Genomic DNA, 72089 nt, shown 5'->3' on the forward strand with positions numbered 1-72089 from the left:
TAGAGGTAAGTTTGAAGATTTATTTTCTTATTTACTTGGATATTATTTAATCACTTCATATTTCTACTTTATGACGTTCAAGGTCAGAAGTAGTCTGAAGCTCAGAATCTCTATCTGGTTGAGGTACACTCGATAAACTAATTTGTCTAAATTGTAATTATATTGATTAATGCTTAGTGATTAATAGTAATCATTAATCATTCTTGTGCTTGGTGCAGATTTCGGTATGATGGATGAATGCAAGCAAAAAACTTCGTGATGCTTTCATAGATGCCACTCTCCATCTAATAAATGTTGATGTTGAGGCGTTGGCTAAAGACTTTGTACTGTGTGGATGTTAAATTTACTAAAGTGACTAAGATGAAGTGAGAACCATGAAGTCACGCAATATTGGTACCACACCACTTTCAACACCATGTTTCTCTTCTCGGTTTTTAGGATGGACTATATATCTCTTTTCCCTAATATTATATTATGTCTTCAGATTACATTAGGCATCCTTCTTAGGTTGCAAATCCTGTTGATTTCTTGCACAAATATCAAATGGCTGACAAATGGTTGATTTCATGAATTCTGTATTGTGGTAAAATGGGTGAATTCAGCAGGGTGAAAGTGGGTACTTTAGTGTTTTATTAATACGTTTATAAAATTATTTAGATTAATATATTGATAGAATGTGTTGTTTATAATCAAAAGGCAGATTATTGGATATAGGGAGATGCTGCAAAGTTGGAGACTACTGTTGGGTATATCATGACCATGGACACATATTTTAAATCATGTTATATTATTTGTGAAATGTTAAAGAATCCAAAAAGTCAACGGGGCAAATTTTGGCACTATGTGTTTTTGCCCAGGCTTGTGAAAGAATGTTAATCAATGTATTTTATTATTGGAGTCAAGTTCTCAAAAATGTATGAGAGGGACTTGGATTTGCTCATTATACCATTACCTACACCATAAAAATGATCAAGATTTTCAATGCTTTGTTGGTGATGAATTGTTAACATTCACAAGTCATTGGGTTTTGGTCTTAAGTTATGCTCTTTCTGGCAAGGGTGATAAGCTTTGGGATGTTTATACTACTTTGATAAGCTTTGGTTTTACAATGGATGTACAACGTGCAAGAAATTACGATGTATAACACATACAATATGTACGAATATTAACGTATTACTATACCAAGATTTTAAGTCACCGTTCAACGCATGGGCTATTAAAGCTAGTTGTATAATAAAAAGAGATATTGATGATGTCATTAATTCAACGTGTCATTTTTAGATATGTTTTATTACTTCTATGTCAAATCTCTAAACAAAAGGATGATGTCATAAGTTAAATTTAAATATGTAAATATTTTTTAATCCATTTGTTATTCCTACCAACACTACCTTGTTTTTTCTTCTAATTTGAATTTTTCTAGATTATTACAAATATTACTTATCCAAGTATTTTGTGAGTTCCCGTACACATGAATAATATTAGCCTTTAACAACAATAAATATATAGAGAAATTGGTCAAAATGACCCAATTTCTAGAAGTCTTTAACAATATGATCTTAAAAAATAGAAACTGCGATATATGCTCCTTGTCCACACATCATGCGTGGATGATCGTGCGTGATGCGTGAACTCTTACTACTTTGGCAAAAATAAGTTATTCTACGAAACAGGGCGTACACGCATAGGACAACACGCACGGTGCGTCGGTGCGTTTGATATCGTGCGTGGTCCGGGTTTGACGAGATAAGATAAGGATATTGTGGATAAAATTTCCTATTTTTTCGATTATCAAGATCTTAAAAGGCAAAACTGGGGTCCCGTATATCACATTTTCTGATTTATTGTCAATATTTAAAAGCCAAAAGTAGGGGTCGCTTAGCTCACGGGGTCCAATATATTACTTCTGTGTCCCGTATATTACTTCTATGGGCATTAAAGGCTGACGTGCACAAATAATGGTCATTAAAAGCCAAAAATTGGGGTCACTTTAACCCGACTAAAATGCCTAGCTGTATGACCATACTCACTCTCAGAATTTGTAACAAATATTCGCCACTACTAAAAGATCACTCCGACTCAAACCCCACCACCCTACAACCATTGTGAAACCCATCGTCACCCTCACACATTTCTAGTTTCTTTTTCTGTTTTTGTTCGAACCACAAACATCCGGTTATCACCACCATCTTCAAACACCATAAATCACCAACGACCACATTCTTCTTCTTTGTTCTCTATTTCGTGAAACCCATTTCAGTTTCTTTTCTGTTTATAACCCATTATTCTTCTCTTTTCAAACATAAAACGACCACCACACACTCCTTGTTACTTGGTTATCAATTCTGTCGAGCTAAGTGATTTCTGTTTTCCATTCAAGGTTATGACCAAACTTACAACCACTTAAAAACACACCATCGATCAATCACCAAACTGAAAACCCAAACAACCTTCAAAAGCTATTGTCGATTGCTATGATTACTGCTGCATGCGTATATGTTTTTTCCTTTCTTCACTTCCTGCTGCAGCCTCGTTTCTCTCCTATTGAATATTAATAGAACATGTTTAAAGTTTGACAAATTGATAAGGTGGTGTATTATACAAAGCATTTAAATATGCTTGTGGGATAAAGTAAGATCATGGCATGATGCTTTATTTGGACGTGCTCCTTGTATTATTATTTTTTTTTTCTTTCCACTCGTTTATTGAATGACGAGGTGGGGAAACCGAAATCTCTTTTTTAAAAGCAACACATTTTATATTTTTTTGTCTTGCAAGATTGATTGTTGGAGTTTATATGACCGACATTTTTTTTATGATGGGGATATATTATGGTACATAAAGAAAAAGAGGTACTCCGTATTATTTATTTCGGTTGAGTGACATTCAATCAAGATTAAGCCACTTGATTATTAAAAGTAATTAGGGATGGCTTGATACAAAAATGGTTTTGTCCACCGAATATTCTGTCTGATTGGTGGCAGTATTCATTTCATTCGTAGCAGTTGGAGGAAATCAAACAACCCACAATAATTTATTTGGACTACAATAATTAGTTAGGCTTTTAAATTATGAACTAGGGACGTGATTTTTCTTTTGGGCTGCCATTCCTCTTTGTTTGGGCCGTAAGACGTGATCAAGAACAGACTTAAGTTGTTGATAAAATGACGAGGGGATTAGGATTAGTGAAAATGATTATGGGACGGGTATGAGGTTTAATGATGATGATATGTAAATATGAAGATGACAAGATGATACGGGATATATAGATAGATGCCGTGTAAATAAACAGAAAATCATAAATGGAGTAGTGGTTAAGGGAGTTTTTTGGGTTAGCGGGAGGTCGCGGGTTCGAGTCTTGGCGGAAACAATTTTATTTTATTGTGGGAGATTATGCCTTAAGGTAGTTTATCTTTATTTTTAATATTAATATTATTACTGTTATTATTATAATTATTATTATTATTACTACTAACATCATTATAAGTATTTTTATTAAAATCATTAAGATTATTGGTATTATTATTAAAAATTATCATTTTTATTACTATTTTAATCATTAATATGATTCTTATTATTATTATTATTATTATTATTATTATTATTATTATTATTATTATTATTATTATTATTATTATTATTATTATTATTATTATTATCATTACTAACATTATTTTATCAAATACATATTAGATACATAAAAATATATTTGATACATAATATAATTATATTAATATTACATAAGATATTAGAACGAACATATTGACATTAATTATATAAATATAACCTATAACAAATTACTGATTTTTGATATAATACTAACTACTTATATATACATATAATAATATAACTATATGTATAAATATTAATAAATATATGTAACACATAATGGAAGATATAATATAAAAGTAAAGTATATACATATAGATATATATATATATCTTAAATAGAATTTAGTATGATTATTATACAATTAAAATACTTAAATAAATATCATATGATTAATAAATGGAATTATGTGTTTATATGTTTTAATATATATTACTGATATAGGTTCGTGAATCCGAGGTCAACCCTACTTTGTTCAATTGTTCAATATAGTCATATGTATTTTTACTACAAAATACATTAGGTGCGTTTTCATTTGCCTTTTTACCCTTTATATTTTTGGGCTGAGAATACATGCGCAATTTTTATAAATATTTTACGAAATAGACACAAGTACTTAAAATTATATTCTATGGTTGGATTATTAACCGAATATCGCCCTTCAAGTCTGGTAACCTAAGAATTTAGGGAAATGGCCCCTAGTTGACGCGAATCCTAAAGATAGATCTATGGACCTTGACAAGTCCCATTCGGGGTACGAATGCTTTAGTACTTCGAGATTATTATTATACGGACAAGATGTCTGTGGGGATATTCAATGCATTAAAGTTAACGTCGGTTACCAGGTGTTCAATCCATATGAATGATTATTTTTGTCTCTATGCATGGGACGTATATTTATGAGAAATGAAAATCTTGTGGTCTATTAAAATGATGGAAATGATTATTTATGTTAAACTAATGAACTCACCAACCTTTTGGTTGACACTTTAAAGCATGTTTATTCTCAGGTATGAAAGAAATCTTCCGCTGTGCATTTGCTCATTTTAAAGATATTACTTGGAGTCATTCATGGCATATTTCAATAGACGTTGCATTCGAGTCGTTGAGTTCATCAAGATTATTATTAAGTCAATTATAGTTAGATATATTATGAAATGGTATGCATGCCGTCAACTTTCGATGTAATGAAAGTTTGTATTTTCAAAAACGAATGCAATGTTTGTAAAATGTATCATATAGAGGTCAAGTACCCCGCGATGTAATCAACTGTTGTGAATCATTTATAATCGATATGGACTTCTTCCGGATGGATTAGGACGGGTCTCTACAGTTGGTATCAAAGCGGTGGTCTTAGTGAACCAGGTCTGCATTAGTGTGTCTAACTGATAAGTCGTTAGGATGCATTAGTGAGTCCGGACTTCGACCGTGTCTGCATGTCAAAAGTTTTGCTTATCATTTCGTGTCGAAAATTACCTGCTTATCATTCTTAGAGAATCACTTGCTTATCATCCTTAGTCTAGACACATCTTATTGCATTGATTGCATGATTAGTGTATAGATAAAATTCATATCTTAGCATATCTGCTAATTCATATCTTAGCGTATATGTTATTGTTACCTTTGCCTGACAGCCTCCGTAGATTCCTCCGTAACTTATGAAATTTTAGTATTATATATGCATATGTAAATTATGTATTGCAGGGTACTAATCTACATCATATAATCTATTTCTTATCGAAAATCCTTCATTTGATCATGCGAGATTAATCCCTCAACCAGTTCGAGTCCCTCAGATTCCGACAACTATACGGACAACTATTAAGAAATAGATATTCACCTAAGCTTCGAAAGAGTTGTCACCAGAATGAATCAATTAATTAGCCATCCCCAATTCATCTGATGGGTTCGTAGTCGACTTAATCAATGGAGACGCGAAAAAGGCGATCCTTTCCACCAACCAAATTGCCCTCTTGGCGAAGAACCTGAAGCACTTACCGGCGAATCTATCCGAAACACCATTTTCAGCCTCATTTCCAGAGTAGTTCGACACGATTATATTCTATTCACGATTCTAAACCTTATTCATCCGCTCGTTCTGACCGACAATCACCCCGGAATAATAGAAGAAGTCAACAAACTTCGCGCTCGAAAAATAAATTTGGAGAATATGGTGCAAAATGTACCAGCTTCAGCAACATCACCGGCACCAACAGTACCATCAGTAACAGCACCAGTACCATCAACAATCCATGCCTCAACATCTCATTCTGTACCTCGAGTATAATAATCGTTCTACGTATCGTTCTACATCGATTATCTTCGTTCTTCATGGCGATTAAGTAATCTCTAAATGTTTTAGAGATTATGTATTCTAGTTCTAACGGTAAACCAAATGAGTTTAATATCATATTAACTCAATGAATTCATGATTACATCTGAAGAAAATATATATGTATATATGTTTTTATAAAGATTGTAATTAAAAAAAAAAAAATCTTTCGTACAAAGTGTTAATTGTGAAAATATTTTAACGGGTAGGTAATACTCGAGGAATATTCAGATTTCACATTAATAAGTTTCACTGTACATTCTTCGAAGCTGATTCAACAGTCGTTTACTATCCTACTTACATCCACAGATATATGTATCCGTTCACCGCAGAATAATCAATTTCATTCAATTTCATATTTGGATTTTAACCTATCAGAATCCAACAAGTGGCATAATGAAGAAAATATTTGACAAAATAAAATTTGTTAGAAACAGACAAATTAACTATGAGGAATTTTGTTAAGAATTCACGCTAACAAAATCCTAGCTAACTGTTAATTCCATATTACATTTATTTATCGCAATTTAATTATCCCAATTTTATTTATCGTCATTTAATTTATGTAATTATTTTACGCACTTTAAATATCGGGACACGTATACAAGGTTTTGACATATCATATCGACACATCTATATATATTATTTGGAATCACCATAGACACTCTATATACAGTAATGATCGAGTTCTCTATACAAGGTTGAGGTTAATTCTACAATAATATATATACTTTGAGTTGTGATCGAGTCTGAGACGAATACGGGTCACGATACGTATTAATCAATTCAAATATTATATATTAAACTATATATGAACTATTGAATTGCTAACTATGGACTATCAACTGTGGACTACCAACATTGGACAATTAAAATGAATTAAAATATTGACTATAACATATGAAACTAAACAATTCTTCAAGTTTGCCACTTGATTTCATCTTAAACCTCATTTGTGTCTTGACGATTACAATCTGCGTTCAAATTCTTCTTGATTCTTGAAAACACCTCAATCGAGAGAATGAACCAACCGCACTTCATCTACGGAAGAAAAGATTAATGCATATAGTTACGCACTTGAAAACACTCGGAATCTGAATAAACGTTTAACACGTATCTGTGCTAGCTCCTTTGGCATTGTTATTACCGAAAATAACTTTACAATCCCTCTTCAAAGTAGCCAATTTTGTCACAGCTTCAGCAAATCAACTTCGAATTTCATTCGAAGTAGCCTTATTATAACCTCGATATATAAGTTTGCCTTTCATCATCGTTACCGGAGAACCTTTTATATTTCACCACATTAGCAGTAAACTTACCAACAACTTCATTGATCTTTGACTTTCCGAAAAATCATTATATTTATCAAAACCCTATCATATATCCATCTATATCTTGTATCAATAAATGCCATACCAACAACCGAAAATCATCAATCATCAATCTTGAATCTCGCAAGCGTTTTCACTTTAACAGTTATATATATATATATATATATATATATATATATATATATATATATATATATATATATATATATATAACGTGTAACTCCTGGAAATTGTAATCTTCAATTCTGAAATTTTGAAAAGTACCCAATCTACGAATCAATACTCTGAATATTTAAAAAGTTGAATGAAGCAACAACAAAAACTGTAAACGACCTCAACAGCCAAAAGTTGATGATAAAGAATTGTATATTGGCAAGGCTCAGAAAAAGTTTGAAACTAAAAAACTGATTGAGCAAACTACGAAGGAGTCTCTGAACAAATCACAAGGACTAAACTTATACATTGAGAATCCTGATGATTCTGTTTCTGATGAAATCTTTAGCGAATACCTTGCTTCTGACTCCAAACTTTTGCGGACAAATTTTCTTCACCATCCTTCGATATCTGAAGATATTTTCATTACTATTCTTATCTGAAATCATTAATCTCTTAGTGCTATCAGTGTTACATCATATAGAAACTGTTAGTTTCTATATTCTGTAAACTTTCAAGCTTAAAATATGAATGTTATTGAAGTAATGTTGGGAACTGATGCATGAGTTAGTATAATATAATGACACTTGATCAACGTGATTATATTACAATAAGTCATGCTGAGTTTCTAATGGGACGTGATGATTCACAGATCATAACGTCATCATGTGCCATGTTACATAACTCTTTCATTCTACTTAACTCCTGAATAAATCAAGAAAATGTACTATTGATGGTTCTATATTCCGTGATGTTGATAAATTTGAAAATCAAATCATGCTATCACGTTCCTTCTTGCTTAGAACATTATAATCATTCGAAACTCTATATCTACAAATTCTGGACCATTATTCGCTTGACTTGAAGTCGGGAAGAGAAAACAAAAGCATAGAGCTTTGAAATATAAGGAAGAATATAAAGCCCGATAACAACACATAAATCACAAACCGTGTATATCAATGTTTATCGCAACATAAAGACACGGGAGAATTAAAAACATTATAATCCCAAAGGCGAAGTAGAAGAAAGCAGATTCCTCTGGTGGAAGTTGGAAAAGAGAATGATTGTTGCGATAGTAAGGATGAGGACAAGGATCAGAACTAGATTAAGCATTTTCACAATCTTTTGGATGTATGGACTAAGAAGGAAAGTATAGGAATGATGAGAATAATAGAACGAAAGAGTTTAATTTATAATGGAAATATCAGACAGAGTAATCGAGGCAGATCACCGTATTTAATTATAGAGATCTTAATTTCCTAAACTACCGAAGAATCAAATCTTTTAGATTTCGAAGATTTTGTCTAAATCCCTTGAATTCCGGAATTCAACCAAGACAACGTCAAAAATTAAAACCAAACTTCATTTATTCATTTCACTCTTTTGTGATAGCTTCATTCGTGCTCTTCGAATAATCGAATTATTTTATCTGTATTATTCAATAATGATAAAACTCTATTTATTAGCTCATATTCGTCAGGAAAACATATTTATTGTTAGCCATGACAACCTCACTCAAATTTTGGGACGAAATTTCTTTAACGGGTAGGTACTGTGATGACCCGAGAATTTTCGACCAAATTTAAACTTAATCTTTATATGTTTCCGACACGATAAGCAAAGTCTGTAATGTTGAGTCTCTAAATTTTTGAACTGTCTTCATATATTTATTTGACCTTTGATTATTCCCGACGATTCACGAACGATTGTTGTAACTATATATATATATATATATATATATATATATATATATATATATATATATATATATATATATATGAATATAAATTTATATAATAAATTAAAATAATAAAGTGTAACTTAATCAATTGAGTTAATTATGTAAAATATTATACAAGATAAAAAGTTGTTATAAAAAAAAAGAAGAAGCTATATTATGACTACTATATTGTAATATATTTTGAATATATAGATAATAATTATTCAATAAAAATTAATACACAATCTATTATATATTACATAAGAAATGATATATATACATATATAATACAAGATAAAACATAGTTGTTATACTAATATTATTATTACTCCTATTATTATTATTATTAGTAATTTTATTAATAATATTAATAATATTTAGTAATATATTTAATAAACTTATATCATTAACTAGTAAAACTAAATAATCATTTTTAAGATGATTACAAAAATTGTTAAACATCATGATCCAATTTTTTTTATTTCTGTTTAATGTCTTTGTCTACTTTATTTACTTTCTTTGATTGAACATGCCTTAAATAATTCATCTGACTATAAAACAAATCATTTGGTGTAATTGAAATCTTTCATTACGAGTACCAAATATCAATTACAAAACATTGAATCCCCATAAATTGGCTGTAAATGGCCAGATCCTTTCCATCATTAGTCCACATACATACAACTTTATATAATAGACAAATAATGTCGACGACTAATATGGTGACTGCTTTACTATAGATTTAACACGATTAAGTAAGTTACTTTATCCATATACTAATCTATCAACTTGTCATAATATGAGACATTATATAAATATGTTTACATACACTGCATATAACTTTACAACCACCTCTAACGTATTCACAATCACTTTAACCCGACTAAAATGCCTAGCTGTATGACCATACTCACTCTCGGAATTTATAACAAATATTCGCCACTACTAAAAGATCACTCCAACTCAAACCCCACCACCCTACAACCATTGTGAAACCCATCGTCACCCTCACACATTTCCAGTTTCTTTTTCTGTTTTTGTTCGAACCACAAACATCCGGTTATCACCACCATCTTCAAACACCATAAATCACCAACGACCACATTCTTCTTCTTTGTTCTCTATTTCGTGAAACCCATTTCAGTTTCTTTTCTGTTTATAACCCATTATTCTTCTCTTTTCAAACATAAAACGACCACCACACACTCCTTGTTACTTGGTTATCAATTCTGTCGAGCTAAGTGATTTCTGTTTTCCATTCAAGGTTATGACCAAACTTACAACCACTTAAAAACACACCATCGATCAATCACCAAACTGAAAACCCAAACAACCTTCAAAAGCTATTGTCGATTGCTATGATTACTGCTGCATGCGTATATTTGTTTCCTTTCTTCCCTTCCTGCTGCAGCCTCGTTTCTCTCCTATTGAATATTAATAGAACATGTTTAAAGTTTGACAAATTGATAAGGTGGTGTATTATACAAAGCATTTAAATATGCTTGTGGGACAAAGTAAGATCATGGCATGATGCTTTATTTGGACGTGCTCCTTGTATTATTAATTTTTTTTCTTTCCACTCGTTTATTGAATGATGAGGTGGGGAAACCGAAATTTCCTTTTTAAAAGCAACACATTTTATATTTTTTTGTCTTGCAAGATTGATTGTTGGAGTTTATATGACCGACATTTTTTTTATGATGGGGATATATTATGGTACATGAAGAAAAAGAGGTACTCCGTATTATTTATTTCGGTTGAGTGACATTCAATCAAGATTAAGCCACTTGATTATTAAAAGCAATTAGGGATGACTTGATACAAAAATGATTTTGTCCACCGAATATTCTGTCTGATTGGTGGCAGTATTCATTTAATTCGTAGCAGTTGGAGGAAATCAAACAACCCACAATATTTTATTTGGACTACAATAATTAGTTAGGCTTTTAAATTATGAACTAGGGACGTGATTTTTTTTTGGGCTGCCATTCCTCTTTGTTTGGGCCATAAGACGTGATCAAGAACAGACTTATGTTGTTGATAAAATGACGAGGGGATTAGGATTAGTGAAAATGATTATGGGACGGGTATGAGGTTTAATGATGATGATATGTAAATATGAAGATGACAAGATGATACGGGATATATAGATAGATGCCGTGTAAATAAATAGAAAATCATAAATGGAGTAGTGGTTAAGGGAGTTTTTCGGGTTAGCGGGAGGTCGCGGGTTCGAGTCTTGGCGGAAACAATTTTATTTTATTGTGGGAGATTATGCCTTAAGGTAGTTTATCTTTATTTTTAATATTAATATTATTACTGTTATTATTATAATAATTATTATTATTATTACTACTAACATCATTATAAGTATTTTTATTAAAATCATTAAGATTATTGGTATTATTATTAAAAATTATCATTTTTATTACTACTTTTATCATTAATATGATATGATTCTTATTATTATTATTATTATTATTATTATTATTATTATCATTACTAACATTATTTTATCAAATACATATTAGATACATAAAAATATATTTGATACATAATATAATTATTTTAATATTACATAAGATATTAGAACGAACATATTGACATTAATTATATAAATATAACCTATAACAAATTACTGATTTTTGATATAATACTAACTACTTATATACATATAATAATATAACTATATGTATAAATATTAATAAATATATGTAACACATAATGGAAGATATAATATAAAAGTAAAGTATATACATATAGATATATATATATATATATATATATATATATATATATATATATATATATATATATATATATATATATATATATATATATATATCTTAAATAGAATTTAGTATGATTATTATACAATTAAAATACTTAAATAAATATCATATGATTAATAAATGGAATTATGTGTTTATATGTTTTAATATATATTACTGATATAGGTTCGTGAATCCGAGGCCAACCCTGCTTTGTTCAATTGTTCAATATAGTCATATGTATTTTTACTACAAAATACATTAGGTGAGTTTTCATTTGCCTTTTTACCCTTTATATTTTTGGGCTGAGAATACATGCGCAATTTTTATAAATGTTTTACGAAATAGACACAAGTACTTAAAATTATATTCTATGGTTGGATTATTAACCGAATATCGCCCTTCAAGTCTGGTAACCTAAGAATTTAGGGAAATGGCCCCTAGTTGACGCGAATCCTAAAGATAGATCTATGGACCTTGACAAGTCCAATTCGGGGTACATATGCTTTAGTACTTCGAGATTATTATTATACAGACAAGATGTCTGTGGGGATATTCTATGCATTAAAGTTAACGTCGGTTACTAGGTGTTCAATCCATATGAATGATTATTTTTGTCTCTATGCATGGGACGTATATTTATGAGAAATGAAAATCTTGTGGTCTATTAAAATGATGGAAATGATTATTTATGTTAAACTAATGAACTCACCAACCTTTTGGTTGACACTTTAAAGCATGTTTATTTTCAGGTATGAAAGAAATCTTCCGCTGTGCATTTGCTCATTTTAAAGATATTATTTGGAGTCATTCATGGCATATTTCAAAAGACGTTGCATTCGAGTCGTTGAGTTCATCAAGATTATTATTAAGTCAATTATAGTTAGATATATTATGAAATGGTATGCATGCCGTCAACTTTCGATGTAATGAAAGTTTGTCTTTTCAAAAACGAATGCAATGTTTGTAAAATGTATCATATAGAGGTCAAGTACCTCGCGATGTAATCAACTGTTGTGAATCATTTATAATCGATATGGACTTCGTCCGGATGGATTAGGACGGGTCTCTACATTAAATGCCCCAGTCAGTGTACTTGAACCTTGGAGTAATGTTTGCGCATTGAACCTAGAGTTAAGCTTGCACTGACCGATTCATTTGGGTATTGAATGGACAACAATCATTGAATGTGCAACATGCACACAAGTTTGTTTAGTGCATGGTGCGTGTGCAAGGTGTATAGTACGTGATGCACAAAAACGAAGCGAGCATCTACCATATTCCAATACCCGAAGGAAGAAAGAAATACTATGTTTCACTAGCTTAAAACAACTCATCAACTGAATCTTGAGTTTTTAAGGATTAATGATCAACTTCTTTATTTTTCAGGGTGATTGATTTTGTTGACGATATCTTTAAGTTCTTGATATTGCGCCATCTGTTGCAAGATGTTATGAACCCCGTTTACCGCATTCACCTTTCTCTTCGGTTCCCATCTTCGGTAGTTGACGAGCGAAAATTTGATGAAATGACCGATTTCTATAAAATCGTCGTGGGTGGGTGCGTGCTTGGGTGCATATACGGTTATTGGTGAGCGTGGAAGTTTAAAATTGGAATGGACGACCTTATTATAAAAGCAACACGCATCGTGCGTGTTGTAGGTTACTTAATGCGTATTTACCAACAACGTGCTAATTTGTTATAAACGTGCTAGTTTACCTAAGTGATTGGTGTCCACGCATCACGCACAACCATCCACGCATGATGCGTGGTGCCTGATGCGTGAACATGAAGCATATGTTGCAGTTTCCATTTTCTCAGAGTATATTGTTAAAGAAATCCGAAAATAAGGACATTTTGACCAATTTCCTATACATCTAAGTGATATTTTCCAAAAAGTATTTGCATCCATTTTAACAACTTAGACATTTATTTAGACTTCAAAACTAGTATTAAATACGGACTACCACTTTAAAGTTCTAGATTCGTTTAAACAACTGACGATGATATTTTACTTTCTACAACTCAGCATAAGCTTTTATCTATTATTTTCATGTTTGAACGAAAACTATTTTGATAGATGTTTGTTTATAAGCAAATTAACTTTGTTTGATAAATGTTTGTTTTTGGTTCTTCGTTCATTTTTTAATTGTTATTAATTAACTAAAACACACTGACTATTCTTTATAAATCAAACTAAATGCATCTTCTTTCATTTTTGTAAATATTTTTTGAAAATTTTTGGTAATTTTATGCGTTATAAAATTAGTTTACTGTTAAACAATTACAGTAAAATATAAATATCATATCATATCACTACCTTATAAAATAGTGAAGTTGTTTCGTGAACCATCTGGTTTAGAAAAAAAAAGAAAATAAAGGGAAAAAAAATAATAAAAAATAAAAAATAAAAGATAAAGTGATCTCAGTAATCTTGACCGTCAACGGTTAGCACGTGGCGGTTCGCTACAAACTTTGGATTCCACACGCTCCCCTCTTATATCCAAAAAAAGGCGATTAAATAAATTACAAACCGAACACAAAATCAATTTTCCCCAATTTCAATAGCGGGAACCCTAATTTCACATTTTTCAAATTTCAAATTTCAAACTGCAGATCTATCCATAATCTTCGCAGATCTAGCGATTTCATGTTGATTCCGGTCAATTAACACCAAGTTAACATCTAATACATCTCATCTCCATCTCAGGTACTACCACTTAATTTCAACTCGATTTACTCGATTTTATGTTTTTGGCTGTGATTTGATACAATTCTATGTTCTATTTGCAGAGATGGATTATCATAGTATGAATAGGAAAGAGCTTCAAGCACTATGCAAGAAACATAAAATTCCTGCAAACTCTGCTAATTCAGTTTTGGCTGATAAGCTTCACCAACTTCTTAATGTAAGGCTTGCCATTTCTTTTATATTATTATTATTATTATTTTCATTTTATATATGTAGATGCATGTATTATACTTATATGTTTATTGTTTGGTAGTTATCGATATACGATGCTTTATGCTGAATTAGAGGACTAAAATGGTAACATGGTAACTAACTAGAATGTTAAAATTGTAACTAATTTTCACATTGAATTAGCTAATTGTTCTACTTTGAGCATCAAGTGTTTTTTAGTTTGCTGGGCAAAATTAGGTTGAGCATAAATATTAGGGGATAAGACTTTTATATATTTCAATAGGATTATATGATTGAGATTAGGGGATACAATATGAGATCATTTGGATATAAGAATATATGTGACCTTTAGTAATATATGACATATTTTTGTGTGCTGTTTACAATACGGTTTTGATTGAGAAAGTTAGCTTGTAATTTTCTTTTTTATGTTTATGCATCTATAAATTTGATTTTATATCTTAAGTTTATACTGATATTTTGGATCCTAATAGTTATATTGTTGTGGGGAGGTACATTTTTTACGAAAGTGTTACTTATTCCATTCTGTCTTTATTTATTTATGTATAGGCGCAGGAGATGCAGGAGACTAAGAAACCAAAAACACAGCAACGTAAATGTTTGAAGACTCAAGTTGAAACCACAGATGAGGGTGAACGTGGAGTGTCAAAAAGGCAAGCAAAAAAAGTCAGGTTTAGTCCAACTAATGAGGTGTTAGAGTATGAATTACGAAGTGGCAAAAAACAGAATATGCCTACAGAGACGAGATCACGGAGGAAATCTGTGGCGAAGAAGGCTGATGAATCAGTTGTTGATAATGCTAACAATAATACAGATGTAGTTGATGATGTTGTACAAGCTCCTGTTAAGCTTACAAGGTCAAAGGTGCAATCATTAGAGAAAGACAATGTTGTGAATAATGGAAAGAAGAAAGGTAGAAAGGCGGTAAAAGAAGTTGAAAATGGGATTGATTCCGTTAAAGAACCCGAAGGTAATGTTTGTAGAGTTACTAGGTTAAAGCTGCAAACATTGGATGAACGTGGTGCTGTTCTTGATGACAATAAGCAAAGAAAAAGGTCGCGCAAAGATTCTGAAGTTGCAAGTGAACCCGTTGTGGAGCCTGTGGTTGCACGAGTTAGAGTTACAAGGTCAAAGGCACAAAATGTTGACACTGAAATTCAGGAAAAGAGGGGTAGAACCCGGTTAGCAAAAGATGTTAAAAATGATGAGGCCCCTAAGGAGACTATTGACATCCCGGTTCGAGTTATGAGGTCAAGCAGACATGAAATAAAGGAAGAAGTTGAAAGGACAGTTGCTAGTCCTCGAGTTGAAAAGAAAAGAACTAGAAGGGAATCGAAGGCAACTGATATGAGTGATAACTTGAGCAATGTTGTTTCAGATGAGAAAAAGGAACGTCCAAAAAGGAAGTCGTTGAGGACTAAAGGGACTGAGGTTGCAGATGAAGTAGAAGATGATAAAGTGGAAAATGCAATGAAGCCTTCTAGAAGGAATACTAGAAGCAAAACTGAGAACAAAGTTGATAAACCATTGGAGGATGCAAGTAAGAAAACTGTAAGTAGAAGAAAATCTGTCGTGCAACCTGAAAAGAGTGAAAAGATTCTTTCTTTTGAAGAACCCATGAATCGTCCAAATACTAGGCGAAAGTCTATGGTCCAAGAAGCACCGGGTAAGGAAGTTGACAAACCCTTGGTTGGAAAGGGAAAATCGGTAAAAGAAAGTAACATTCTAATGTCACCTACTGTTGCAACTCGTAAAAATGTTGGAAGAAAGCAATCTAAAGGCAAAACTAATAATTCTTCCATGATTAAAGAAGGTTTAGAAGATGCTGAAAATGAGATGGAAGCAGTAGCCAATGCTACTGTGAGTCCAAAATCTAGGAAACGAAGGGGCGATCCCATTGTTGATAATCAAATTATTGACACCGAGAATATTTCTTCCGTTGATGCATCCTCAAAACGTTCTACACGTAGTAATCAAGGAAAGGCGGTTACATATTCGCCTCAAAGCTCTGTTGCAAAGAAACAGACGGGGAGTATTTTGAAGACACGTGTAGCAAATCGTGATGGTAGTTCAAGAAAAAGCGCAAAGCTGAGTAGAACAAAGATAAATGAATCGGTGGACCATGCTGAAAAATCTGATACAGTGGCAACTCCAGTTACAAAGTCAGTAACTTTTGATCTTGGTGAAAAAGTTACTGAGACTGAACGTACACCTGACGTTGGTGGATCTCATAGGCGGTCTTCACGCAGTGCAGTTGTAAGTGATAGGAAACAGCCAAGTCAGTCAGTAGTTAAAAAACAACCCGGTGGGGATTCACAGTTGTCCTTGCATAAAGTTACCAAATTTACGCATGATCCAGCTGTAAATACAGCTCCAGTCCGGGTAACACGTAGTGGAGTCAAACATGGAGGAAAATCTGCAATCAGTTTTTCTGAAAAGTTGAGCAGAACTAAGCCAAGTGAATCTGTGGACCACACTGAAAAATACAATACAGAGGGTACACCAGTTTTAACATCAGTGAACTTTGACCTTGAAGAAAAAGTTCAATCTGAAACTTCTCTAGAAATGGCGGACCAGTTTGTAGAAGATGACGGTGATATTTCAGCTACTGGATCTATGAAGTTGCCAACCGAAGTTGTGGGTGAGGATACTGTCTCTGTGAGTGAAACAGCCAATGTTACACAACACTTAGGATCATCATTTTCTGGGTTGTGTGCTAGAGTAAAAGATGTTGGTGAAGATATGGGAGTTGTAGATGCGAATACTGATGTTACTGTTGATGAACAAGTTGTTTATGAAGGCGAGACGGTTGTTATGAACGAGAGTTTTGGGGTGTCAGTTGGACTTACTGTCGAAGAGAACAATACAGTTGTGTCCGATCTTCCTGATGCCAGCTCATCTCCTATTCATCTTGTGTCTTTCGAACAGTCAGATGATAAGAGTAAGTATATACTGTTAATAATTAATAACTTAATATACATTAAATTATTAGTTGTTACAGTGAGTGATTTTAGTATTTTATTTTATTTTAAATTTTTTTTTTTTTTTTTTTTTTTTTTTTTTACAGTTGAATCAGGAGGAGTGGGAACTCCAGTGGGTTCACTAACTGAAGATATAGGAGAAGCTGAGGTCGAGAAAGAATCTGAGCAGAATGTATCAACTTGCAAAGACTCACTTTTAAATTCTGCAGACAAACATGATGCTAGCATTAACAGTGAATACAATAATGAAGATGAGAGGGTTAGTATTGAGATGCAAGTGTTGAATGAGCCTGTCTCTGATGGCAACCAAGTTTTTGGTATGGACAAACATGATGGTGCAGAGGATGTACTTGATACTGGAAAGGAACTTGCTAAAGAGCCTGAATTTGAGGGTGACACCCAAATTTTTGGTATGGATGAACATGCTGATGCAGACCTTGCTAAAGAGCCTGAATTTGAGGGTGGAACCCAAATGCTTGGTATGGACGAAAATGATGGTTCAGAGGACGTGGTTGATGCTGGAAAGGAACTTGCTAAGGAGCCTGAATTTGAGGGTGACACCCAAATTTTTGGTACGGATGAACATGATGGTGCAGATGATGTAGTTGATGCTGGAAAGGAACATGCTAAGGAGCCTGAATTTGAGGGTGACACCCAAATTTTTGGTATGGACGAAAATGATGGTGCAGAGGATGTGGTTGATGCTGGAAAGGAACTTACTAAGGAGCCTGAATTTGAGGGTGACACTCAAACTTTTGGTATGGATGAACATGATGATGCAGAGGATGTGGTTGATACTGGAAATGAACTTGATAAAGAGCCTGAATTTGAGGGTGACACCCAAGTTTTTGGTATGGATGAACATGATGATGCAGATGATATAGTTGATGCTGGAAAGGAACATGCTAAGGAGCCTGAATTTGAGGGTGGGACCCAAATTTATGGTGAGGATGAACATGATGATGCAGAGGATGTAGTTGATGATGGAAAGGAACTTGCTAAGGAGCCTGAAGTTGAAGGTGGGACCCAAATTTTTGGTGAGGATGAACATGATGATGCAGAGGATGTAGTTGATGCTGAAAAGGAAGTTGCTAAAGAGTTTGAATTTGAGGGTGGGACCCAAATATTTGGTATGGATGAACATGATGATGCAGAGGATGTAGTTGATACTGAAAAGGAACTTGCCAAAGATCCTGAATTTGAGGGAGCACCATCTGGTAACGATGTTCACGAGTCTCCTATGTTGCACAAGTTTGATGGTGTAGATGGTAGTGAAACTGATACTAACCAGTGTGGGACCGACTCAATGCCATTAAGCGGTGACAATATGCCATCTGATGGTGAAAATCTTGCGTTGAATGAGGATGACATTGAAAATGAAGCTTTCAATATTTCAACAGAACACGAGTCTGACCCAAAGCCGTTGACTAATGATGATTCTGATACTTCTCTTTTTGGCAAAGATGAAGATTTGAACATAACTAGGCTTTTTGAACCTACTTTAGAGTCAACTTCTTCTGATGACTTGATTGAGACTCCTCATCTGAAGCCACTAACTGGTAATAAAGATGATGTTCAGGATGAGGTTAATATTTTGTCAACGGAGGTTGAAACTGGTTTGGGGACATCAAATGCCAACAACAACAGTGTTGAGGTTCCTGTTGTGGGTCATTATGTTAATGTTGATCCTATCATGGATTACCGAAGTGATGAGCAGGGTAAAGAGTCTGAAAATAAACGGTCAACAAGCAATGAAACATCTTTCGTGGATGAACAGTATGTTGAAGGTGCTGACTCAGCATCTGCTTTGAATGAAAATATAGAGCCAGAACCAATGTCAAATGTTCTAACAAGGTCTTCTGACATTGAGACAGAACCAATGTCAAATGTTCTAACAAGGTCTTCTGACATTGAGCCAGAACCAATGTCAAATGTTACTGTTGGCAAAGTTTCAAGTGATACCGATGGCGCGCGTACTCCAGTTGGACATTTTGCATCGATAATGAGCGTTGAGGCCCCACTAACACCTGCTGTTACAACTGTCGATGTTTGTGAAGAGTCAATACCAGACGTCAATAAGGATGCTGATGCTCATATTCTTGGTGATATTTGTACGTGTTTTCGAAGTATTTAATAACTTTTTGTAGTAGTTTTCTTTTAGAAATAATCTTAAATATACCATATGTGTATGTATCTTAATTTTACAGATGGACTTAAGAATGCACAAGTCACGGATACTGAAAGTGGCAGTTTGAGTGGGCTGAAAGTTATAGGGATATCTGATAAAATGGAACATATGGTATCAACTGATAAAAAGGAACAAACGATATCAGCCGTTGATCATGATCTGGACGGTGGTAAACTTGTGGAAGAATCTTCAAATCACGGTGTAGATCAGTTGGAGCATGTCATTCCGACCACAGATTCTGAAGGTTTGTTTTCCTCTTTAGTTCTTTATGTTTATATGTTCATATATAATTTTATTTTATTACTCTGCATCTGTCTTTAGCTGATGTTGATAGTACAGTTTCAGGTCAACTTATGGGAGACTTTGGAGGTCAAGGACATTTGTTTACAAATGAAAGCTTGTCAATTACATACGAAAAAGAAGAATGTTAGTCTATACAAATTTTATAACACTTGGTTAACGTTTTGTTCTTACTCTCTCTATGCTATCGTATAGTCGTGTAATATTATTTTTATTATTTTTTCCGGTAGCTCATGTGGGTGATACACTTTCTGATTCACCGACTCTTGTCAAGGACGGCGATCGAAATGAGCAAGGTAGTTTTTGTATATCCATCTTTTAGTACAATGCGTTCGGAATCCTTGAAAGAGTTTTTTTTTTTTTTTTTTTTGAAATTTAAGCGAACACTTTTACGGGCTTTTCTCGATTTCATGTTACCTTCTGACATTGTCCCTTTTATTTATAAATATTATGGGTACTTTTAGTATGATACAATATGATATACTATTAGCGTGGCTTGTGAAAATATATAGGAGGTTCTTTTATTGATTTTCACCTATAAATGAAACTATTAGAATAAAGCTGATGGTTGTTTTTCTTACATACACAGATTTGTCTCTGGAAACTTTCTTTAAAACACCAGCCACTACCCGAATCTCTCATATAAAAGTTACCCAAATGGAGACTGGGTCATCAGAAGCGTTTAGTGGTGAGTTTTTTCATTTACTAATCATTTAATTTTACTTTCATAAACTTATGACTTGGTTAACGTTTTGTTCTTGCGCTCTCTGAACTATCGTATAGTCGTGTAATATTATTATTTTTATTATTTTTTCTGGTAGCTCATGTGAGTGAGACACTTTCAGAGTCACCTACTTTTGTCAAGGATGGCGATCAAAATATGCAAGGTAGTTTTGTATATCCATCTTTTAGTACAATGTGTTCGAAATCTTTAAAATAGTCTTTATAAATCTAAGAGAACATTTTTATGGATCGGTTGAATTGTGTTTTTTGGAATGAATGAAAATTTTAACTCGGAAATTTTTAACCCAGATATGTATACTGTAGTATTTTTGTGTAATTAATTAGTGTATGATTGCGTTGGCAGATAATCAATTTTCAGGTCTTCAAACTTCTGTTACACCAAGTTCTTCCATGGAAGGCAATTATAATCTTGCAACATATAGAGAATTTGATCAAGATATAGAATTTGATCATGATGCAGATATTGTGAAAGAAAATACAAATGCTAAAGAACTTTACACCTTTCCCGGTTAGTTCAATGGCTACACTTATCAACCTTAATCATTGTTTTTAGTAATTATAATATAATATTTGGCCAGGAAGATCATAGTTCAATTTACAAATGAACCATGACAGTTGTCTTTCGTTGTTTGTGGAATTGCAGATTCGTCTTTGAGAGCATTATTTACACAACCAGCCACAACTTCAAGCAGTCATCTAAATGAGGGTAAGCATGATGCGATCAGTTTTGATATTTCGGATGGTAGTCACGATGAAGATATGGGGAAAAAAGGAACTCCAACACATGATTTTAATATTCACGCTGAGAGTGAATCTGCAAGGCATTTTAATGGTTAGTTTTTTTCAGTTACTGATTTATCATTTTGATATTCGTCTGATTGGACGGGAATCTGTTAATTATTATTTATATTCGATAAAGCTTGAGATAGGCAACCAAAAGGTTATATCACACGATAAAGGATTTGATGTTCTGTTTTGTTACAAATCAGTGATTGTTACCTTTTTAATATCAAATCCGGCATTAACATGTTTCTTTACGTTTTTCTATTATTTAAATAAGTCCTGAAATTGTGCAGTATGATCTTTGATCCTCTATTACATGCTTTTCTGGTTTGTTCAACTTTTTCCTTTTGAATTTCACCGTTAAATTAGACTAATAGAATAACGCTGATGTTACATATACAGATTTGTCTCTGGATACTTTATTTAAAACACCAGCCACTACTCGAATCTCTCATCTAAAAGATAGTCAAATGGAGACTGGGTCATCAGAAGCGTTTAGTGGTGAGTTATTAATTTACTGATGATTTAATTCAATTTTCATAAACTTATTATGACATATTTTTCCTTTGATTGTTTGTAGGTAAAACACAAGTCATCGAAACACCAGCTACTACTCTGATCTCTCACTTAAAAGATGGTCAGATGGAGAATGAGTCATCAGAAGCGTTTACTAGTGAGTTTTTTCATTTACTGATTATTATCATAATTTTCATAAACTTGTGACATAATTTTCCTTTGACCGTTTGTAGGTAAAACACAAGTCATCGAAACACCTGGTCAATATAACGCGACAAATAGAGTTCAAAATTATGAAAATTTCTACAACAGATATTTTGATGATGAACAAGTAGATGGTTCAAGTGACAGGCCAGGGGAATTTAAAGGTGACGAATATGACTTTTCAAGTGAAGCAGCGCAAACAGGCCACTTTGACACTTCTGATTTGAAGGATAACTCTATTCTTGGTGACATGCCTGAGAAAAAACAAGATTAACTACCTTATTTGGTTTTCGTTATAGGTATTTAACTACATTTCTTGGTCTTATTTTCAGATGTTAGTTAAAGAATTATTACATTATAATCATCCATTATCCTAATTGTGAACCACGTCAAACTGTAACGTTCACAGATATACACACGGTCGTATTTTGGTAATTTTGAGTTTTATATTTTTTATAATAATCTTCTTTGCTTTCCCCCAGTGAAACGGGCCCTACATTTACTAGTTACAAATCATTGGGCGTCACTTATTTTCTAAGGCTTGATTTTCAAAGTATTAGAATCCAAAAGCTAATCTGCTAAGCGATTTCATTTTCGTTGTAGGGATGGGCGAAATCTGAGAATGTGTACGATTACTGGAGAAAGACTCAATATTATGGTGGAAAAATGGGCGAGCACATAGCAAGCGACTTCGAGTAATAGAACACGTCTATATGTTGTAGAATTTGATAGGGGTCTCTAGCTAGTGAAACCGTTTAATATATTTGACAAAGTCGTGTCTTTCAAAAGACAACTAACTTGGTACATTTACTTGTTATCTTGTATGTTTTCTGTGAATTGTTGGTTTGGCATACTGTAGTGTTGAGCACATTGACTAATTTTAATTTTGTACGTGGTTTTTATGCTGTTTCGTTTGATATATTGTTGCTGAGATGATAATTCTTGCAACTATTTGGCATTTATTTGAAGAAGTGCAATAGCACCAGGTTAAGTTAATGGTGCTACTGTCTTTATGTGTTCAGCATAGATTGAGGCTTTGTGTGGAGGTTTGTTTTGTTAACTTATCTATTATCCTTTCCTTTTTACTAAAATCAATTTTGTTGATTTGATTGTAAAAACTGTGTTGTTCACATAGTGTCAAATTCTCTCAATCCCGCATGGGCGGGATATGAAAATGTATGGTACTGTTGACAATCCTTCATGTATTGTCGTGTTTTTTAGTTGCGTACTTCACACTTTTTTATAATTGATCACATACCGGCCGGCGATCTTTCTAGAAACAGTGTTTTCGTCCTTGGTTGGAGGGAGATTCATCCATAGGTGGAGAAACGACTTCCCCTAATTATAGGGTAGAGCAATAATTGCCTATACCTCCTCATATTTCATATATATGAAATTGTACTTTTTTAAATTTTTTTTGTTTTTTTTTGTTTTTTTTTTTCCTAACGGCAACTATTGTTTGTTGTTATATGAGATGATTAAATTCTTTTTGCGTCGAGGACAAACTAACTTGGGTTACGAGTTGTAGCTCTTTTCTGCATCGGTCTTTTCGTGTACGAGTTGTAGCTCTTTTCTGCATCGGTCTTTTCGTATATGAGTTATAGTCCGTCCTTTTGGCTCATTGGTCTTTTTCTTGACTGGTACTTGCCTGTCAAAAAATAGTTAAAGTTGTAGTGTTTTTGAACTTTTGTATGATTATTGGTTCTTGTGACTGATGTCATTTCTACTGGTTTCAAGTATGGTTTTAGACAAAGTTAGTACAGCTATAAAAGTGTAGAAAGAGGCTGTACAACTCACCACAGTGATTAAATATATTTGCTTGTAAAGTGGTCATAAGTTATGAAAAGCTAATCCTAACGGATTAATAAAGACTTGAACTTGAAGTTGATATCAAAGGGAAACTTTGGTGATGTCTTTTGAGATTGTTATAACTAATTTTCATGTTGCATTTTTCGAGTATACCAATGCTATTATTATTATACGGAGTACAGTTTATTTTATTTTGTGTTTGAATTGTTGGCAAATATTACGATTTTAAAATATAACAAGAAACTAACGTTATAACTGTAACTTTAAAACTCATTATCTAGAAGACAATGATATGTTTATCGGTGTGTGCGATTTAAAAATTAAAAATTAAAATACCTAATATAGCTGGTGACTGAGTTTTCGATCGTCTGCACCAATACTCCGCCTCGAATACAACGTAATTCATTCCATCAATTTGTAGGTATCTCATTATTAACGTTATTTTGATTGTGCTAGTACTTATGACGTTTTTAGTAATATTGAACTTTTATTATTATATGTCAAACGTTTATATATAAAAGACATATTTTTATTTATTAAACATGACTCATAAATTGACGGGACGACCCTGATGCTTTTATATACTCGATTGGACATTAGCCGATTATTGTATGTTGTTATTTTTATTTATTTAATCCGCGTTCAATGTGTATTTGTTTTAAAAATTTAAATTAAGCATAGATAAATATATATACATAATAACAATGTTGTAAAAAAACCCGATTACCCGCTAATTAATCCCCGATTAATCATATTTATGAGCAATCCGTTCCAATTTCCAAAAATCCGATTAATTAAACGGTCAACGTCAATTGATGGATCAAAATCGAATTTGGTAATCAAAGTCAGTTAAAGTAAAAAATGGTTAACATTTTAACATGAATTTAAACTATAATTTTATAGTTTTGAAATAAAATGAACAATTTTAGACAATTATGTTAAAAATTATCTTTATATTTATGGTTTTTTCCAATAGTTACACATATAATTTTTAAAATTTAATATTTAAATGTATACAGTACAATCCGATTAATCTCCGAATTGCCGATTAATGATACGCATAATGATCCGTCTCAAAACGACAGTAACAAATAGCGACCTGCTAGGATCATACCCGACACGGTCCACCCCGGGAGAAGGACTACTTCCCGACATCATCCGTCATCATGTAGCCAGTCATGATAACTATAACAGTGAAGAAACACTTGGAATAAATAGAAAGCAAAACCTTTCCGTATTAGTCTGAGAGCTCCGTGATACCTTAGTCGGAACCGACACGCTGCTGGTACCGTCACCACTTCTCGGTTCGGTATTTCAACCCGGCATAAAGATACCCTCCCAGGACAAGCACGCCGTCCCGGAGAAAGTGCGCTGTCCCGGAGTAGACACGTCATCCCGGAACGAATACTCGATCCCGGAACAAACATACAAACAAGTTGCATGCCATGTCAGCCCACGAATCTAGGAAAGTTTGTTAGGATCTGCTCGATTATTCCCATGAAAAGGACAGGTGCCACGTCACTCCTCGGGATTGGAAAAGTTTGTTACAACCATGAAAGGGACATGTGCCACGTCATCATTCCCTCGCAACACCTATAATAACGATGACAAGATCATTCATTCACACAACACTGGATGCATTAATGTTACTCTGCCCAAATCAACTACGGTAGCATTACTCCAGTCGTTAACTCTATTCCGATCAATGCTCCGATCATCGTCGGAATTAATCCCCACTCTTAGATATTAACTTATTCGATAACAATCGAATAAGGTTAATTCAATCGATTGTTTTGCGCCCTTGGAATCCAGATTCCAAATCGGGGTTTGCACAATTATTGGAGTTAAAACATTCGACTTACTTTTTTTCCCAAATCAAGCACTCAAACCCGAAATCTATTTACACTAGACGATTTTGGTTTAATCACCGATTAATCTTTCCAAAGTCCCGACCGATTAATGCCCGAATAGCGAATTTTGCAACCTTGCGTAATAATGTGATTGATTAATTGGATTTTGGTTTGAAATGAGATGAAACACTACATTTCGTCTTAAAAAAAAAAAAAAAAAAAATGAAATACTACATTTTTATAGTACATTTAAGATTTATATACCTTGATATATTTTACAGAAATTGTCGGATCCGTTTATGTAATTTGAAAACTAATTCAGCCTTCAGGTAAAATGAAATGGTGTAATAATATCGATGTCTTTAAGTTATTTATGGGATGCAAAATTGAATGAATACAACAAAAGTAGCAGTGCAGCCCTATGACATGTGATTATGTGCAGAAACATATGACATTCAATATCCACATTTAAGAATCAACTATACACTGTCACCATAATTATAATAATGACTTATGATTATGACACAAAAGATATAGGCAAATATATTTGGTACGGAGTATATTTTATGTGGGAATTTGACATATACGTTTATCTAGCATGCAATTGTTTTCATCATCACTATCACTATAAACATCATATTAATTTAAACGTTAAGATGCATTAAATAAATTTGTAATTTTTTTTTTTTTTTTTTTTTTTTTTGAAAGGCAAACTTGTAATTTGTAATATATATCCTTTAATATAAAAATAAAAATATATAATTACAACAGTGTGTATGTATGTACGTATGTATGCATGTATGTATGATCAGGTGATTCGCATCGCTCGGTGCATCTTGGGACCATTATGGCTGAGGACGACTTCCCTTGCTCTAGAGCTTGGTTGGTTCCTTTTAGTTGGGTGGTTTCGGGGGTGTCTACCGTAAAGGTGCATGAGTGGTTTTTGGTTTGCTAAGGGTGGTTGGCTCTTTGCTTGCGCAACAACTTCCACCCGGCATGCCCTCGAGTTGCTGACCACAAGGTCTTTTGGCTCTATTTATTGAGGCAACGACAAGCGTCGTTTTAGTGGCGTCTTAACTGCCGCTCAGAGCCTAAATTGATTCTTAGGCATGTTTTAAACCCTATGAAAATCTGATTCTACCATTTTCATGGCGTCCCCCCCCCCTTTTTTTTTTTTTTTTTATATCTATCTATTTTATTTTTATTTTTTTTATTTATCTTTGTATTTTTTAATTTATTTTTTAATTTCTATTTTTTAGTTTTAAATTTAAAAAAAAAAAGTCTTTTTTTAGCCGGAGGTCCTCACGGAATCAATCTCTCTACTCTGGAGTAGAGAGGGGGGGATGAATTTCCTTTCCCGTGGGTGGAGAATTCTCTCGACTCGTGGTAAAAGAAACGACTTCTCTTCTAGTTTAGGGTAGAGGAAGGATTGTCTACATCTTACCTCTCCCATACCTCGCAGGTGCGGGATTGGGTATTGTTGTTGTTGTGTAGTCATATATATTTGAATTAATAGATTTAAATGTAAATACTGATGTTAAAAAAATGCAGTCAATTATGTCACCAAAAATTATATAAAAAAAAACATCTAGATAGAAGAAAATTGACTTGACATTTTATGTTCTCAAGGGATTACAAACAGATAAGAATTCTGAAATCCATCCCATCATCCTCATAAAATCTCCAAACCTAAAAGAATCAATCATAATCAAAACCAAATAAAAAGTCAAAATAAGACTTCTCAAAGTCAACTCAATCTACCACAAAGTCCCTGCCCTGTTTGTATCTACATTCCCTAACCAACCTCTTCATTTCATTCTATACTAATAATAGATTTTAAGTACCCTGAGAGATTGTATCTAAACTTAGTCACAATCCAACCCACAAACTTCCAACACAATTCCACCTTTACTAACAAACGGGTTAGCCCGGACCCACACAAGTGTGAGGATCGAAGCTAGAAGGATCGACCACACGATTATTATAGTCGGGACATTTTTTTGTTTTCCCATTACACCCTTGAGGAAAGGATAGAGATGAAGAATGACCCATGTTGCGAAAAATAATTTCCCGAATAGTGGACCCCACGATTCGTAGCCATTGCTAATTGCATCTGAAATGCCAACAACAACACCGACAAGGTTGAAAATCAATAATGTCAATGGTGGGATCAAAAGACTAGTCCACTTGAAGATATAAAGCTCGGCGAAATCTCCATCATCACCTCCTTTTGAGGTAACTGTAAAGTTTGTATTGACGCCCGCCAATACTTTTAGTAGACCTTGAAATAGCGCGAAAAGATGAGAGGAGACACCACCGATGACCCAAAATTGCTCGTTTCTCCAAAAATCGTCTATACCGACACCTCCCCATTGTATTTCTAATATACTTGTTATGGCAATTGACAAAAACATGAGCATGAAGATTATGCTAGCATAATTGCTTATCTGCAAAAGAGAAAGAATATACATAAAGTACAAAAACATGAACATGATGATTCACTTCAATCTAATGCCATTTGGTTAATTAAATGTGCTTGTTGTTTCAGAATCTATTAGAATAGAATTTACACATTTTACTATTCTTTGCAAAGTTGAAAAAAATCGCTACTCGAGGAGTACTCGGGACTTTTTAGGGAGTACTCGGCAACTCGGAGAGTACTCAGACGTTGACCAAGTTTGACTTTGACTTATTTTGACCTAGTTTTAACCAATTTTGACCGAGTACACGCCGAGTAATTCCGAGTTCTTCAACGGTGATTGTACGGGACGAACTATGAAAATTCCCATTGTATGTATTTATTTAAGTTCCAAAATTTTCTAATTAACACTAAAGCCGTGTCTAACTAGACAATAATGTTAATTATCATAATTGAGCATGCAAAAAGTTAACCTCCTGCTTACCTCTGGAACGATAAATTTCCCGCTGAGGAGACAAACGGCTGGAAGTGTGCAATAAGCAACCAACGGAATTGAGGTTAACGGATAGACAACCGAGTTAATATATGAAAGCCGCTCGAGAGGCTTTAAACAGCACCCATAACCGTACCATATCGGACAATGCTTACTCAACAAAATTTCAACCGACCCAAGGGCCCACCTAAGAACTTGGTGAAGACGATCCGATAGATTAATTGGAGCTGAACCCTTAAATGCAGGCCTCTTGGGAATGCAATACACAGATCGCCACCCGTGACAATGCATCTTAAACCCTGTCAAGATATCCTCCGTAACCGAACCATATATCCATCCAACCTGTTTTTTCAAGATTTATATAAGTTCAAAGATTAACTAAGATGACAATCATAACAAGTTAAATTAAATATTGGTTATATTTGATATCTAATGGGTCATTTGGGTCAAACACTTCAAAGTTGTCTAAGGTGTAATTATATGCTTAGACATAGTTAAATCACCTAATTTAGAAAAAAAAAAAAAAAAAAAAAGAACCTTGTAATCATATACAGTATAACATTAAACTAATTATTTGTAGAACTCAAAAAAGGTAAAGAAAAAAGAGATGGCGTCTGGCCTGACCCATTTTGACCGATACTTAAAATTGCCCTTTTTGACCTGTTACACAACATGCTAATGCGCCATCTCCGCCATCTCTAACTAAAATGCAGAGGCATCTTTGAGGGTGTGCAAGATAGGCCATCAAACAGGGCCCAAAATATGGAGTTGGCCCACAATTTTGAAACCTTCTATATATACTTGTTTTGCTATTGGTCCAAGTAAGGCAAAAAGAACTTAAAGCCGGAAAAAAAGTTTTTTTTTTTTTTTTTTTCTCTTCCTTTCGGCACAAATTGCCCAAGTCGGAAGTCATTTTGATTGAAATATCTCGGAAGCAACGATAATTTTTTTCTATTTATAATGATAACTTTTTAGTGGTATCAATCTAACGTTTATAAGGGCCTATTTTTATGTCTCGAATAAGGGCTTATATATAAATAAGACGGCCTTGCTGAAATATAACGTGAAATAAAATTAGTCTAGTTTTGAATTCACAAACCTCTTTTCCCCATTCGGTTTTATCTTCATAACCACAACTTATAACATGAATGGCTTCTTTCAATAAAGATGCAGATGATGCTCCTTGAATAACACCACCGTCTTCTAAAAGAGTCGAAGCAATAAACACAGGTGATTGCCCGAATTTCTTTTCGGACTTTATCTGAGCAGGTATTAAAGACGATTTTTCACTTTCTACCCCTGCAAAAGTTTAAAACTTTAATAAAAAAGGAGCAAAGAACATAACTTTACACCAACTGCTCAAAACCAATCATTTACCTTCAATCGCTTCTTCGATGTTCTCTAGCGCATGTACTTGAGTTGAAGCTTCCATCTTTTTCTTCATCTTCTTCGTTTTCTTATTTGTATTCCCCTTGTTTTTGTTCTTTCGTGACGAGAAACAACATAAACACCATTTAGGTAAGCAGTTGCATGTTTTTCCAGGCGGTTTCTTTTTAATTGGAGCATCAAATCCGTACAACGCCTGTCGCCTGAAAACACATCCCGTCCCGACATATATCGGACCTTGGATTCCGTCAAGCCCTTTCATATTTATCTGTCACAACAATTAAAAATATTAAAAAAAAAAACAATTAATTGTTTCAAATGAATATTTTTAGCTAATTTAAACGATCAATAGTGGTTGAGAAATAGGTTTTTTAGGTGACATACATCAAAGAAGACAACGTTGCGATTTGAGTATCGATCATGACGATCGATCCCATCGAATCGTTGAGGAAATTGCACGTAACAAATTTTCTTTCCACAAATAGGGTCCATCATGAAACACATGGACTCCCGAAGAGCTTTACTATTATTTATATAGTGATCACAATCTACGTTGAGCATGTACGGCGCGTTTGTAATAACAGCTGACACTCGAATCTTCAAAAAAGAAATTCAAAATACAAATTAGTTATATAAGCAATCACAAAGATAAATTAAGAAAGCTTCATCCTTGATAATGAAGATAGATTCATACGAGAGCATTCATGGCACCAGCTTTCTTGTGGTGGTCAAACCCGGGCCGTTTTTCTCGAGAAACGTAAACAAGACGTGGGAGTTCGTTTCCTTCAACGTCTCGAACACCATTATTACCTAAGAAAACCTGTTGTATACGGTTTAAGAAGGAAAAAAAAAAAAAAAAAAAAACTGTATGTTAATAACAGGCATAAAACATTATTTACTTGCGGATGGATCAGTATCTGCTGAATTTGTTCTCTAATCGTTCGAGTGCATAAACTTTATTAACTTAAACAATAATCAACAAGATACATTACTTCATCTGATACTTAAAAATGTTTTAACATGTTAAACCAATCTTTTTTAAACAAAAAAATGTAATGTAAAAAATCAATAGTCAAACATTATAACTTAGAAATTGGATAATAAAATGGTGGTGGCTCACTAAATCTGGCCCATATCATTTTGACACTCATTAAAATATCAGTATTTTAAATGTTCCCCAACCCACCAACTACCCATTTCGCCACCTCTATACGATGCATCTAATATTTTTTCAAAAAAGAAAAACCTAAAAATAATAATAATAATCTGTATAACTATTATTTTAAAATTCGAGAAATCATACCTGGATCATTCCGGGATGATCCCGAACATTGTTTCCCGGCCATGGAGTACCATCTTGCATTGTCCATCCATCTTCCGGAACCTTTTGGGCCATGGACACAAGCCCATTGATCCGTACCTTAAACTCCTCATAATCCCTCTTTAATTCAAACAATTAAACACAAAGTTTATATTAAACTTCACACAAATCTTGTTTTTTTTTTTTTTTAATAAAAAGGGCAAACCCGAAAAAGGGAAATTCAGTATACCTTCATAGCACGACGTTCACGGACAAACTCAGGATGCACTTTATCTTTTAGATAATCAACCTTTTGAGCAAAATACCACTCGGGAGCACGTGGCTCTACATCGAACTTCTTACAAAACGGGACCCACTTTCTTGCAAACTCGGATGTTTCCGAGAGTGCTTCAAATGTCAACATGGCCGCACCATCGTCAGACACGTAACAAGCAACTTTATCGACAGGATAATCAACCGCCAAGATCGATAAAACCGTGTTTGCAGTAATTAGTGGCGGTTCTTTTAACGGATCAACCGTACTCACGTAAACGTCTATCCGTGGTAACTCGGATGCCTTCCCGTCCTTCTCGTACCTAAATACACAACTTTAACCATTTAGAGGGGACCCACATAACAAACCTAGTAGCGCTTTTAAGGTTTTTCTTAAATTTTTTTTATTATTTAATCTTTCTTTTTTTAAAAGGCTTTGTTACTTAATCTTTAATAAAGGTTGAAACATACAACAAATGTACCTTAAAGATAATCGGTCCAAGTATGTTTCACGCTCAATAGGGAACCACTTTGGGAATTGATCTAGGACCCACGAGACGGCAAACCATATCTCACAAATAATCGACGTGAGCCACAAACCGTATGCATCGTTTACGGGGTGAAGGATTCTATAATGAAAAAAGAGACCAAGAATCCCCATACGCATTAAAATTACCATTCGATACGGATTTATCTTGCTTGATGAAATAGGCAACTTCCTCGACAATGGTTGCCTCCCCTCATCCATCCTATAAGTTCAACGAAAAAAACATGACATTATGCTTTTATAGATTTATGTTTGATTTTTTAAGTCAATCGATTACGTATTGATCATAAAACTGGTTATTGCCCAGAACTGAAGTACATTATAATTGAAAGTTATGTAATAGGAAAGAAAACAAGTACTTTGGCAAATCGGCATCATCGAGATCTCCATCACCGTGGGGCCCACCGCCACCGCCATTTCCCTGATGCCTAATTATCTCGAGTTTATCGGCTTGTCTTTTTCTCCATTCCTCCATTTTATCCTTCCATGCAACTGTTCCGTACCCGTATACCGCTAAATCTTTCTTCGGATCCATCGGCCTAGGTGGCACTGCAATGCAAAAAGGCGCAACATTGAGAATAAGTCAATAACTAAACAACCCTATCACTACAGACAACGGTTAAAAAGGCGTCAAATACTTACGAGAGACTGATGAAGCGGTATCAAAAAGTTGCAAGCGCCTTGAACGACCCATGTATGGTGGGATGATTATAGCGTGATTGTCACCATCCTTCGGTTTTCAAAGTTTCAAATATTAGAAAGTTGACAAATCTACACTATTCACCTTCATATCAAACAGTACTATGGGGGCATTCGCATTTGTATTCTACAAGTGTTTATCAATTTTTTATCTTTTAAGATAAACAAATTCTGAAGTCAACTTAATTCCCCTTAAAATGTCCTTTTTATGATAATGCTTAAATTAGATGTTATGAAACACTCAAATATTTGATTATCCGGATTACTATATCTTCAAACAACAGATTAAAAACAATTCTTAAAATACACATTCAACCAAAAGATTAAAAACATGTTACTAATTACCTCTTGACCATAAGTAAGAAGTGGGATCTCGTGACTAACGGAGGCCGCATCCACCTCATAAGGGGTGGCAAAACCAGATACACTCGATGCACCAACACCAAAATTCAAGCGTGAAAAATGTTCAGAAAAACTGTGAATTCTGTTTCCGATATCAAATTCATTATCCAAATCGTCAAATTCCTCTTCTTCTTCGTCACCTTCAACTCTTGGACTCCCTATTATAATAATTTTCGAAATCAGTCCTTTTATTTGCACTAAATCACACTAACAAAACACATCGAGAATATTATTAAATTTGGTACCTTTGATTCGTTTATATCTGGTTTTGCATTGAGGGCAAGTTTGATTACCCTCACTTCTTTCATATTCATAACAAGTTCTGCAGATAGGGAATGCGCATTCGTTACAAGCCACAAATAGCTCACGCCGTTCACCGTCGATAGTTATTTCAATTTTATCTCCACAAATTTGGCAAATTTGACCACTTAATTCTGGAACTGAGGTCGGCTGTCGAAGCAAAATCTAAGTTAATAACAAGAAACCAGAACACACAACCACCTAAATAGGAATTTATCAATCAATCCTGTTAAACAAAAAAAAAAAAAAAAAAAAAATTTGAAGCTTTAAGGTAATGTGGAATTTTTATGATGCTTTTTTATTACAAAAAGTTATCTTTATGTTGACCAATAACTAAAAATCTTTAGTTCTCTAAAACAGATATTGTTGTCATAACCTAAACTTTGTTTCACAAACCTAAAAGTGATGTTAAGATGTGCTAATCCTAAAAAAACAGAGGAATTATGTGATACTAAAATAAGAATTCAAGATTAATAAAGCAAATGTACTACTACATATTACTAAACATTCTGACATGAAGTTGGTAACAAAAAGATTGAAACTTTTCTGCTTCAAACAAAATATTAAGAACAATAACACTAATTTAGCACAAATTACATATTGAAATAAAAAACCCCAAAACTGGTTCATTGTTATGTGTAACAAAAATTAAAAATTAAACCACATTGTAGAGCTCAACTTACTTTTCCAATATCATCTGCATTGATTAGAATAAACTCATTTCTGTTGTGTGAACCAGCAATTAGTCTTCCATTTGTATCCATTGAATCAATTTAACTAACACTAATTTCACACACTCATAAAAATCATTCAAATAGAATGAAACCCACTTCAAACAACAAAACCCCAACAAGAAAGTAGAGGGCTTTTTTCTTCAAATACACCACCTCATAAGAACCCTTAAACCCTCAATATAAAAAAATATTAATTAACAATGTACACAGAGTAACCCGTGTAACAATATTATATATAGATATAAATAAATGATATAGAATAAAACCCCAAATTAAATAATAATGTTATTTTAATCAAGTGGTAAATTTGTGGGATTATTATAATAATCAAGAGAAGATTATAGGTTTTACAAGAAATAAAACACAAACAGAATATGGGTATTAAAAATAATATTAAAATATGAAAGCTTGAAAGGGATGAGTTACAGATATGATCCCTGTTGGTGGATCTTTTAAAAGTTGTAATGTGGGGCCCCGGAGATAATGGAGATTGTAAGGTGGGGCCCAGGGTGGTGGTTCCTGGTGATGAGAAGGGTAAAAGGGTAATTTAAAAATCCAATCTTTAGGTTGAAAAGTGATGTTTTTGATGAATAAATCTTGATGATGGATGAATTTGGGTGGTAGTGATGGAAACAGATGATGATGATGTATTTGGTGTTATTGGTGGGGTTTCACAAGACTTAAAACTCACATTCACTTTTCTAACTGGCTAACAGTTTAAGGTTTGGTACAAAGTCACGTGCAGTCAACGTGTGTGGTTGCAGTTTTGTGGTTTATGCATCTATCATTGTACTTTGCTTTAGGGTTTTATGTATTTTTCAGTTTAATCCTAAATTATCGTTTTCTATGACAACATTATCTGATCTTTAACCAATTTACATCCAAAAGATCTGATTTTATTACGATATATTTATATATATATATATATATATATATATATATATATATATATATATATATATAGGGTGAGGATCCATGGAGAACTCATGGTAGTAGAGAACTCATAGAACTCGTGCAGATTCACTAAATCTGCGTGCAGATTCACATATTTTTTTTTTTTTTTTGCAGATTCAGTCAATCTGCGTGCAGATTGACGATTTTTTCTAGTTTTTTTTTTTTTTACAGATCGAATTTTTTTTAGTTTTTTTTATGCAGATTGAGTCAATCTGCGTTTTTTTTTTGCAGTTTTTTTTTTTTTTTTTTGCAGATCGACTTTTTTCTGTGCAGATTTGACTTTTTTTGTGTAGATTGAGTCAATCTGCGTGCAGATTGACTTTTTTTGCAGTTTTTTTTTTGTTGTTGCAGATTTACTTTTTTTTTCTGTGCAGATTCGCTGTTTTTTTTTTTTGCAGTTTTTTTTTTTTGCAGTTTTTTTTTCCAGATTGTATTTTTTTTTCATAGATTGAAGCTCAATCTCCACATAGATTGAAGTTCAATCTATGAGTTCTATGGGTTCTCTACATACTCTAGTTCTCTAGGGATCCTTTCACTATATATATATATATATATATATATATATATATATATATATATATATATATATATAATTATTTAATATCTAAAGTTAATTAAATTAAATTAGACCATACTATATATATATAGGAAGAAGATCAAGTAAGAACTTTTTTAGTATGAAAACTTTAGAAACTCCAAAATACACTCAAATACACTAAAATTCGAGCAAAAAAGGAGAATTTGAACAAAAAAATGGAATTCGAGCAAAAATAAAAAACACGGACGAACAAAAACATCATAGTCGAGCAAAAAAATTTTTTTTTTTTTTTTTGAATGCCAAAATGTAAAACACATTTTGGTTCGAATATCGCGTTTTTTGTTTGACTATCAACGTGTTCTACATTTTTTTGTTCTACTATCCAAAATGTAGAACACAAAATTGTTCGGTCGCCTTTTTTTTTTGTTCAAATATCATGTTTTTTGTTCGAATTGTTCCTTTTTGTTCGGCCGTGTTTTTTTGTGTGTTCGAATTTCCTGTTTTTTGCTCGACTATCCCCTTTTTTGCTCCTCTGTGTCCCTTTTTGCTCGAATTTCAGTGTATTTTGGGGTATTCTGGAGTTCTCAGGGTTCTCACACAAAAAAGTTATCATTTGATCCCTCTACTATATATATATATATATATATATATATATATATATATATATATATATATATATATATATATATATATAGTGAAGGATCCTGAGAGAACTCTCCATATGAGAGATACCAGCGAACCAGTACGTGATTTTACCAAACATCACAAACAATTAAATTGAAAGTTAAAATCGATTGAAACAAAATCTTAATGCAGCGATTGTCAACTTCCTTGGAGGATTATACTCCAAATCATCAGTGATTTCTTCAATTCACGGTGAACAGTGAACGAATGATGAAGACGAAATGCAACTTTGATTTTTACGATTAAGTTGTTTTCAGACCTTGATTCCTTCACAAAATCTTCTAAGTCGCTGCTATTGGAACAAGGTAACATCAATTTCAAACATTAATTCGATTGATTTAAGAATCTGCACATTCGATTGAGTAGGTGCATTTGGTAGATGAACTCAATCTGTGTACAGATTGAGTTCACAGATTGAGTTCAATCTGTACACAGATTGAAGGTCATATGTTGATTCCATCTGTTCGATAAATCTGCACATAAAATAAGCTCAATCTGCACGCAGATTGAAGGTCAGTCTAAAGTTTACTTTGCTGGTTCTCTTGGTTCTCTGCCACCTTTAGTTCTCTATGGATCCTCACCCTACACACACAAGGTTGTAAAATTCGCTATTCGGGGATTAATCGGTCGGGACTTTAAAATGATTAATCGGTAATTCGGGGATTAATCGGGGATTAATCGGATTGTATGTATACATTAAAATACTAAATTTCAAAAATTATATGTGTAAATATAGAAAAAAAACCATAAGTATAAAAATAAACTCTAACATAATTGTCTAAAATTATCTATTTTGCTCAAAAACTATAAAGTTCTAGTATAAATTCATGGTAAAATGTTAACCATTTTTAACTTTGACCAACTTTGATTACCAAATTCGATTTTGAACCATCAATTGACATTGACCGTTTAATTAAACGGATTTTTGGAAATCGGAACGGATTGTTCTTAAAAATGATTAATCGGGGATTAATCGGCGAGTAATCGGGTTTTTTGCAACACTGTACACACACACACACACACACACACACACACACACATATATATATATATATATATATATATATATATATATATATATATATATATATATATATATATATATATATATATATATATAGTTAGAAAAGCCAAACGATTTCATTGATATAAAACAAAATTTACATCCATGTTACAAGCAGCCTGGAAATAACCTTGGCTTCAAACGAAAGAGCGAGAAAAAAGAACATCTCGACTTAAACTAAAATTATTGGACCAGATGATTTCTTTAGCCGTGATCATCGATTTCCTTTGGGTTTGAAATCCACTTTAGCCGACTTTGAATTTCCTTCCTCGAACGGTTAGCTTTCCATTTATAACTTTTAAGTTGTATTTCCTGAAAAGCCATCGACGCCATCTAACTTTTATTTCGAAAAAGCTTGTTGTTTCGGTTTTGCCATATCTTGTACGCACTCACCCAGACAGTTGCTTGCCATATCCTTGTGATTCTGTTGTTGTTTGGGAAGAGTGTATCTCCCTCTAACAGAGAGTTGAGATCAATATCAGTAGGCATGGAGATTCCACACCAAGGGAATAAGCGATCCCATACTTCTCTTGCGTATGAGCATTGAAGCAATAAGTGTTCCATTGATTTAAGTGCATTATCACACAACGGACATCTAACTGAGTCGATATCGATCCCCTTTTTATCTAATTCCATCTTTACCCGTAACCTATTTCTTTGTGCTCTCCGTACGAAAACACCTATTTTTATGTGGTATTAAGATATTGCGCATGGTTTTTCTGGCCGAAGCTTGGGCTGATAATAGTTTGTCATCCAGCTCGACTGGAAGCGTATTTGTGGAGAATGACCCGTTGTTATTTAAATTCGACGTCCAAGTGTCTTTTCCTTTGTCTGCAAACCTGAAACTCGCTAACAGTGCTTCAAGATTCGAAAGTTCAGAAGCAGTTCGACCTGTTATTGCTGCTGCTCGATTCCATTTCCAGTTTAACAGGATGTTTGCCCCTGCTGAGAAATTCGATCCTTAACCCGAACATCTTTTTCCGATTCTAATATGAAAAGTCAATTATGAACTACACAAAGAGGTTGATCTCCGATTCATATATCTTTCCAAAATAAGGTGTCTTCGCCATCACATACCACTTTAGCGAACGTGTTAGCAAAGTTTAAACTTAATTTGGACAAGTCTTTCTCGATAGTTTTAATTCCTTTCCAAATCGACCTGTTTGCATTATGATGTTCATCAATCGAACCTAAACCCCCTATCCCGTCCGTGAATACTTTTAATAACTTTGACCGAAAAAGCCTCGCTTTCCATTTTAAAACGCCACCACCATTTCACTAATAAAGCTAGATCTTTTGCTTTCAAAAATCCAATATTTAAACCACCCCCACCCCCCCCCCCCACAAATGAAGAAATAATTGTGTCCCACTTTACCCATGCCATATTGGTTTTATCTCCCGACCACCCCAAAAGAAATTACGTGTCAAACCTTCAAGCAAGTTGATAGCACACGAAGGAGCGCGCAATAGAAAGAAGGCGTACAATGGAAGGCTACTAAGTACCGACTTTATGAGAGTAATACGACCGCCAAAAGACATCGTCTTAGCTTTCCACTCCGCTAATCTTTTTTTGAATTTTTCCTCAAAAAATCTCCAATATTTTAGTTTATTCATTTTACATCCGAGCGGGAGACCAAGATAGGTGAAAGGTAGTGTACCGACTCTACATCCTACATAAGAAGGTAGCTCATTTATCATTTCATTACTAACCCCGATGCCATGGATGCAACTTTTTGCAAAGTTCACTTTTAGATAGATATATATGCTTAAAAAAAAAATAGACCATAATTTTCTTTTAAATAATGAAGAAAATTGTAATTATATATTTTCTAAGACCGATGCCATCAGCTCGTGTTTCACCATGTCATTCGAGGAGAACTAATGGCAATGCCATCTACTCCACCCGACCTTAACCCCCTCACCCTCTCTTTTGTTCTTTTTTGACACATTGCAGCATAGTAAAGACGGACTACATGCTTTTATCATTCGTATTTTTTAGCTTTATTACTTGTAAATTAGTGTATTTAATTATTTTTTGGAAGTGTTTTAAATAGTGAAAAAGAGTCACTTTCTTATTTTCTCCTGGAAGTAAGTGTTAATATGATGCTAATGTGTCATTTGTTATGAGAGAAAATAATATCATTGTTTGGAATGGTAAAGTAACATTGATATATTTTTAGGCTACTGTGCTATGGTCTACCTTGTTCTGAGTTTGAATATGACGTTAAAATAAGATTAATATTAAAGTATATGAAACCTCGTCAAAAGGGTGTTTGGGCCAACATTCTCAAAGTATACGCAAATCCTCAACAGAAAAATATTATTCCTCAATCCATATTGAACAGGAAACTTAGGAATGGAAGAGACATTCGATTCTGGCAGGATGATTGATGCGGAATTGGGATTTTAGCTGATCGTTACCCGCGATTATTTCACCTTGACACCGAACCAAATTGTAAAGTGGTGGATTGTTGGGTGAATGAATCTTGGAACTGGAACTGGGCCCGTGATCAATTGGGTAGAAGAAATAATCAGGCTCTGACTAATTTGGTGATCGAGAATGGGTACATCACATTATCTGATCAAGAGGATTGCTGGTCATGGAAGCTTTCTGTTGACGGTTTGTTCTCGATAGCTGCTTCTCGTGATGCTATTGACGACATTATTCTACCTACGGCCGACAAAGCTACGAGATGGTATGATTATATTCCACGTAAAGTTAATATTTTTTTATGGAGACTTGCTTTAGACAGGTGATCGGGTCATAAACGCCGATCATGTTCGATACTAAGAGATGAATTTTATGTGTGTATTCGAGGTTTAAAAATCCATTATATAAGGTTTTCATAACGGGCAACGATTCGAGATGAAAACGCAAAAAGAGAGTTTAAACGAGAAAAAGTCGTGAAAAAGGGAGCCCAGCCGCAAATTGCGGCCGGGGAGCGCAAATTTACACCTGGCAACTTTCAAAAATCGTCTTCAGGTGGAAAATAGGGGCATGTAGGCGCCTATTTTATGCGACTGGCCGTAATTTGCGGTCGTTGGGCGCAAATTGCGGCTGGACGTGTTTTTGGATAAAATTTTGAGCTGGATTTGAGGGATTTGATACTTGAGAAACACCTTACTTCACCCCTATTTATAGTAAACCCTAGGCTACAAATTGTTTATCTTTTCCATCAGTTTTGAGAGCCAAAAACACCACAAACATCACCATAATCACTCCAAGATCAAGGATTCAAGCCAAGCTATTCAAGATTCTTCATCAAATCATCATGTTCATCATCACAACATGAGTGGCTAGTCTCTTTTACTTTATTCCTTGCATGAACAATTATTGTATGCTTAGTTCTTCATGTATTTATGTGATTCTTGATTTTGTAATGCTTATGTCTTTTGGTTTATGATTTTATTGAATCTTTTGAATTATCAATTAATGCAAGTTTTAGTTTACTGATTGTTGCAAGACAAGTGATTGTTATTTGACATATTGTGCTTAATCCAACCTAGTTATAATTTAGTATAGGGGTAAAGACAATGTGTGTAGGTAACATTGTTTGTGCCCAAGATAATCATATATCGTAAAACTGAAGAAATCTTGTCTATGAGGTCTAGTTGATAATTTGATAGCATAAAGATTTGTTGAACTAGTGCATGCATAATTGGGACTGTAAAGGAATAAAGGCTTTAATCCAATTGTTTACAACATTTTCATCTAGTTTATTGTTTATGCTCTTAATCATTCAAAGTTTGTGTTTGCTTAGTAATTGTTAATTTAGTCGTTACTTTAGTTAATCTTAGTTAATCACAAACCAACCAATCCTGAAATTGCTTGCTATTAACCACTATTTCCCGTGGAACGAATCTTGCTTACCCTATCTAAAGTATAGTAATTAGGTTATTTTTGACCGGCCCTTCGATACCGATCAAATTTTGGCGCCGCTGCCCAGGGGGGGTCAAGGAATTATTTAGTCCCGATTGCTATTTTCGAAAAAAAAGATGTCCCGGCCGCAAAATGTGGTGGCCAGCCACAAATTGCAGTTGGGTTTTTCCATGGGTACCGCTTAGACAAAAAACGGGCGCAAGTGGGCGGTTGCTTTTTGCGGCCGGGCGTAAATTGCTCTCCCCAACCGCAAATTGTGGTCGGGGTCGGGTTTTCATGCTTATATATATATAAAAAATTCAAAACCCCATCACTTCTAAAAACCTCCAGTCGACTAGTTCAACCCCAAAACCTCAAGTTTTTTATTTTCGTTCACAAATTCACTCATAATCCATCAATTATTCATAACATAACATCATTCCAACATCAAATCATCATTAAAATCAAAACTTTTTAGGTTTAATTGTGTGTTCTTGAGAAAAACCCAAATTCAAGGGTTTTAAAGTTGGGTTAATTTTGCCACTTAATTGAGTAGATTGCTTCAATCATCCATCATGGTACTTCGGTTCTTATGTATTTCTTTCTTTTTATTTGTTCAATTTTTAATTTTTGATGATAATTATGTTTAGGGTATATATAAGTTCGAATTTGCTAGTGTTTTGTTTATGTATTGTTTAAATTCGAATTGGTTTTGTCTTATAGAATGTTTTAGGTTATGTTAGCATAATTAATTCACGATTTAGGTTGAACTTGAGAAATTACTTGTTAGTAGTTGACTAGGTTTGACTTTTAAGAGTAAATTGATGATGCATTGTGTTTTAATTTGTTCCTAAGTGCTTAAAAGTGGGTTTATTTTGTTTATGTCAATAGAATACCTTGATGATGATAAAGAAAGTTAGTGGCATAAGTATGAGCTCTTTTGACTTAAGATTGAACAAGTAGGTGTGTATGACTTTAAGAAGCTGGAAGTGATGAATTGGGGTGTAGTATAAATTAAGAGCATGAGTAACTAGTTTCTAGTGGACATAAGATATGGAGATAGAAGCTAAGAGTACATGTTTTGCTTTGTAACTTGAACGATTCTTATTTTAGCAATCACATGTAAAGTGAATGTTTTGTTGGATGCTAATTGTGTGATTAAATTTTTGTTTTCAGGAAATGTTGAAACGAGGACGAGTTAGTAAAGGTAAGGAAGTAGCCGAGGATTCAGGTGCAGTCCCAGATTTGGCAGATTATCCAAGGCTCAAAGAGGCACCATATGCGGTACAAGCTCAATTATATTTGCAAAGAAAGACCACGCTACTAAAAGGGTTGTTGCATGAAAGGGATTTAACTAGGGTAGCATGGAGAAGGTATGGTGTTTTTGAGTTCTTTCAAAAGTGGGGTTGGGAAGCGGCCCTTACACCGGTGCTATGCGGTTGTGACGCTAACCAAATACCGTGCAAATACACTATAAGTTATCCAAATCAAATTTTAAAGTGGATGTCGACTTTGAAGTGGGAAGAAGGTGATGACTTCCCGGCAACACTTAGGTTAGTAGGAAAAACGAATAATAAGGAGGTTCCGTTAATGATGGATACGTTCATTCAATTAATGCACTCGCATTTACAATATGATTCAGCTATTGATTTACACAACTGAACCGAGCATGACCATCCGACAAGGGAACAATTGTTTGAACCTCCGGCGGATAAGTATGAAGAGATTGTTCGGGAATTGTTTCATGTGCCACATGGTACGGTAATTCATAGATTCACTCTAGAAAGGAAGAGGTTGAAGATAGTGCCAAAGCTTCTTTAACAGTGATTACAAGTAACATATTGCCACGAAGAAGCGATTTAACCAAGGTGCGGATTTATGAGCTACCATTGTTATATGTCATGGTTACTACTTCTATGGTACCATCTTTGAGATTATTGATGATGTATTGGATTTGGGAATGTCGAGATTTGGTGAAATTGAGGTCAATTATTCCATACGCCCGGTTTTTGTCATATTTCTTGTTTAGGAAGGGCGGGATTCCGGCAAGCACAATACCGTTCGAAGCAAAGCTACAATATATGAGGGATAACGTTGTTGGGTTAACCTTTAGTCAACAAGGTCACGTGTATAAAATCGAGGATCTGGATAATGAGGAGTTCATATTCATGGGTTAGAGGACGACTATGTGTTAGGTCGGATGAAGAGGAAGCACATTCAATGGATACAGAGGATTGTATTATGGAAGGTGTAGGAAGGGCGGATGATGTCGGTGATGAGGATTATGACCCACATGGGGAAGGTACTAGTAGAAGAAGAAGGCGGCATGTTATGATTGACGAGGAAAGATTGGTTCAAATGGAAGAGAATACCATTAAAGCTCTTGAGACAGCCCGAGCTAAACTTTACGTAAGCGAATATTATAGGCATCAAGATTATGTTAGGGATAACCATAGACGACAATATGATGACGTGCTTAACAACCGCACGCCTACCCCTTATTATGAACCTGTTGAGTATATAAACTATGCCTCATCTCTGCTCGAGGACGTGGAATATGTTGAGCCACCCACATCGTGTATCGATCCACCATTGTTTTTCCAACAACTGGAACCACTACCCGATCATATGGAGCGTGCTAGAGAGGAAGGAAGGAAGAGTGTGTTTGACATGCCGGCATTGTCAAAGAGCATCTTTGAGAGCGTGTTTGGTCTCGATCATAGGATGGGATGAGCCTCACTGATTAAATTCAGGTCCGGTGCTCCGTTTGTAATAAAAACCGTATGTACAATTTTCTTTTTTTTCTTTTTGCTTTTATTTAGTAGGTAAATGAACTTTGTGGGTATGTTCACTGCAAGCCCTCACGAGATAAAACTCGTCCACCCGAGGGAATCGGGTGGTTTAAAGCGGATCCCTTCGAAAGTGGACTAATTAGATTTTACGCTCTTCTTTTGTTTTTCTTTTCTAAGCTGTAATGGAAGGATAAATGTAATCAAATGGAATGCGTGATGATGATTCGAAATGGTGTGCAATGGTTACTATTGGATGGTGAACGTGCGAGTACCTCGGTAATATGTTAAAAATTTTCCTTTTCTTTTCACATAAGTATTGTAATACTCTAAAACATGCGTACGAGGGCGTAGCATGATGTAAGTGTGGGGGAGAGGGAAAATTTTAAATTTTTTTTGGAATACATTAATTGGGTTTGAAGCTTAAAATGGGTAAAACATTATGATTATTGCGATTGAACAAAATTTTTGATCATAATTTCATAACGACCCAAGTGTGATATTGTTGAAAGAATAAGTGGAGTGGCATGTGTGTTAATGGGTATTAAGACAAAGTGGATTGTATCTAAAGCACTTAAAGTGAACAAAATTTTTAAATTTTGAAGTTAAGAAGTAAAGTCTTCTTAATTGTGTTTCATCAAGGTGTTTTATACCTATCGGATGTTTCAAGTCCATCCAAAAGAGGAAGTAAAGTCTTCCGATTTATGTTTCATATGCACTTTTAGTGCAGCCTTTTACCCATGAATTGACGAATTGAAAAGTACAAAATGTCATTTCCTGTTCATTCACATCTTGTTTCGATACTGGGAACAAATGCTAGTGCTTGAACTTGTTCTGTGTCGCTATCCAAAACCAGGATTAGCTGTGGATGACACTAGCTTTACCCGCAGTTCACTGCAAAACAGCCAGTTTAGGGGCTTATTAAATATTCCTATACGAGAGTCTTTCTTGGGGCTAAATCCACAAAACGAGAGCTCGATGGGGCCAAATTCATAAAACAGCCAGTATAGGGGCTGGATAAATATTCCTACACGCGAGCCTTGTTGGGGCGTATAATACCGCTAAACTAGAGCCCGATGGAGCTAAAACCATAAAAACTTTATCTCATTAAAAGTCACGTGGGACTTAAATTCCATAACCCTTCGTCGATTGTCCACCCTGCTCCGAGAGACACCGGAGGAGTTGTTGGGGCATGAGATGAGTGTCGTGATCCTAAAACACCGGGAGAACCAAAAAGGGTGTCTTCGGACACTCTGGCGCACCAAACTTTAAAACAAATATGGAATTTACAGTACATGGTTCTTTTATCTAGTTCGTATGGCGGATGGTTCCCATTTGATTCATGTTTTATTTGAAGATCACAAAGTTCAAGGTTCTATTACAGTTTTGAAGTATTTGCTCGAGACAAGATGTTAATATAATCATGATTCAATTCGGGAAGTTAAAAGTTGGTTAAGTGGGAGCCACGTCGGTGGAATTTATGTTTCATATTGAGTTCAAGGCTTCGCGGTTCTATACATGCTTTTGAAGATCTATCATTTGTTAGAGATTCGAGTTGAAGATCTGAGTTGAAGATTTTTGAGGATAAACAATGATAAGTGTGGGGGGGTTGATTCTGGTCATAAACTCCGATCATGTTCGATATTAAGAGATGAATTTTATGTGTGTATTCGAGGTTTAAAAAGCTATTTTATAAGGTTTTCATAACGGGTAACAATTCGAGACGAAAAGGCAAAAAGGGAGTTTAAACGAGAAAAAGTCGCGAAAAAGGGAGAACAGCCGCAAATTGCGGCTGGGGGGCGCAAATTGCGCCTGACAACTTTCAAAAATCGTCTTCAGGTGGAAAATAGGCGCATGTAGGCGCCCATTTTATGCGGTTGGCCGTAATTTGCGGCCGTTGGGCGCAAATTGCGGCTGGACGTGTTTTTGGATAAAATTTTGAGCCATATTTGTGGGATTTGATACTTGGGAAACACCCTACTTCACCCCTATATATAGTAAACCCTAGGCTACGAATTGTTTATTTTTTCCATCAGTTTTGAGAGCCAAAAACACCACAAACATCACCATAATCACTCCAAGATCAAGGATTCAAGCCAAGCTATTCAAGATTCTTCATCAAATCATCATGTTCATCATCACCAACATGAGTGACTAGTCTCTTTTACTTTATTCCTTGCGTGAACAATTATTGTATGCTTAGTTCTTCATGTATTTATGTGATTCTTGATTTTGTAATCCATATGTCTTTTGGTTTATGACTTCATTGAATCTTTTGAATTATCAATTAATGCAAGTTTTAGTATATTGATTGTTGCAAGGCAAGTGATTGTTATTTGACATATTGTGCTTAATCCAACCTCGTTATAATTTAGTATAGGGATAAAGACAACGTGTGTAGGTAATATTGTTTGTGCCCAATATAATCATGTATCATAAAATTGAAGAAATCTTATCTATGAGGTTTAGTTGATAATTTGATAGCATAAAGATTTGTTGAACTAGTGCATGCATAATTGGGATTGTAAAGGAATAAAGGCTTTAATCTAATTGTTTACAACATTTTCATCTAGTTTATTGTTTATGCTCTTAATCATTCAAAGTTTGCGTTTGCTTAGTAATTGTTAATTTAGTTGTTACTTTAGTTAATCTTAGTTAATCACAAACAAACCAATTCCGAAATTGCTTGCTATTAACCACTATTTTCCGTGGAACGAATCCTGCTTACCCTATCTAACGTAGGCTAATTAGGTTATTTTTGACCGGCCCTTCGACACCGATCAAATTTTGGCGCTGCTGCCGGAGGAGGAGGGGGGGGGGGGGGGAAGGAATTATTAATAAAATATAATAATAATAATAATTAATTAATAAGATTTAATTTTAATTCAAAGTTATTTAGATTAATGACATCACCCACCATGCTTAAATTTTTTTCTTTTGTTTTTTAAATTTTTTTTTAACAAAGCAATTAGTCTAATTATGACAATATTATTATAGGATTTTAATAGAAACTATAGATAAATAGATTATCTTATTAACAAGCATTTCATTATTTCCAACTTCTATTTGGGTAAATAACTGTAATTATCTTATTAACAAACATTTTATTGTTCAAGTTGCTTTTTATGTGTAATGATATCGATTAACTTACAAAAACAGCCTATATTATTTTTTCTATGAAAGAGACAACATGTTTCTAAAAAGTAGTCTAGTTTGTTTATATTGATATTTACAAAGTTATACTTGTTTTGATATATATATTTTCTAAAGCAAACTCACACTCAATACAATTTTTTCACGATAATATATAAATGTTAACCTACGAAATTGAACTTGCAACTTTTTGATTGGACGATTAACTAGATACGGTTTGACTAATAACAATTTGAAACGTTTAGTTATCAGATCAATATTTTGCCCCCTCAAAAATTTTGTTCAAGTTCCTCTTGAGGTACCACTCAGGCACAAGTGCTGGTGGTAGTTACGAAGTATTATATGTATATATATGTATATATATATATATATATATATATATATATATATATATATATATGAATACGTGTCTCTATTGTTTGAACATATGATACAAATATATATGCTATGGTGTCCAACATGTAATGATTTATTCGATCTCAAGAGTTGCACAGAAAAGAACTTCAGTTAACATAAAAAAATCATAAAGTAGAATATGTGGAGTAAAATGAGATTAAAATTGAATGCGAATGACCTTTGCTTTGATACGAAACAACGAGAAACTGCGTCAGTTCATTTAGCCTACTAGAGCTTAACACTTGTTTCATAAACATGATTGGCAAATATATGTGTTATATTCCTATACAAGCAAAGTTAAACACAAAAAGTATACCTCAACCACTACAAATCATGAAGTTGGAAATGAAGCAAGATACACATAGGAAAGATTAATGTCTAACAATTAGAAAATATATTATCTTTGTAATGAAATGAGGATATATTGATTAATAAGATGTTAGAACATAGTTTTTTTTCAAAGCCAGTTAGGAGTCACTGATGTGGTTTAAACGCGATATCGGAACCCATTCACCCGATCATTTCCTGGGACGGACGTTACAACCCTAACACCTCTCAGGAGGAAACTCCCACGACGAATCCATATGGGCATCACATGTGATAAAAGCCCCTTGGGCGAGGCTCGAACGCAATACGTCTGAGACCTCCGAAGCCCATAAAATATCGATTGCTATAATAATTAATACAAAGAAATCTATATATATCTAAATTTTGACTCCCATCTCCATTAATTAGATCATTAACTTCATTGATTTAACTTTTTTTTACCCATCTTAACACTTAACCACATGATAAATCACTTTTATTTAAAAAAAAATTATTGTTTGCCATTAATTTAATATAATAATTAATTATAATATATATATATATATATATATATATATATATATATATATATATATATATATATATATTATAATTAATTATTATATTATATATATATATATATATATATATATATATATATATATATATATATATATATATATATATATATATATATATAAATATGTTCATTAACCCAACTTAATTACTATTATTTTTTATCCAATATAATCTCATAACCACATGGTAAAAATTAATAATCTTATCTTTATTATTATTATTTTATTATACACTTAAAAATTGAGTCCTAGACTTATAAATATAATTTAACTCATGTATTAAATTATAGTAAAACGGTAAAAAATTTAAGGTAAAAAATTAAACGTTTAACCAAACATTTAATAATATTAAAATAGTAAATGATAACTAATAGTTAAAAAGTTAACTAATTTAATACCTAAGGTAAATAAATTTTAAGTCTATTGAAGTTATATCTTAAATAATAGTATTAGTTATAAACTTTTCATTTTCCTTTAATTAAATACCTTATCTTACTATTCCTTTCATTTTTCATGAGATGTTACAGTTTTTTTCCTATAAATACTCATTCTCATCTTCACATTACTCACATATTCAAATGTAATTCATCATCATCATCATCATCATCATCATCATCATCATTTTTGTAGGTTGTTTTCCTCTTTTTATGTTGATTTCATCAATCACATAACATCGAACGTATATTGTGATATCACTATATAAAGATGTTGTGGAGGTTCATATAATTTTTTTCTTCAATTTTTGTAATTTTTTTTTAATCAATAATGATAGTAATTTAGAATTCATTTATATATGTATATTTTTTATACAAGTTATTTTATGATTATGTATGTAGTTTACTTTCTTAGATTTCATTCTAATATTATTAGCATTTGTTTTGTATTTGTATATTAGTTAAGTAATTACTCCGTAATATGAAACAATCGTTTAATTTATGTGTATTTATAAATATATATATATATATATATATATATATATATATATATATATATATATATATATATATATATATAAACAATATAAATATTAATATTTTGATAATAAGAACAAAATTATTATTATTGATTTTTTATTATAAAAAGAAATAATTTTGAATTGTGATTAAAATTTGGTATAGTTCAAGAAGACTTGCAAGAGAATGTAAGGTTTATGTATTATTCTTTTATTTTTGAGATTTAATGTAATAAAGGGAAATTATTTATAATAGTGATTTTTTTATTATAAAAAGAAATAATTTAGAATTGTGATTAAAATTTGGTATAGTTCAAGAAGACTTGCAAAAGAATATAAGGTTTATTTATTATTCTTTTATTTTTTAGATATAATGTAATAGAGGGAAATTATTTATAATAAATAAAGAAAAAAAGTAATAAATTAGTTAATATATATATTACTTAATATCGACTCCTTATTGTAATTGTGATTAATTATCATATACGAAATGATAAGTGATGATGTAGTAAAGTAGTAAAAAAATGAAAATGTAATAATTATGCACTACTCATTATGTATACATAAATAATAATAATAATAATAATAATAATAATAATAATAATAATAATGTACGAAGTAAAATATATTCACTTAACATAATGGTTAAGAGTAATTCTCTATATTCCTTTATTTTTCTAATTGATGAAAGCAAGAAATTACATTTATTTATTTACATTCATTTATTTTGTAAATATATATAAATTCATTTATTTATCTCAAGATAGTAACTATAAGTTATAAAAATAATTTAAAGTTGAGTTTTAAGATTGTGAGTTGAGTAGTAGTAAATACAGTTTGCTTATAATAAAATCTTGAAGATTCATAATTTTATACATAATAATAATGTTTAATCTTTAAACATTATTATTTTTTATTTCAACGCACTAATTTTTAAAGCTTATTATATTTTTTGATTTAGATGATAATGATGATGTTCTACTCATACAAACGATACATTTATCTCTATCGACTTTGAATTTTTCTTCTAAATACCTAATGAGAAATGTATTTTGAGTTCTTGATTCTTTATAACATAGAGTCTGTGCGCATATAAGATTTTTTTTCCATATATATTCCTTTTTTCTTGCATTATAATTGTGTTTTTAGTTATTGTTAGTATTAAGAAAAAGAATGTTAAAGTGGCACATTAAAAAGTTGTAAGACCCTAATATTTATTATACTTAGAGTATTAATGATGTACGTTTAGTGGGTAAAGCGTGGAATAAAATTAAAGGCTCAGAATCTGCCCATACGTGGGTGCGCGCCGCGCACCATAAGGTGAGCGCGCCGCGCACCTGGCCTGTGACAGAATTCCTGTCTTTTCTATTTTGGGTTTAATGAAGGGCAATTTGGTCTTTTCACTTGTGGCCGGATCTGTGGACTTATCAGCTGGTTTGGATCCATTGTTGGATCATTTTCACATCCACAAACACTCTCAACTATTTAGAGAGAGAGAGAAGAGTTTTAGAGAGAGGAAGCTCCATTTGGAGAAGAATGAGTTGGATTCTCACCAAAGCCCGGGTTTTAAAGTTGTTCACCTCGTTCCTAGCTACGTTTTGGTTGTTGTGGTAAGTTCTAACTCCGAATTTCATTGTTTGATTTTGATATTCAAGTTAGGGTTTGAACTTAAATTGTTGAGAAACCCATTTAAACTCATGAAGTGAGTTTAGTGTTGTTAGTAATCGGGTTTATTGTTGTTGTTGGTGGGTTTTGAGTTGGAAACCGACTTGGCCATGATTAGGACTTGTAATTGGGTTTAATCACTAGGTTTAGTGATTATGGAAATGTTGGGACCCATTTTAGGGTATTTGAAAGACTAATTTTGAGATGAGTCAAAATTAGGGTTTATGGGTGATTTTGAGATTGATAAGTGTTTAACACTTATGTTTGGGTTTAATTGGCATATTAGGACCATTTTCACTTGTGTTAGTGATTATTGGTTAGTTTGGGTGCGTTTTGTGCTTGGAAGTGCAATTGGTCGAAATTGCACTAAGTATCGTTTTGAGTTGGTTTGTAAATCCACTCTAAGTGTGTTGTTGTATTTGTGATAATGGAATAGGTACATTCCATCGGCGTGTTGCGGATTATTCGGTGGCATTCATCAAGGCGACAAGGTGAGTGTTAATATCCTATGTGCATATGTATGTGTAGGATGGGTGCGGGTCGGGTGAAGTGGTTCTCGGTTATAGAGCTCACTTCACATATAGATGGATTTGATGGACTTGTGTAATAGGTCCAATTGGCACGGTTGTGCATTTTGGTTGACCACCTTTGGCGAGGTGCACACTTTGTGTGTACGTTATCACATATGCTTGTGATGTGGATTGTACAACCCCAATGGCGAAGGGTTGGTATTGCGTTGTGATTGGAGGAGTGGATCACGTGTGGATGCGGATTCACGATGACTCGTGTAGTTCGGTCATCTTATTGAGAAAGTGAGTCTCGTGTAGTTCGGATTCACGATGACTCGTGTAGTTCGGTCATCTTATTGAGGTAGTGGTCTCGTGTAGTTCGGATTCACTAAGGCTCGTGTAGCTCGGCTAACCTCGATGTTGTTGTGGTATTGTGAAATGTTCCGTTCATATTGATTATAAACGTTCCATATTAATTGATTTTGTTGCGAGGTTTTGACCTCTATATGAGACGTTTTTCAAAGACTGCATTCATTTTTAAAACAACCATAACCTTTATTTTATCTATAAAGGTTTAAAAAGTATTACGTAGATTATCAAATAATGATAATCTAAAATATACCGTTTTCACACGACCATTACATAATGATTTACAATAAGAATATATTACATCAAAAATAAGTTTCTTGAATGCAGTTTTTACATAATATCATACAAGCATGGACTCCAAATCTTGTCCTTATTTTAGTATGCAACAGCGGAAGCTCATAATAATCACCTGAGAATAAACATGCTTTAAACATCAACAAAATATTGGTGAGTTATAGGTTTAACCTATATATTTATCAATCGAAATTATAGACCACAAGATTTCATATTTCAATACATCCCATACATAGAGATAAAAATCATTCATACAGTGAACACCTGGTAACCGACATTAACAAGATGCATATAGAATATCTCCATCATTCTGGGACACCCATCGGACATGATAATTTCGAAGTACTAAAGCATTCCAAATTCCAGAATGGGGCTTGTTGGGCCCGATAGATCTATCTTTAGGATTCACGTCAATTTGGGGGTCTGTTCCCAAATTCTTAGGCTACCAAGCTAAAAAGGGGCATATTCGGCTTCGATCATTCACCCATATAAAGTAGTTTCATTTACTTTTGTCTATTTCGTAAAACATTTATAAATTTGCATGTATTCTCATCCCAAAATATTAGATTTTAAAAGTGGGACTATAACTCACTTTCACAGATTTTTACTTCGTCGGAAAGTAAGACTTGGCCACTGGTCGATTCACGAACCTATAACAAATATGTACATATATATCAAAGTATGTTCAAAATATATTTACAATATTTTTAATACATTTTAATGTTTTAAGTTTATTAAGTCAGCTGTCCTCGTTAGTAACCTACAACTAGTTGTCCATAGTTAAATGTACAGAAAATAAATTGATATATATTATCTTGACCCAATCCACGACCCAGTATATACACATCTCAGGCTAGATCACAACTCAAAGTATATATATTTTTGGAATCAACCTCAACCCTGTATAGCTAACTCCAACATTACTGCATATAGAGTGTCTATGGTTGTTCCAAATAATATATATAGATGGGTCGATATGATATGTCAAAACATTTGCATACGTGTCTATGGTATCCCAAGATTACATAATATATTAGAATACATGTATAATGCAATACAAGTTAGCTAGGATATGATTTGTATAGAATTGTTACAATATTTCCCGTAGCTACAACAATCAAAAAAATATCCAATCTTGTTTTACCCATAACTTCTTCGTTTTAAATCCGTTTTGAGTGAATCAAATTGCTATGGTTTCATATTGAACTCTATTTTATGAATCTAAACAGAAAAATTATAGGTTTATAGTCAGAAATATAAGTTACAAGTCATTTTTGTAAGAGGTAGTCATTTCAGTCGAAAGAACGACGTCTTGATGACCATTTTGAAAAACATACTTTCACTTTGAGTTTAACAATGATTTTTGGATATAGTTTCATGTTCATAAGAAAAATCATTTTCCCAGAAGAACAACTTTTAAATCAAAGTTTATCATAGTTTTTAATTAACTAACCCAAAACAGCCCGCGGTGTTACTACGACGGCGTATATCCGATTTTACGGTGTTTTTCATGTTTTTCGGTTTTAAATCATTAAGTTAGCATATAATATAGATATAGAACATGTGTTTAGTTGATTTTAAAAGTCAAGTTAGAAGGATTAACTTTTATTTGCGAACAAGTTTAGAATTGACTAAACTATGTTCTAGTGATTTCAAGTTTAAACTTTCGAATAAGGTAGTTTTATATATATGAATCGAATGATGTTATGAACATCATTACTACCTCAGGTTTTGTGGATAAACCTACTGGAAATGAGAAAAGTAGATCTAGCTTCAAAGGATCCTTGGATGGCTTGAAAGTTCTTGAAGCAAAATCATGACACGAAAACAAGTTCAAGTAAGATTTCCACTCGAAATAAGATTGTTAAAGTTATAGAAATTGAAACAAAGTTTGAATATGAGTGTTACCTTATATTAGAAAGATATCTTACTGTAAATAAGAAAGATTTCTTGAGGTTGGATGATCACTTTACAAGATTGGAAGTAAGCTAGCAAACTTGGAAGTATTCTTGATTTTATGAAACTAGAACTTATAGAATTTATGAAGAACACTTAGAACTTCAAGATAGAACTTGAGAGAGATCAATTAGATGAAGAAAATTGAAGAATGAAAGTGTTTGTAGGTGTTTTTGGTCGTTGGTATATGGATTAGATAAAAAGGATGTGTAATTTTGTTTACATGTAAATAAGTCATGAATGATTACTAATATTTTTGTAATTTTATGAGATATTTCATGCTAGTTTCCAAATGGTGGTTTCCACATGTTTTAGGTGACTCACATGGGCTGCTAAGAGCTGACCATTGGAGTGTATATACCAATAGTACATACATCTAAAAGCTGTGTATTGTACGAGTACGAATACGGGTGCATACGAGTAGAATTGTTGATGAAACTGAACGAGGATGTAATTGTAAGCATTTTTGTTAAGTAGAAGTATTTTGATAAGTTTCTTGAAGTCTTTCAAAAGTGTATGAATACATATTAAAACACTACATGTATATACATTTTAACCGAGTCGTTAAGTCATCGTTAGTCGTTACATGTAAGTGTTATTTTGAAACCTTTAGGTTAACGATCTTGTTAAATGTTGTTAACCCATTGTTTATTATATCTAAAGATATGTTAAATTATTACATTATCATGATATTATGATATATTAATATATCTTAGTATGATATATATACAGTTAAATGTTGTTACAACGATAATCGTTACATATATGTCTAGTTTCAAAATCATTAAGTTAGTAGTCTTGTTTTTTTACATATGTAGTTCATTGGTAATATACTTAATGATATTTTTACTTATTATAATATCATGTTAACTATATATATATATCCATATATATGACATCATATAGTTTTTACAAGTTTTAACGTTCGTGAATCACCGGTCAACTTGGGTGGTCAATTGTCTATATGAAACCTATTTCAATTAATCACATCTTAACAAGTTTGATTGCTTAACATGTTGGAAACACTTAATCATATAAATATCAATTTTATTTAATATATATAAACATGAAAAAGTTCAGGTCACTACATATTGAAGATAGTAATCTCGTGTGGATGCGGATTTACTAAGGCTCGTGTAGTTCGGCCAATCTTCATGTTGGAAATTGGTAGTCGGCTCCGGTATTGGGTGAAGGGGTTAACCTTGGACGTTTGTATATTGCTTATTGTCGTATTGTTGTGTTGTAGCTAACCCTCTGGGTGTAGCTTATTGGCGTTGTTCACATCGTCGTTGGTGAACTTATACTTGTTGTGATTATTAGCTTGATGCTTAGTGATCGTACGGTATTCTTAGCTTAGCTTGCCTTTATGCTTGGATGCTCCGGTATGCGTTATTTGATTATTTGTGTGGCGTGTCCATTTTATACATATATATGTATGTAGTATATTATCACTCACTAAGCATTAGCTTACCCTCTCGTTGTTGACTTTTTTATAGATTTGCATGGATGCGGTGGCTCGGGTAAGCATGGGACTAGTGGGCTCGCGTAGTTGCTTTAGAAGATCTTGCTTTTGGATTGATTAGGATTGGGTAGCGTATCCCCAATCGCCATGCTCGGTCTTTATTTTGTGTTAGAAATCATGTGGTTGAAAGCTTGTATTTTGTACGAAAGTCGTAAAACGGCCGATGTGGGCCCTGTGTCGTAAATCTTGTTTTATTATTGAAACGTGTTAGTTTTACATATTATAAAATGTTGTGAAAAGTATCTTGTCTAAAAGTGTCGGGAAGTGGGAGATCTTTAATCGAAAAATGACAAAACCGGACAGAACTGATCAGGTCTTGTGCGCGCCGCCCGCCGCGCACCTTATCTGTATAAAAAAAATCGCGTTTAAGGTTGGATAACGGGTTGGGATGTTACAAGTGGTATAATAGCATGGTCTAAGGAATTTAGGTGACTTGAGATAGGTGCCTAGACTTAGACTTTTGTGTGTGCTTAATTTGTTGCGGGACTTGTAGGAGTACGGGTCGAAATAGGTTGTAGTTAGTGCCTTGTTTGTAGGTGGACTAACGTTTATATTAGTAATGCAGATATTATTAATATATTATTATGTTGTGATAATAATTCTCGCGTGTGTTTATATCGCGTAGAATTTTGTTTGTGTTTGTTTATATCATCGAGCGAAGCGATCGTTGTACTAACGAGTTAATACGACGTGTGTGCGTAATAAGGACTTGCAAACCTTATTATGAGTGCAAATCGTGTCTAGCAAGTGATGTACGATGAGTGTTTAGCAAGATAGGGGCGGTATTATGTGTGTGCTTTTTACGTTCGTGATCTAATCGCTTTTGCATTCCATAGAATGGCGACGGAAAACGGGATCGAGACGAACGATCTAGAGTTTAACGCTAGAGTTGCGGTCGCCGTTGCGGAGCAAATGAGTGCGTTTCGAGAAGAAATGGATAGGAAGTATTCCGAATCTCGGAGTAGTGGTGAAATGGAGCATTGTCTTAAGAGCTTCATGAGGACTAAACCCCCGATGTACGACGGAAAATCGGATCCTTTGATAAGCACAACTTGAATCTCGGATGTCGAAGGGTGTTTTCGTACTATTGAATGCCCTCCTGAGAAGAGGACAAGACTCGCTACTAGTTTGTTGCGGGGTATGGCAAATGATTGGTTGGATGGTAAGATTGATCTTGTCGGTGGTGAAGCGTTTATGGTGTTATCGTAGGACGAGTTTAAGAAAGAATTCTTCGAGGAGTTTCGAACTTCAGCCGATTTGTCAGAAATGCGTAATGAGTTGCGAAATTTGCAACAGGGTTCTATGGATTTGAATACTCTCAAGACGACCTTTATGGCGAAGGCTCGTTTTTTCCCGGAGTATTTGGGGAATGACCATTTGTTGATGCAAGATTTCTATCGAACTTTGAATGATGACTTGAAGAATAAGATTAGCCGGGGTTACGCGAAATCGTTTTCGGATTTATTTGCCGTGGCTAGAGGTTTCGAGTCGTATTCGCAATCAAAGATGGGTGAACCTTCAAGTGAGAGAAGGGTTGTTTTTTATGGTGCTCCAAGTAAGAGGACTAAGGGTCCGAGTGTGAGCACGGGTGGTACCGGACGATTATATCGGATTCTAGTGCGTCTAGATGTTACAATTGTGGCGTGAGGGGTCACAAGTCTTGGGAATATTCGGTACCAAAGGGTGATGGCATGGTGTGCTTCCATTGCCAAGAAGAAGGACATCGTAAGTCGGAATATCCCGAGTTAGCGGGGACTGGTGCTGCAAGGAGACGTTAAGGTACGTTTCTTTTTAATAAATATGTCCTTTGATTATTCATTATGTGCCGTTAGAGTTTGAGTTTGTTAAATGCATTGTGTTGTGCATGATTATATTGTTAAGGGTGACGTTCCTAATGGAGGACCCTATGGTGACGTTTTAATTGTTGGGCGAAGGGCGTAAGACTTGGTGCAACCAAGCATTCCTTAGTATTTGGGAAATGTTTCTACCAAGCCATGGAAATGGGTTTTGGTGTTCGGTTGTTAAGCGCGTGTTCGCTTTTGTGTTGAAGTTGATGAACCATGAGGTTCGACGGGTGGGATGAAACCCGAGAAATCGAGTGTTGATCTCGATGTATGTTGGTAAAAGAGTCTGCATGACGCGACATTAGGTGCCTCTTTCATACCTACTAGCGTGGTGTTCGACTCCAATTGTGTTGTGGTTACATTGTACTTAGGGTGCCGGAGAGAAACCCTTAGGTACATGAGTGACTAGGTGAAATCTGACAAGCTAAAGCAATTGGATGATTGCGAGAGTATAGTTTGTGTAATTTGTGGTACACTTTTCGTTCGAAGTGTTTAAGGATAGGTTAAGATCCTTAGTATGCTCAAGGTTGGAGCAAGATATGGTGATGGGTCGTGTGAACCCAATTGTTGGTTAAGTCTACCTTTGGTAGCATTGTACGGTTGTACAAGATGCGGTTATGGAACGTAGTTCCAAGTGGGGGAGTTACACTCCCGCACGAGGAAGTTCTAGTGTGAGATTTCGGATGACGTTTTAGTAGATCCGGAATTTGTGTCGGGACCTAGATTTGGTCGATTATGGTAGAGTACAATTTCGGTTAAATTGCACTTATGATTTTGGATTTGAATTATCACCGAGGTGGTAATGTGGTAAATCTCGTTGAGAGATAATGGACGTGTTTGACGAGCAAGGTGAAATCCCTCGGTTAAGGGATGTGAGTATCGGATTCTCTTCTAGAGAATTATTGTTTTGTGCCTATGTTAGATATAGGTGGTTCTTGCTTGATTGTGTGAATGGTTAGTGGTATCCGTTAGGATTCACTATGGCGTAGCAGAGCGCGATGTTACGTTACTCGTTGTATGCGGCCAAAAGAGCGTCGATTGGTGAAGCATGACCGTTGATGGGGTCCGATGACTTCATCATGGGAGTAGTGTTATATCGGTATGGTATAACGTTATCAGGAAATTCGAGTACCGATGGGGAATGGGATTACCATTCCTGTGTTGAGATTAGGAAGTGGATCGCGTGTGTTTGCGGATTCACGATGACGCGTGTAGTTTCGGTCATCTTATTGTGGAAGTGGGTCTCGTGTGGATGCGGATTCACAAATGACTCGTGTGGTTGTGGTCATTGTATTGAGGAGTGAGTCGCGTGTAGTTCGGATTCACAAATGACTCGTGTGGTTGCGGTCATTCTATTGGGATAGTGACTCTCGTGTAGTTCGGATTCACTAAAGCGCGTGTAGTTCGGCCAATCCCGATTGTTGTGCGGTGGAGGTAGTGAGTCGCGTGTGGTGCGGATTCACTAAGGCGCGTGTAGTTTTCGGCCAGCCTTCTTGTTGTTGGATGTGTGATCCATTGGTTGTTTTATACACCGATGGTGGGGTCGTAAGGACCATGATGTTTGATCTATTGGTTGTTTTATACGCCAATGGTGGGGTCGAGAGGACCATGTTGTGGGATTAGTGATGCGATAGCCGTGTTTCGCTCACATGATGTTACGGGTGTGACGATAGTCAATTTTGTACACCTTGGGATTTGCGTTGCCATAGTCGGTTGGGCGCTATCGGTTTTAGCCGTTTGTTTATGATATTACGGTAGTTGCGTATTGGTCGTGTTGCACACTACGAGGGATGTTAAGTGGTAAGTGTTATCCGTAAGGATTCGCTTCTATGTCGGTCTTCGTCGGTTTAGATGGTTAACTTTATTTTGATGAGCGATTTTTACTAGCGATGTACTTGGTAAAAGGTACGCTAAAGGGTTGATGTCTCGGTTCAGGATTTGGTTGAGTTTTCCCGATGTGAGGGATTTGAACGGGGTCTTAACGCTCGGATTGTGATTGATAAGTCGCGAGTGACAATTTTAGTTGTTACAGGTGATTCATTGGGAAGAATTATCTAGGAAAGTCGGATTGGGACTTATGTTGAGGACCGTGGAGCATAGGTCCGGTTGGTTAAGTGACGAGGATCACGAGGACGTGATTGATTCTAAGTGTGGGAGAGTTGTAAGACCCTAGTATTTATTATACTTAGAGTATTAATGATGTACGTTTAGTGGGTAAAGCGTGGAATAAAATTAAAGGCTCAGAATCTGCCCATACGTGGGTGCGCACCGCGCACCATAAGGTGAGCGCGCCACGCACCTGGCCTGTGACATAATTCCTGTCTTTTCTATTTTGGGTTTAATGAAGGGCAATTTGGTCTTTTCACTTGAGGCCGGATCTGTGGACTTATTAGCTGGTTTGGATCCATTGTTGGATCATTTTCACATCCACAAACACTCTCAACTATTTAGAGAGAGAGAAGAGTTTTAGAGAGAGGAAGCTCCATTTGGAGAAGAAGGAGTTGGATTCTCACCAAAGCTCGGGTTTTAAAGTTGTTCACCTCGTTCCTAGCTACGTTTTGATTGTTGTGGTAAGTTCTAACTCCGAATTTCATTGTTTGATTTTGATATTCAAGTTAGGGTTTGAACTTAAATTGTTGAGAAACCCATTTAAACTCATGAAGTGAGTTTAGTGTTGTTAGTAATCGGGTTTATTGTTGTTGTTGGTGGGTTTTGGGTTGGAAACCGAATTAGCCATGATTAGGACTTGTAATTAGGTTTAATCACTAGGTTTAGTGATTATGGAAATGTTGGGACCCATTTTAGGGTATTTGAAAGACTAATTTTGAGATGAGTCAAAATTAGGGTTTATGGGTGATTTTGAGATTATTTGATTATTTGTGTGCCGTGTCCATTTTATACATATATATATATATATATATATATGTAGTATATTATCACTCACTAAGCATTAGCTTACCCTCTCGTTGTTGACTTTTTTTATAGATTTGCATGGATGCGGTGGCTCGGGTAAGCATGGGACTAGTGGGCTCGCATAGTTGCTTTAGAAGATCTTGCTTTTGGATTGATTAGGATTGGGTAGCGTATTCCCAATCGCCATGTTCGGTCTTTATTTTGTGTTAGAAATCATGTGGTTGAAACCTTGTATTTTGTACTAAAGTCGTAAAATGGCCGATGTGGGCCCGGTGTCGTAAATGTTGTTTTATTATAGAAACGTGTTAGTTTTACATATTATAAAATGTTGTGAAAATCATCTTGTCTAAAAGTGTCGGGAAGTGGGAGATCTTTAATCGAAAAATGACAAAACCGGACAGAACTGATCAGGCCTTGTGCGCGCCGCGCACAATGGGTGGTGCGCGCCGCGCACCTTATCTGTATAAAAAAATATATTTCGTGTTTAGGGTTGGATAACCGGTTGGGATGTTACAAAAATATGGGGTATTTTCTTAATATTGCATGGATAACACTTGATTTTGCTTATCCTTGAGGGATACAACTTTTTTATACACATTGTTAAAATTGTTCGTGGTTGATTTTATTTTTATATGATTATATATTGTATTATATGTATTATATGTTCAATAATAAATTGTACCTATAAATAACACCTGAATCTAAATTGTAATGCGCAAATGAATATGTACACGACAATTGCTATATATTAAACTAAGTAAAATAATCCAAAACAATTGATATTATCAAAAAAGTAATAAAAATTGTATGTTCATTATAATTAAATGTATGTAAACTTTGATAAATTTAATTGATGTTTATTGTGCTAATAATTTTTTGTTCATTTGAATTTTAATACATTAGTCATACATTTTACCAATGTGATGGTAACTATTTTTCTAATAGAAGAAATGATTTTTTTTGTTTACTTTGGTGTTTATTGTTTATTTGTGATATATCGGTTTTAAGTTGTTTGATTAAATATATAACCTTAATACATTTTATTATCGAAAGCTATGAGTTTGTATAGGACAACATCATGGTTTACACAAGATTTTATGTGATTATTTACGTTTGTTAATTGATTTTACATGAATTTGCAATGACGTACTCATCAAAGATCTGAGCCAATTCGATGATGGAATCATTCAAAAAATTATTATCAAAATCTTAAAATTTGAGGACAACCCGTGCAACGCACGGGCATTGTCTACTAGTAGTTAAAGAAGATCAACATTCATACATTTATTAACTTATCATTTTTTGAAATATGTATTTAATAAGTTAAGATACTCTTTTTTTAATGGCGGTTATAATTTTTTATAATGACAGTTAGGAATCACTGATGGAGTTCTGATCGCAATGTCGGAACTCATCAACCCAATCATTTTGTTGGTACGAACATTATAGTCATGCCTCCCCTCAGGCAGGGCCGGCCCCTGGATGGACTGGTTGCCTGGTTGTGAGACGACATTCGGCATCAAACATGAAGGGGCATCACCGCATTATTATCAAGCTCGGATTTAAGCATGTCTATGAAACTCTGATTTATTATTATTATTATTATTATTATTATTATTATTATTATTATTATTATTGTTATTATTATTGTTATTATTATTGTTATTATTATTGTTATATTATTATTATCATTATTATTATTATTATGTAGAATGTAACACGGCTGTAGCTATTAATCCGATTTAACCTAGTGAGAAATACATTTTATGTAATTTAAATCTAATAGTTAAAGCTATTACTGAGAATAAAGTTTAAGATTTTTTTTTTTTTTGAAAGACAATAATTTTATAGATAAAAGAAAAATACAACTAGCAAGAAGCTAGATAGAATAACGAAACCACAACGAAAACATACCTACAAAATATAATCTACCCAAACAAATAACGCAAAAATGCTACACACAAAAAACCACGACAAAATAATCAAATGATCCTAACAAAACAACCACATGACCGAAAATACAACAGAGAGAAATACATAGTACTTTTTATTGCTCTTTTACTATTATTGCCCTCAATTATCATTTGTTGTTTCATTCTTGTCCTTTCAGTAAATATAGTTTGCCAAATTAGACCTTACAAAATAAAATGAGGTGATATTCTCAAACATAATTTTGAATAGATTCACCATGATTTGGTGTTAAAAATCTATTCTATATATAATAACAAAAGTTAAAATAGGTCATTTTAAAAAGTCTCAACTAATCTTAGCCATCCATTACATTAACTATCTATGATCTTAACCCTTAATTTTTTCCTAATCTATCTAATGACCTCATAATCCTAACATTGAATTATTTGATTACAAAACTACCCTTCCACAAAATAATAATAATAATAATAAACAATAATATCAAATGATCAATTCAATTGTAGCAGTAATATATATGATGTTGTGTGTTTGTGTTATGTACATGCAATTGTATATAAATGAAACATTTAAGTCATGATAAAAGTTGATACAGCAATCATAAATCAATTTAATTAAACATGTAATATAAAATTTGTGATTATTTGCAATGATTGTTTATGAAAATTAAAACCAAGATTGGTCACAATTTTCTCGAACAATATGAGGAAATGGAATGAACACTAAACATACACTTCGAGGATAGGTTTTTGGGAACGGACAAATGATAGGGGTTTTTGGCAAATCAACTCAAGCTAGTGATTTCTAAGGCATAGCTTCGTTTTTATACCACTTAACAAGCCATTTACATTCTGTGCTTAAAACACTATTAAACTTAAATAAATTGACATCAAATTCCATAAATAATTTTATTGGATTTTATCTCAACAATTTTCTCCTAAGATGTGAGTTGTGTCCTACGCAATACACCGACACCACTCACATCTTTAATCGAATGAATAAAATTATTTTAAACTCCATTCAAGAACAAAAAACCCTATACTCTCCTGCAATCGCCTCCTCCTGTAATCGCCTTCAATCATCTTCAATCTTCATCTCTGATTTATGTAATCGGGTGTGCATATTTTAGGCCATTTATGAAGATGCCGAGCAATTAGGGTTCCTGGCGATAATCACTAACAAGCAAAGTTAGCGGGTTGATTTCCACCATATCAATTGTTGTTGTAGCATATTTTTTATTTGTTTTATTGGACCTCTAACTGTTACAGGATTAATTTAACAAAGGAAGGATCTTTTGTAGATGATGAGATTATTAATGGAATTAAGAATTTATGACAGCATGTTATCTGATGGGTTTGAAGATGGGGTTGTTCATTATTGAGATTGGTCTAAAAGTGAAATTGCAATATAATTTAGTGTCATTATCTGAGACTAATAATGGAAGAAGGGTATTATTTAATTTAATTATGCAGAATCGTAAACCACCAATGGTTGCATCAATCAATTATCTTCGAATACTCAAAAATTTGCTATTTTTGTTTTGTATGCATTTTCATGATTCAGTTTTTATGCAAGAGTTTGATGCAAACAGAAGGATTACTTAATGAGGCTGCAACCAGAACACCAGGTACATGTGTTACATATTAGAGTTATCTGCTATTGCAGTGGTAATATATGATTATTGAACAAACATGTTTTAATGTGTTTATCATAAAAAGATCACAACTTTGAACTGTTTGCATATGGTTTATCCCTAACAGGTTAAAATCAAAGGTTCTTTGTCATGTTTAACACCCAGTTACTGGTATGTATTATGATTATTTCATAATGTTTGATTATTTGTATATAATTTGCAAAATAAAAGATGACATACTGTTAAGTTTTTTAATTTTTCATTTAGGCTGAACACGAAAGTGATGAAGTTTATGCTCAACTCACTATAGTACCTGAAAAAAATGTAAGAATCCTCTGTTAACCCTAAATTTATGTGGATAATTTGTGATATTTGTGATATAAAGAAGTTGGCTTTATGATTTTTAGGTAATGTAGCAAAGTGAAAGCGATCCCACGGGTCCTGATGAACTCCTTGTCGAGTCGTGATAGACTAAATATTTAATTCTTTTTGTAAAGTGCCGACAGCCTCCGATACAAGCACTCATGGTGGCTTTTCGGTACTTAGAAAACATGCTAATGAATGCCTACCTCCATTAGTAAGTTTTTTAGTTTTAACAATAGAAAACTGTTTTTAAATGTTTACTTTTTGGTGATACTCTAATTTGTTGAGTTCGATTAGGACATGACTCAACCGACACCTACTCAAGAGTTGGTAGCTAAGGATCTCCATGGAATCGAATGACGATTTAAGCATATCTTTAGAGGACACTACATTTCTAATTACATTTATTTGTTTTACGACTTAAAGGTGTTTAGATGTGTTTAGTGTTATTTTTATGCGGCATTATGCTGGTAAAAACCTCTTTAAATCTTTGATATAACTTTTATTTATTAGATATAGAATATATAAATAGATGGTAGGCACTCATGTTATATCTCTGTTTTCCCTGATTTTCAAATTCCTATTTTTTTTTATTATATTCAACTGGTATCTTCTTTAGCTTATTATTATATATAGCTTCGTAAGAAACTTTTGGGGTGAAGAAATTTGCAGACATGCTTAGCCCCAAATCAATCATAATTTTAAGTGATGAAATATCGTTGCAGTCAGTATCTTGAGACTGATCCGATTGGCGATATGGACGGGTAAAATGTGTGCTTAAATGAGCCATTTGTATATTTTAAGTGATTGTTTGTCTATGAATTTTGTGATTTGGGTAATTGATAATTGTTTAAAAGTTTTGATTTTTTGTGTTAAGGGTTTTAGATTTAAGTCATTTATTAAAATTAGATTAATTGATTAAAAAAAAAACTAACCTGTATATTTTGTATTTGTAGGATCATAAGGTGAACAATTTGTATACACGGGAGGATCAAAGATCAAATCAGAAACATGTTCAATCACCAATAAGGTACTATTTAAATCTTATACTACTATTATCGTTAATGGTTTAATATAAACCTGGGTTTAGTACGTTGGAAGGTGTTTTTATCCAAAAACAAACTGAGGTGATTAGCGATTGCAAACTTATGACCTTACTTTTGCTACTTATGTATTGACCCGTCCTAATTCATCTGGACGAAGTCTTCAACAGTTGGTCCCATTGCGAGGTTCTGACCTCTATATGCCATGAACGACTCCATGTAATATGAGCAAATGTACATCGAAAGATTTCTTTCATACCTGAGTATAAACATGCTTTAAAGTGTCAACCAAAAGGTTGGTGAGTTCATAGGTTTATCATAAAATAATAAAATTCATCATTTTGATAGACCACAAGATTTAAATGCTGCATGGTACAAATGGGCCCGAATCCTACACCCACCTGTAATGTACATGCGATATCTTTTAAATATAGTACACCTTTCTCGTGCACGCAATCCATTTTTCATAAATCTTAGTAACCGTACACATATCTCGTGCATAAAAATAACATACACATAACCTGTGTATAAAATCATTCTCTCGATACATAACATTCACTTTTCATTGCTTTCATAGCTTGGCTTGGTAACCGACCTTAACATATAATGCGCATAATAATATCTCCAAAACAGAACATCTCGTCTGTATAATAATCATATAAACTTCGAAGTACTAAACACCACGCCCACTAGCCCTTCCATCTAGTGAACATTCTGGGTGGAGGTGTTAAACTCGGTAGCTACCTTTAGGATTCACGTCAATTAGGCGTGCACTAATTCTCAAAATTAGTGATGTTCCCTAATTCTTAGGTTACCAAGCAATAATAATCAGGGGAAAAATATTCATATCAATTGTGGCAATTATCACGTCCACATAATTCAATGGTGGCAATTATCACGTCCACATAATTCATTCGAGGAATGTTTTGTTTGTGTCTATCTCGTCAAACATTTATAAAAACAATTCATGTATTCGCAGTTCAAAATATATTTCAAAAACATTTAATAAAGCAGTTGTAAAAAAACAGCGCATGTATTCTCAGTCCCAAAAATGTAAAGAGTAAAAGGGAGCAGATGAACTCACAATCCAATATTTTGTAGTAAAAATATTCATACAATGAAACTGAACAACGTAGGGTTGGCCTCGGATTCACGAACCTATATCAGTTGTATATATTAAAACATATACTTGTAATCGAACAAATTTAGATATTATTATTAGTGATATAATTGTTATATTTAATAATTTATAGTTTTCATTAATAATTTAACTAAATATATCTATTTTATATACCTTAGATAAATAATTAGTAAAAATGTTAATATATTTATGTTACATGTATCAAATGTAGTTATTTATATATAAAAATATTTGTTTGTTATTACAATAATAATATAGTAATGATTGTAATAATAATATTAATAATTTTATTTAATTTGTAACTTAATCGTTTCTATAAAAATATTTGTATCTATAATCTTAATATAATAATAATGTTGATAATAATAAAATGATAATAATTATAATAATAAATAATACTACCTCAAAGAATATGTTCCAAAAATAAGTGCCCTTGCCCGGGCTCGAACCCACGACCTCTTGTTTATCACACAAACCCCTAACCATCCCTCTAATTTTGCTTTTCTGTTAATATATAGATTCGAAATTCTTTTATCCTTCATTTATGTAATCATCTTCTTCATCAAACTCATCATCATCATTAGCATAATCAACCTTCCATCATCATTCACGATTCATTAATATTATTCATCATCTTCGTTAATATCTTCCTTCACCATCGTCATTTATTCCGTAACCTTTTCATCACCGTAAGTTTATCACATCATCATCATCATTCTAATATCCTGACTACTTCTAATCATCATCAAAACAACATCATTATTATATCGAATTCATCATCATCAACTCATTAACATCCATCATCATCATTCTAGTATCTAATATCATCAAGATCATCATATCTTGCATCTCGTCAATCATGATCATAATATAACATCATAATCATATTCGAAATATTATCTTAACAGCCTATTACCCTTGTAATGTATCGTAAAAAAAAATAACATTGAAGTACTGCAGCAGTCCCCTCGGTACCTAGGCCCAATTCACCCAATAAACACGTCCCAAAATCTTAGTCCACATAGGACCCTTCGGCCCAACAGAAAATGTTGTCCAGCTCTGATGTCCAGTTCGATAGTAATAAACAAAACAATTCAGTTTTCTAAACAATTCTATCTAGGATTCCGTCTCCCACTTTCAATTATTTAACAGTCCACGTAACAAACAAATTAAAGGATTTTACAGAAACACAAACTTTTGTAATATTTAATCTCAAGTGGCTATTCCTGTCGGCCAGCTAGGGAAAAAGAAAACAATAATTTAAAACGGTAAAAAGGGTTTTCAGCTTGTACAGCGAGAGAAAAAAAAAACTTATCGAGCAGTAGCAGTAACAGCAACTTGACGTGTAATTGTAAAAGGGTTTTCAGGTTGGTTCTCGATTGTAAACAAAAAAAAAATATCGTAATAGAAGTCATCGGATAGGAAAAGTAGCAATATTGTTATTATGGTGTTGGTTTACGGTTGTTGTTATTTGGTGTTCGACAAAGACAGACCCAGAAACATAAGCATCTGTAAGTTTGATAGTGTTGGGTGTTCTAGTGGGTTCATGATGGTGTGGTTGTTGTAATGGTTGTGATGGCGATGGTGGTTAATATGGGTGACCGACGGTGGTCTTGTAGTGGTGATTAAGTGATGACGATTTGTAGGTGATGGTTGTTGATGGGTTAGTATAGATTAGTATAGGAATAGTTAAGGACCAAGGTAAATGTCGGTTTGGCTTGCAAAGAAAAGAAAATTTACAGTGGTTGAGGTGATTGCGTTTATGGTGATCAAAATGGGTTTGTGGATTTCGGTTTGAAGTTGAATATAACACAGAAATATTGTAGCAACGAGTAGTGACACGCAACCGAAGGGTGGTTTAGATGATGAAGAGTTTGACAAGAACAAGAAAGGAATGAGAGATGGCGGTGTTTTATTTTAGATGATTCTCAGTATATGTAATACTTGGTATTATCTAATGATATGAATGGAATCACAGATAGTGACGTTGTTTGATAATATGAACCAAAACAAAACAGTAAACTCAAATAAATATTGAATTGTGTAGGGATGGTAGTTTGACAAAACAGAGCAGAGAGATATCCATATCTCTTATATGCAATAACAAGAAGAAAATAACAAAAAACACATCTGTCACTTTTGATATTCTAATACACACGTAAATGATATTGGTTTATTTCTTACCGACAATTTTCTCGAACTATTATGTCGTACCCCGTTGTTAAATCTGTGGCGGATAAAACTCTTCAGAAAAATCCCATATTTTTAAATTAACTATAATACCAATAGTAATAACAATAATAATAATAATAATAATAATAATAATAATAATAATAATAATAATAATAACCAAAATAAATAAATATAGTTAATTTAAAAATCCCATATTTTTAAATTAACTATATTTAAATAAATAAATATAGTTAATTTAAAAATCCCATATTTTTAAATTAACTATATTTATTTATTTTGGTCATTATGGTATAAATTTCAATCATTAATTTAATAAATAAAAATTACATCAACTGTCCCTCTCATTTATGGGTGAAATATAAAAAGTGTTAAAATTTTAATTGGCTTCTAAATATATTTTTAATAAACCTAAAATTTATATAGCTCATTTTCGAATCACCGTTTATTTTAAAATTACATAAGTTTGAATTTAACTTGCTTAATATCAATCGGAACATCAAACGAGTATTACAATCATTTAATATTTATTTTTACTATACTTTATTTATATATAGTTATGTTGTAAATAATAATTATTATAATATTCTATTTTTTTATTTTTATTTTACATAAATCGTTTTAATAATAACAACATATAATGTTTCGAATTATATTTCCAATTATTATTTATATATATACATTCACACATAACTATTTACAAATAGTGGTTCGTGAATCATCGAAACTGGTCAAAGGGTAATTGCATACATGAAAATAGTTCAAAATTTTTGAGACTCAACATTACAGTCTTTGCTTATCGTGTCGAAATCATATAAAGATCAAGTTCAATTTTGGTCAAAAATTTTCGGGTCGTCACAGTACCTACCCGTTAAAGAAATTTCGTCCCGAAATTTGAGTGGGATGGTCATGGTTGACAATAAATATGTTTTCATGACTCGTATGAGTCGAAAAATAGAGTTTTATCATTATTGATTAATATAGATAAAACGATTTGATTATACGAAGCGTACGAGTGAAGCTGTCACAAAAAAATGAATGTGGAGGATAAAGATTCATCTTACTTTTGATGTAGTCACGTTTGAATTTAGAAAATAAGGTGCATCTTAACCTTTAACGTTGTCTTGGTTGAATTCCGGAATTCAAGGGATTTAAAAGAAAATCTTCAAAATCTATAAGATTTGATTCTTCCGTGAATAAGGAAATTAGGATCTCTATAATTAAATGCGATCATCTGCCTCGATTGCTTTGTCTGATATTTTCACTATAAATTTACCTTGTCCGTTCCATTACTTTCACCACTTCAATACTTTCTTTCTTAATTCATAATTCCAAGAATTGTGAAAATGCTTAATCCAGTTCTAGTCCTTGATATTTTATTGATTATCGCTTCAATCCCTCTTTTTTTTCAACTACCACCAGAGGAATCTGTTTATGTCTACTATGCTCTAGGGATTATTGTATTTATCATTCTCCCGTGTCTTTATATTGCTATCCGCATTGATATACACGGTTTGTAATTTATGTGTTTGTGATGGGAATTATATTTGCCTTTATATTTCGGAGCTCTATGCTTTTGTTTTCTCTTCCAGACTTTAAATCAAGCAAATAATGATCCAGAATTTGTAGGTATGAAGTTTCGAATGATCATAATATACTATGTAGAAAGGAAAGGTAATAGCACGATTCGATTTGTCGAATTTTCAGAATCCCTGAGGATAGAATTATCAAGAATATATTTTCTTGATATGTTCAGAGGTTAAGTAGAATGAAAGAGTTATGTAACATGTCACATGATGACGTTGTGATATGTGAATCATCACGTTTCATTAGAACTTTCAGCATGACTTACTGTAATATAATCACGTTGGCCAAATGTCATTATATTATACTATCTCATGCTCAAATTCTTAACACCATCTCTAGAATTCATTCATAATTTATACTTAGATGTTACAGAATATTGAAAACTAAAACAGTTTTCAATATGATGTAATACAGATAGCACGAAGAGGTATATAATTTCGGACAAGAATATCTATGAAAATATTCTCAGAAATATCGAAGATATTTATGATGATATTTTGGAATTTCTATGTTCAAAAGTTGATGAAGAAAAAAAAATTTCCGCAAGATTTTAACATGACTTCGGAGCAAGATATTTTCTAAAGATTTCATCGGATCCAGAATTACCTGGATTCGTTGAATACAGGGGTTGGTCCTTGTAGTTGTCCTTGATCTCCTTCAGGGTTAGCTCAATCCGTTTTTCAGTACTAAATTTTTCTATCGAGCATTCCCAACATTCCATTCTTTATTATCAAACTTTTGGCCATTTAGATCATCTACAATTTTGTTGTTTCCTCGCATTAAATGCTACTATATCTGAATCATCGGTTATCAATCCGAGGTGGTTTCAGGAGAATTGTGTTTTTAGATGATTAAACGCTGATGGTAATTGGTATGGCAATTCTCGTTACAAGGTGCAGATGAGTTTATGATAAGACTTCAATAGATAAATATAGTGATTTGTCGGAGGGATTTAAGCCAAGAAGCAATGAAGTTGCTGGTACGTCTGCTGGTGATGTGGTGGAATATAAAAGGTTCTCCGATAACAATAAAAGAGCACGCATATATATATCAAGGTTATAATAAGGTTGT

General features: G+C 33.4%; 2 protein-coding genes across 6 annotated transcripts; one reads left to right on the forward strand and one right to left on the reverse strand.

Moving 5' to 3' along the window:
- Positions 1-14461: 14461 nt before the first annotated feature.
- On the forward strand, positions 14462-23427 carry LOC139902941 (uncharacterized). Of its 5 annotated transcripts, none has more exons than XM_071885656.1 (15): positions 14462-14626; positions 14710-14825; positions 15410-17801; positions 17928-19952; positions 20049-20273; positions 20369-20455; positions 20557-20625; positions 20919-21017; positions 21151-21216; positions 21417-21581; positions 21717-21905; positions 22259-22357; positions 22437-22529; positions 22606-22875; positions 23180-23427. In XM_071885656.1, exons 2-14 carry the CDS (start codon positions 14712-14714, stop codon positions 22848-22850), a joined length of 5868 nt encoding a protein of 1955 aa, XP_071741757.1. In that variant the 5' UTR covers positions 14462-14626; positions 14710-14711; the 3' UTR covers positions 22851-22875; positions 23180-23427. The 5 variants fall into 5 exon arrangements, with proteins under 5 accessions (XP_071741757.1, XP_071741761.1, XP_071741758.1 ...); XM_071885660.1 differs by having other exon boundaries at positions 21432-21581; XM_071885657.1 differs by having other exon boundaries at positions 20560-20625.
- A 4474-nt stretch (positions 23428-27901) lies between these two features.
- On the reverse strand, positions 27902-34862 carry LOC139902943 (cellulose synthase A catalytic subunit 5 [UDP-forming]-like). The gene is made up of 14 exons (XM_071885661.1): positions 34738-34862; positions 34000-34204; positions 33698-33912; positions 33296-33383; positions 33013-33202; positions 32589-32855; positions 32084-32429; positions 31837-31974; positions 31228-31353; positions 30918-31130; positions 30525-30801; positions 30247-30446; positions 29139-29489; positions 27902-28682 (listed from the first exon to the last, which is right to left on the reverse strand). The coding sequence occupies exons 1-14, from the start codon at positions 34816-34818 to the stop codon at positions 28101-28103; spliced, it is 3279 nt and encodes a 1092-aa protein (XP_071741762.1). The 5' UTR covers positions 34819-34862; the 3' UTR covers positions 27902-28100.
- Positions 34863-72089: the final 37227 nt, after the last annotated feature.

Source organism: Rutidosis leptorrhynchoides, chromosome 3 (genome assembly GCF_046630445.1).
Source record: "Rutidosis leptorrhynchoides isolate AG116_Rl617_1_P2 chromosome 3, CSIRO_AGI_Rlap_v1, whole genome shotgun sequence".
Lineage (NCBI taxonomy): Eukaryota > Viridiplantae > Streptophyta > Magnoliopsida > Asterales > Asteraceae > Rutidosis > Rutidosis leptorrhynchoides.

Coding starts and splice junctions, on each gene's coding strand:
- LOC139902941 (XM_071885656.1), top strand. CDS start 14,712: ATGGATTATCATAGTATGAATAGGAAAGAGCTTCAAGCACTATGCAAG. Junction 21,217..21,416: donor TGGCGATCAAAATATGCAAG/GTAGTTTTGTAT, acceptor TTGCGTTGGCAG/ATAATCAATTTTCAGGTCTT. Junction 21,906..22,258: donor ATCTGCAAGGCATTTTAATG/GTTAGTTTTTTT, acceptor TTACATATACAG/ATTTGTCTCTGGATACTTTA.
- LOC139902943 (XM_071885661.1), bottom strand. CDS start 34,818: ATGGATACAAATGGAAGACTAATTGCTGGTTCACACAACAGAAATGAG. Junction 33,913..33,999: donor CAGATATAAACGAATCAAAG/GTACCAAATTTA, acceptor TTATTATAATAG/GGAGTCCAAGAGTTGAAGGT. Junction 31,354..31,836: donor ATCATCCCGGAATGATCCAG/GTATGATTTCTC, acceptor CGTATACAACAG/GTTTTCTTAGGTAATAATGG.